Source organism: Mchenga conophoros, linkage group LG4 (genome assembly GCF_057382185.1).
Source record: "Mchenga conophoros isolate Kocher_MC1m ecotype Shallow Benthic linkage group LG4, M_conophoros_male_GT1.1, whole genome shotgun sequence".
Lineage (NCBI taxonomy): Eukaryota > Metazoa > Chordata > Actinopteri > Cichliformes > Cichlidae > Mchenga > Mchenga conophoros.
In genome coordinates, this window is record NC_140529.1 from 21,534,048 (window position 1) to 21,606,136 (window position 72,089).

General features: G+C 41.5%; 3 protein-coding genes across 3 annotated transcripts; 2 read left to right on the forward strand and 1 right to left on the reverse strand.

Annotated features, from left to right (window-relative positions):
* Positions 1–605: 605 nt before the first annotated feature.
* luc7l3 (LUC7-like 3 pre-mRNA splicing factor) lies at positions 606–8,251 on the reverse strand. The gene is made up of 11 exons (XM_085270949.1): positions 7,990–8,251; positions 7,219–7,285; positions 7,070–7,109; positions 6,790–6,934; positions 6,552–6,626; positions 5,454–5,558; positions 5,005–5,166; positions 4,449–4,852; positions 4,078–4,268; positions 2,950–3,164; positions 606–1,285 (listed from the first exon to the last, which is right to left on the reverse strand). The coding sequence occupies exons 1-10, from the start codon at positions 8,086–8,088 to the stop codon at positions 2,983–2,985; spliced, it is 1,470 nt and encodes a 489-aa protein (XP_085127075.1). The 5' UTR covers positions 8,089–8,251; the 3' UTR covers positions 606–1,285; positions 2,950–2,982.
* A 1,388-nt stretch (positions 8,252–9,639) lies between these two features.
* ankrd40 (ankyrin repeat domain 40) lies at positions 9,640–16,811 on the forward strand. Its single transcript, XM_085270951.1, has 5 exons — positions 9,640–10,338; positions 10,885–11,033; positions 11,398–12,030; positions 12,950–13,131; positions 14,312–16,811. Exons 1-5 carry the CDS (start codon positions 10,205–10,207, stop codon positions 14,453–14,455), a joined length of 1,242 nt encoding a protein of 413 aa, XP_085127077.1. The 5' UTR covers positions 9,640–10,204; the 3' UTR covers positions 14,456–16,811.
* A 6,275-nt stretch (positions 16,812–23,086) lies between these two features.
* Positions 23,087–26,811, forward strand: wfikkn2a (info WAP, follistatin/kazal, immunoglobulin, kunitz and netrin domain containing 2a). The gene is made up of 3 exons (XM_085272613.1): positions 23,087–23,605; positions 24,400–24,716; positions 24,914–26,811. Exons 1-3 carry the CDS (start codon positions 23,393–23,395, stop codon positions 26,112–26,114), a joined length of 1,731 nt encoding a protein of 576 aa, XP_085128739.1. The 5' UTR covers positions 23,087–23,392; the 3' UTR covers positions 26,115–26,811.
* Positions 26,812–72,089: the final 45,278 nt, after the last annotated feature.

Below are 72,089 nucleotides of genomic sequence, written 5' to 3' on the forward strand. Positions count from 1 at the left end.
AAATCATTGCAGCACCTTCATGCCTGGGTGTAGATTGGAACACCCGAATTCAATTATTAATTATTTGGTACTTTAACTTTGGATTACAGGAATTCTGTTGTTTTTTTTGTTTACGGTTATGAAGCATATTAAAAATATGACAAATATTGAGCCCAGCTCTGAAACAGTAGCTATAACCACATGCAGGCCACTCCGTCTTCTATGGACCATCTAAACCCATGCAAACTGGAAAACAGCTGATTTTAAGGCTTCTGCAAATGAACCAAATTAAAAGTTTCTTACTTTGATAATAAAAGATTTAGCAGCCTATTGAATTCACACAAACTGATCAAAGTAATTATGGGAAGACTTAAATTACACATTGGATGTTGATCAAATATTCACGTTGTATTTGGCAGATGGTACAATTCACTAGGAAAACCGTCAGTGAAAAAATATTTGGGAAAAAAAAAAAAGAGATGTAAATCCAGCTGCAGATCAAACATGCTAATGAGACTGCAGCACTGGTGGTGAAAGCACATCTGTCTGTTTTTACCTCTGCCACTGACTCAGGACTAGTTTGTGTGTACATATCCACACTGGATAAAACAAAAAACAAAACACCCTTGACAAGATTTTGCTTTTTATTCATCGTGGTACAACATGGACAATAAAAGCAGGGCAAAAAAAGAAACAAATTAAGTCTCCAAAATTGATCAAAATTAAATCAGAGTATTTTACAGTTATGGAACAAGAGCGATCAAAATGAGCTCTAAAGTAGAGGAGAAAAGAAGACACTGCTTGTCTCAAAAGGTCTAACACTGTACATACGCTTCAACTGACTTTAAAAAAAAAAAAGAAGGGGGGGTCAGGAAGTGAAGTAGAACCTGACAAATCAATACAAACCACAAGCACTGTTCATTTTATTTTATTTTCACTAAATGCCAAGAAACACGGAGGATGTGGAAAGAGTTTCAAAATAAAAAACAAAAATCCATAAAGAGTTTCTCTAAGTTTGGTTTGTTAAGTGCTGTCTGGCTGACATCTTGACCAGTAAAATCAGATAAACAGATGAACCACAACTATCCTTATCCAGCCAAAAGATGGACAGGTAATGGAACAAGAAAAATCGATGCAATCTGTCCTTTCTCCTCATTTTTACGCGTTTTTATTTATTTTCATGTTTCTTTAAATAAGCCATTACACATTTGTGGTTCACCTTGTTTTTAAGCAGCGAAGTATCAGGTTCAGGGTAAGGATGGGTGCACTCTTCAACTTCTTCCTCAACCAGATATTCCAGCTTCCCCTGTTGAGCATAAAGAAACGTCCACAAAATGCGATGTTAGCCAGGGTCCCACAACATCCGCTTGTAGCAACGACTGCTGCCACTCAAACAACAACAATTTACAAAGTCATTTGATAGTCAAATTTCCCTCAAGAGACACTGCTAATAATGCACAAAGCTATCCATTTACTAGCACAACAGACACTTGAAGTCTTGACTGCATTTGGCCAAAATTCCCTGAGATTATTTTGTTTTCTGTACATTTTGCACAAGTTTGCAATTTAAAGAAGCTCTTCAGGAGCTGCCTCAAGTCTAAACCTGAACTTAGTGTCAAAACTACAATATCTGCTTTGCCAAAGAGGAAATGCACTTGATATGTTTTTTTAAGTGTAAAATTACAAACACCTGAGCAAATTACGTTTTTAAAAACACACGAACGAAGCACTGCGGAAAAGCACACATCAGCAACGATTTCCAATTTGGCAAAGGAATATGAGGCAGGCTGTCTGTGCATCTGTGTCTCTCTGACAATCCTATCGCACATTCTCCCCAAACATGTTTGAAAGTTAACAAATAGGAAAACAAAGAAGGCACAATTAAAAGTATATGTGACACAATCAAGCTTTCAAGTTCGTGTTCTGGAGAAGTACACAATTTGCTTTTTTTTTTTTTTTTTCTGACAGGCAACAGCATTCAGAAATGGATGTGGGTAGAGAAAGGAGTACCTGGGGTGAGTACCTGCACAGTTTGAGAGTCAGAGAGTATCCATGATTTTTAATTTGCCCTTTTCTCATGTGGTCTCGCTCACAACACCAACGCTGTGTGAGGTATGGAAGTCAGCTGCAATTCATTCGATAAACCCTACCCTCCAGTTAGTTAGGTTACGTTAGACCCCCGGTGCTTTAACACCCCCCAAACACACACTGGCATGGCATCATCAGGCACAGTACGCTGGACAACAATTCCATGGCAATTGCGTTATAAATATGGCAAAATAAATAGCTTCTTTGTGACAAAAAAAACCAAAAACCTCTGACCAAGGCTGTGTGTTCACCTGTGCGTTTACATATGAGCAGGAGAAAACGCCAAGGTTTTTAAATGGAAACATGTACACACACAGTGACTGGTTTTCCTCCCTATATGGATTATTACAGCAACAAATAGCAATTATTACATTTTGCTACTTCAAAGTAAAAAAAACAAAAGATAAATAAATATAAAAATAAATAAATAAAAGAAACAAGTAAATACAGGCAGGAAATCTTGACTGGATGCGTTAACTTTTTCTGCCATTTTGTCCACAAAGACAAATATACATCTATAAGGATCAAAAACCGATACAAAACGAGGGGTACCTCTGGGCATGTTTGCTCAGGACTACACTGGCCTTTCCCTCTTGGCTTTGTGTGAATGATTTCTACCTTCTTCTCATTCATCGGGCCTAGTCCTTCATCTTCAGTGCATACTTATGATGCACTATTCAAAAACAGGATAAAGATATTTGCATATAGTACATAAGACAAAATCACAGGCATTGAACTGAACATAAACAGGGTGGGAGAGCAGGGGTGAGAGGGTGGGTAAAGGGAGATGGGAAAGGTGGGTAGGGGAGGGGACGTGAGAGGGGAGGGTGGAGGGGGTTGGGTTGAGAGCCAGGGGAGGTGTGAGGAGGAGGACGCACTTACCTGAGCCTGATCTGAGGTCCTATCAGATCAGTTTTAATTGGACTGAGTGTCACCTTCAGAATGGAGGAGCTCTTGCTGGCCGTTTAGCAGAGGGGAGAAGGCAGCCGCCTCCGTCTGCATCTGTTCCGCTTCTGAAGAAGCCTTGATGGCGGCTGCATCTCCGTCTGAGTGCTTGTCTTTCTTAGAGCTGCTCCTCTCCTCTGTACCCTTACGGTCTGAAGAAAAACAAAAGAGAAAACATTGCACACATTAGCAAGAAATGTTTGCACAACCTCAGATTAAACTGTCTTATTAAAGAGTTCAACAGGTGCTTGTTGATGCACAAATGTTCAGTAGGATTGTGTCGAGCTCTGGCTCACCTCTTTCATTTGTTATGGGCACAGACTGCTGCAGGACTTCTTATGGGAACAGCTTGATTGTGTAAGTAGGTTGTCTGGGTAAGCACCAAACAAACTGCCCTTTATTGGCATTAGCAAAATTATCTGTGCCTGAATATTATGCATTAGTAATCCTACTACTTCTCATTTATGGAATACTGTCCTAAACAGACAAAAGAGGGAGACTGTACAATTACCGCTCATGTAGTCTAAAAGATACATAACAAGTGCTTTGTGTGAAGTGCTTTATGTAACATAATTTCAAACTACAATAGGTTTCTTTTAAATTCATATTGATACATTTTTAAAATTAGTTGCTCCACAGTGTAGTGGTTTAAACATTCACCTAACAAGGAGAAAATCTGGGGTTTGATCCCGGGAAGAGACACAAACCTCTTTCGGGTAGAAGACAACTCGCATAAAAATCTGCCAAATCAAATATGTGAAGCTACTCATTGTGACTCATTGAGAGCAGCCAAAAGTCTCACTAGGATTTTTTTCTCCATCTCAATGAGACTTTTACCTGGATGCATAATAAAATGCTTTTTCCAGTGTTGAAGAAATTCCCTCAAGGTATTCCTAATATAGACCTGCCTTTCACCATGTGAAACAGGCTCCAGCCCCCCATTTTAACCCTGAACTAGATAAGTGGAAGAGCACAGATAAATGGAGGGATGGTATTCAACATATATTGTTTGGAAGGACAGCGGATGATGAGGAAGCAACAAACACAAAAATAATCAGACGGTACCTTTGTCTTTTGATGACCGCTCTCTGTCTCTCTCCTTTTCCCGATCCCTGTCCCGGTCCTTGCTTCGGCTACGGCTGCGGTGGCGGTGAGATTTGCGCTCTGAGCTACGCGATCTCCTTCTGTCACGACTTCGGGAGCGGCGTTTCCTGTCGGAGCGTTCACGGCTGCGTCTTCTCTCTCTGTCCCGGCTCCTACAGAAAAGGCAAGAAAAAGTGCTGTGGTTAAAATGATTTTTGAGAAAATAATCATTCAGAATTATAAATATATCATCCCTCATGTTTTAAATTGTAACATTTCATTGGATTCTGCTTTATGTGTGACATTTCCGTGACTATAAATCCAAGTGCAACGCTCAGTCCGGTCAGTCGTACCTGCTACGTTTGCGTTCCCTGTCCTTGTCTCTGCTCCTGGACCTCCGGCGCTCGCGGGATCTACTCCGTTTCCTGTCCGATGCTCGACTGGAGTGGCGGCTGCCTGAGTGGCTTCGACGTGCCCTCCTATCCCTCTCTCTGTCCCTGTCCCTCTCCCTGTCCCTCTCTCTTTCTCTGTCCCGCTCTCTCTCCCTCTCTCTTTCTCTGTCTCTCTCCCTTTCACGCTCTCGCTCTCTCTCTCGTTCCCTCTCCTTCTCTCGCTCTTTTTCGCGCTCCTTCTCCTTCTCTTCCCCCTCTTTGCGCTTTTTCTCCCTTTCCTCCCTCTCCCGTTCCCGCTCTTCTCGTTCTCTTTTGAGGGCTGGGTTTTCACCCTGAGGGTCTTCAGAGCGACGGTGCAGTTTTTCCTGAGAATACAAAAACATTACATATTATATAATTTCTAACATTTGCAGACATTTTTAAACAACAACACCAAGCATGGTTGAATTGAAACACTCTTTCAAGCAGCTCAAGTTTGTAAAAAGTTCTAGATACAAGAATGACACAATCCTGTCACCTTGAGCTCCTCTACAGTGGATTTGATCTTGGCGTAGCCCATGTGCTGCTTCCCCATCAAGTGGTCGTCCACTCGGGACTGTGCATCGCCCACAATGAGGAAGGCCCCACACACCTCACACACTTCCATCTGTTTCTCCTGGGCAGCAAAGCTCTCGATGGTCTGGATTGAAAGGACATAAATTTGTTATTAGACATCAAAACAAACAATAAGGAAACATTTCTGATTTGCATCATAGCTGCCTGCCCAGCTCGCACAGATTTTACTTTACGAGTATTAATAACAAATACAGCTACAGTGAAAAATAACTTTTAGCTCACCGGCTGGGTTTAAACTTGTATTTGAAATGGAATTAAACTCATGTTAACTGACTGATAGTAGGTGATGCTCATGTTATGCTATCTTAAGCTGTGTTTGTAGGCTGATTAGCCCAGGGTAAACTGACTCACCGAGGGGGTGGAGCTGAGTAGTTCCCTCTCCTCCTTCAGCTGCTCCACCAGTTTCATCATTCCCTGGGCCTCCTCCACTCGGCCCTCAGAGCCCAGTTCCTCAATCTGAGAAAAAGACAAAAGCCATGTTACAATGTCACGACTTGATTTATGGAGTGCATATAAGAATTTAGGGAGTTTTATTTTAAATAATGTGATCTGTAACACAGTCAGGGAAAAGCATCTGAAATGTCATACAGTCTAGAGTGCATGCACAAAAACAACTGTGGTCACAACAGGTAGCTGTTCCTGTTTTAATGCTTTCAAGTCTGAAGTCAGCTTACACTTAGATCAGTGTGAACAGCAACATGTTTCCTTATTTTGCCAAAGGGTTCAAAATCTCCTTCCACAGATTACATTTGTTTATTATTCAATTATTTTAAAGAGAAACTGCACAAGGCTGGGTAGCAATGAACCTCCTGACAGGACAGCCTTTATCAGACTTGTACTCTAATGTAGTCTTCTTTTCAAATGCATGTACAGTTAGCCATGCACTCCACACACCTTCTAAATTCACAAATTTTGGTCGAACAGTGAAGCTGCAGAGGTTCAGAGGGAGTTAAATTAGAGGAGTTTTAATATATGTGGTAAACCAGCCGAGGTAATGCAGACCGCACAAGAGAGGTGAAGACATGAGTGCGGACAGGGAGGTGTGGGTAGAAATGAGTGTCAGGGGTGATTTGTAACAGAACGATAGCAGCTAGAGTGAAGGGTTAGGATTATCAGCTGGTAGTCGCACCTGCTATGATGTATGAGTTAAACTCAGTTTAGAGCTCAAGGAGGCTGAGTTAAAGATGTTGAAATATTCATTGGGAGAACCCAGGAAGGAAGACTTATAGATGTAGAGGAGGAGGACATGCTGAGAGTTAGCGTGACAGGGGAGGATGCTAGTAATAAGGTCAGAGGAAGGCAGGTGTTCCACTGTGACAAACCCTAAAGCAAGGCACTGGAAGAGGAACTTGTAGGAGACTGTCAGATATCCTGATGCAAGAAGACCAACCCGCGTTCAAATCTTTCAGTTTTTCTCAAACACTACCAATTTAAAGATTTCGGGCAAACCTGCACAACCAGGTCTTCGATCTTCTCTGTTAGAACCTGGACTTTCTCCTCATTCTTTCCTGATGGACCAGGGCCCTACAGAATGAATACATGAGTACAATTAAGTTCAATGAATCCTAAGCAGAAACATACAGGTAATGTTATTTTCTTTTAGATTCATAACTTGCACTGTGGTCCGAGAAAACATGAAGATGCACAGAAGAGTTTGAGAATGATGTTCTCAATTAAAAGTACCAACCCCTGCATTCTGCTGAGCCTGGGAAAGCGCAAGCCGGGCATGCCCTCTGCGGATCCGCCGCTCCACTTCTGCCAGGAGTGACTGCAGATAGCGCAAGAAATCTCGCTCATAACCTTCCTTCATGAAGCGAGAACTTTTCTCATACCTGGATATAACAACACAGAATTGGTTAGTTATGTGTAACATATCAAGCCAAAAAAACAAACAAACAAACAAACAAACAAAAAAAAAAAAAAAAAAACGGAAAGAAAAAGGAAAAAAAGCCAAAATAAGAACTTACATTTTTCGAAGATTTTCATCATGGATTTTCTCACACGGACCTGGAAACCCAAATCAATAAACATATTATTGTCGAATAGTTGTTTGTTAAATCTCAAGGGCTTTGTCCAGATTATAATACATTTTGGGAATACAAAGTTCCCAACTTACCCAAGTCAGAGCGGGTGTTTGTGAATAACTCAGCAGGGCAGAAGCCACACAAATAGTACCGACAGACCTTAATAAAAGAAAACATATCAAACAATTTTATGTAAATTTTGCTTCCATAGTAGATTACATTGGATTAAGTGACAGCATGTTACTTACACCAACTATGAGCAAATGAATGTGGTAGTCGTATAAATTCATCTAATCAATTTCTGCTTGAACTAAGAACACAAAAAATACCCACAACACTGCAAGTGCAACAAAAACACAACAGCATGGAAAACAGTATTTATTACTAATATTAAATATTAATGCCAAATTACATACAAAGCAACATGTATGTAACCGTATTTAGTCTTGAGACATCGCAATGCCAGTTTATGCAATAAGCAGAGCATAACCTTTAGAGAACGTAATGCAGGTCCTTTCACACATTAGCACGTCGAAATCATTTGTATTAACACAGTTAAACTATTATCTCAACTATACCTAGAAAACAAGTTGCTAAAACTGAAGTGAGCCCAATGAAACCCTTTAAGAATGACCAAACCGTGATGCTAATCTCGCTAACACGCGTGCTCAAGCACCACTGACTCAAACCGCCCGCTTTTCGCCATCGATTCTGTGCGTGAATCGAAAATTTTTAATTTGGAGGCCATACCGCCTAAACTAGCCGGTACCCACCGCGCACGCCATGCACGCTTATTTTGGACACCTCACGGCTAATAGGTTTTAAAACTAGCTAAGCTAATGGTAGCTAGAATGCTAACTTACGCTCTCGTCGTCCCAGCGTACGTTAGACCGCTTCTCATCAGGGGCCAAGTTTCTATCTCGACCCATCAACTCGTCGAGTAACTGGGCGGCAGAAAGCATTATTCCTGCAGGAATGTAGCCTTAATTTAAAGTACTACAATAATATCCAGAAGGCCCAATTTACACCATCTGCTGCGCGAAGTACTTCTAATCAAAATGGCAGACCTTGTAACAACAACGCCCGCTAACAGTCCGAATACAACTAGCCCAGGAGCTGCTCCCGCGGCCTCTGAACCGGAAGTACTAGTCTGACCATCGTGTCCAGGATTCAGTTCTCCGTTTCGTGCCGCAAACTTTACCATTGATCAAAAACGGACAAAATGTGCAATTTCTATTTATATTTTGACCAGAAGCCGATGTTGCGGCACTGCGTATGGTTATACCTTGTTTTATTTTGAAAGTTTACAACGGAAGCAACTTCAGAGTAGTCTGATGAGCTTGGAAAGAAAAGCGTCTGGACTTCTTTAAGTTTCTTGAAGACAAATGCCACATTGAAGAGCCAGATTGTGGTGGTGTGTGAAAAATATCATCAGAGGCTATCACACAAGGGCATTCAGACTAATGTTATTTTCCACTAGTACTGGATCTTTATTTGATACTGTAATATATAATGTTTACTTGTTGCTTTTACTCAGTTCCCATCGGTCACACTAAAAACGTCAAACTCAGTGAATGTTGATCACAACAAGCACACGCGAAGCTTTATGACTGCATATTTCACAGTTGCAGTGCTATGACATCATCAAAATCTATCTCAGTGATGCAGATTTTACCAGATCTGATTACTGCCAGGAATGATTAATAAATGCATACTTTTGTGACTTCCGTGCTGACCAAATATTTATTAAGGCAAGTCCACATAAATTTCCTGTTAATGTCCCCAATGTGTTTTAGTTTTCCTCTGTCACACCAACCGTCTGCATGTCCTCCTTCACTCCATCTATGAACTGTAACTTTGCCTCCTCTCCTTTCATTTAACCATACATCATAACAGGTCTTACTACCATCTAGTAACTCATTTCAACTCCCTCTGAGTTTCTATGCACCTCTACAGCAACACTCAGAGCAAGCATTGCATCTTTTTACATCCAGTAGTGCCTCAAAAAAATTTTTTATAGGGTGGTCATATGGGTCATATTAGTGTCCAGAGCCTTACATACAATCCACTATTCTCCTTTGCCACTTCTCTTTGCTGTACACCCAGCCTCCCAGTACTCATGTCTACTTTTTCTTTGCTAACCTCTTCCTTTAAATGCTTTCTCGTACTTCCGTATTTTACCACTAAGACTCCTTATCTTCTTTCCTCTCGTCTTCTTGCAGTTTCCCTCGCCACTCACAGAGTCTGAAATTGTGATTCTTTAAAATTGCTGCCTTGCAGCTGTAGTATCCCCGGTGTATCTTACGCCAAAGTTCAAGTTAGTGTAGTATCGTGGGTGTTTGCTCCCCTCTAGTGGCATACTGAAGAAATGCAGCATAAAAATGTACTGCAAGTTTAAAACCAGTATTTATAACTTTATTAAAACGGATATAAAAACAAAAGTAACAGGTGTGCTTGGGACAAATAATCAACAGCTGTTTTAGCTTTTTCTGGACTGGGTATTATAAGTGTAGGGAGGTTTATTCCAGCTTGTCTGCAACACGTGTGAGTCAAAAACAGTTAAAGTACTTTGAACTTTTATCTCCCAGTTATTTCCTTATTCATGACAGCTAACGGCAGTATCACACAATTTACGTGGGGAAACGCACTGGCTACGCGATTCCTCGGAGGGGAACTAACATTCGTGCTCACTGTTGTCACATCTAAAGATGCTCCCCCCCCCCCGATGAGGCGGCGGTGTTTTTGGCAGTGGATTGACGAAGCTCTGACACTACTGCTTGATTGAATGAGTTTATAGCGAGTGCATGCGGTGCCACTGTAACGCGAACTAACAGCAGAAACACGCGGCGGGCACACGGCTTGACGTGTGAACGCCAGAGACGGTCAACACGTAGTTGAAATAGCCAAAGCGATTTGCTGCCATAAGCTAGCACCTCGTCGAGCTAGCCAGTAGGTAAGGTTAGCCTGGTAGCTAATGCTAGCTGTAACCAGTATATTTAGCTAATTAGTATTGGCAACATAATTCGCGTGGTCTTTGCGTGTCCTATGAGCGCACGTCGCTAGCCGTGTGAACCAAAAATGTCCACAAATTCGCTGGATAAAGAGCTACAGGAGCAGCTGAGAGAGGCGTCTGCCATCGGGGATATCGATGAAGTGCGGGCGTTAGTGGAGAGTGGGGTTAATGTCAACTCACAAAACGAAATCAACGGATGGTGAGTGTTTTCACCGATTTATAGTAGTATTTGTTCGGTCGCGACTGCAGCCGGCCAGGAGTTGAGTGCAGTCATTGCAGAGCAAAGCTACAGGGATTAAAAACACTGCTCAGCGTTATCCTATTACGCCAAAGAGGGCTTGTTAATCAGCCGGCGCTGCCACTTTTAGCTTTTCTTTAAAACCAGCAATCAAGCAAAATATTGAGTAAAGTGGCTGCTTCAAACACAAGCTTGTTCTCTTTGCTATAGCCTGATTACTGAGTTCGGAAACACTAACCAACCTTTGATTATTCATTTTTCACGCATGCGCCCATCATCAGTTACTTTGCACCCGTAAAGAACCAAGTAGAGTTATGTCGAGATTTTGGTTAAAGTTTAAAGTAATATATACATTATTTATATTTTTCCATTTGTATGCCAGTGCCACACACTATAGCTAGCTTAATGAGAGGTACCACTTGAGTGATACAATATATTTCTGTTGTTATTGTTCCTTTTCTTTTTGTACACCACTAAATTCTTTTGTTTCTCCAATAATCCCTGCAGGACATGCTTACACTGGGCATGCAAGAGGAATCACAAGCACATAGTGTCCTACTTACTCAGTTGTGGAGCGGACAAAGACATCCTCACAGCTAAGGATGAGTTAGCGTCACAACTGACATCCAAGCCGGAGATCAAAAGACTGTTAGGAGGTAAAGTCAACATTTCTCACTCTGCTGCTCCCTGTGTCACATTGGTGACACTGGGCTGGTTACGGTTCAGGTCGTAGAGCAGGTTGTCCACCAGTTGTAGATTCAGTGGATCGATACCCGGCTCCTCTGATCTGCATGCTAAAGCTTTCTTGGGCATCATCAATGTGTGAATGTTAGGAAGTGCTTAGGCATAGATAAAAGTACTGCATGAATGTGTAAGTGTGATTGAGTGAGTGAAGTGTATATCTATAATCAGTTATAACACTGGGTATTTGTGTTGACGCATTTGCTGCAGTCTTTGCTATTGTTTCGAGTCTATTTGCAGAAAATAATCCCCCCTCTTTTGTGATCATTATTACAACAGTTGAGGTGGAGGAAGTGCCTGAAGTGAAGGAGCCCGAGTTGCCAATCGTCCCAAACTACCTGTCTAACCCGCCCTTTATGTATTCCAAGATGGACAAGAACTCAGAGGTGATTCACCTTACACAAAACGGTTCTGGAGAGCACGCTGAAGACACGCAGAGTGATTCGGCATCTCTTTCACCAACACACGAGCCTCCTCGGAAACTCGTCTTCGATGCCTCCGCTCCTTCCTCAAATCCCACCATCAACCACAGCCAAGCCCAGACTGGGGAGTTCATCCCTGTGAACGAGCAGAACGGTGTCTCACCCAGCACGGCTGCTTCCCACAGTCACACTGTCGTTAACTGCACGGTGCCCATGGACCTATCAGTCGAGCCTCACCTTGTCAACCACGCCGACTACCCGCACACAGTGGTGCACAACGGCACCGTGTGTTCGCCTCCACTGGCCTCACCCAGTCCCAGCTTGGCTAGCAACGGCGGGAGCCAGGTCCAAGCCCCAGTGGCCAGCACAAACCCGACTGTGAGCAGACAGCAGTCTATCCCGCAGCAACTGAGTTACGGCCAGGCTGGTGGTGCCATGCCAGCCTTCCAGCCTTTCTTTTTCACCAGCACCTTCCCTGTCAATGTACAAGGTGGGTTTACTGTGAATTAAAGATTAAAATAACAGGAAATATTTATCTCAATTTCAAACACATTAAGTGGGAAGAAACAACTCCGCTGGTTTACTCTGAAGTGTCGAGGTGCAGCACCACAAGTATCAGCACATTTTTCTAATAGACATGATGAGTGGTTTACTTTTTATATATCTTGTTTGTTTAATGCTTATGCAAATAGAAATATAAAAACAACAGCATGGATTATTTTCTAGAAACTGCATGCTGTAAGGATTTCTTAGCTGAGAGTAGTGACTTACTCCTTGGCTAGCAAAGCCCCATTAAATTATTGCACACTGCTAAACGCCCGCTGGTGTCAGGCGTAGCAGGGTGAAGAAAGAACCAGGCTCTTTGACACTTTGTCGGTGAATGTTCTGACAGTAAAACTTTCATGTGGCATGGCAGTATGGATATTTGCAGCCGAGTGACTAATAATATCACAGATATAACAACTTAATTTGACTCCATGATGTCGTCGACCTGTCAAACCAGAAGCTGATCTTTATGACAAAATATAACCAGCATGTGTTCTTTATTAATGTGCTTTCATAAAAACTAAACAGACCCTTTCTTTTCACTTTGTAAATGATCAGTAAATGAACTGTTCAGAAAGAATATTCAGTCTCTCATAATAGTACAAAGCATTCATAAGATGCTGCTGTCTGAGCACAGACAGAAAAATCATATATTTGCATTTCCACAGGTTACATGTTACCATGTCTGCTTGAGATTACCAAAACTTCTCAACCACTTTGAGCTGTAGAGAAAGTTCAAATGGTTCCTGAAAGATAAGAATTATTGTATAATTTTACAGCCAAAATGACAAGATGCACCAGGCGCCTGTGTGATACTTTGCTGGTTAATGTAAAGATGTATTGCTTTTGTTCTCTCTCTCTAGAGTTGGTACTGAAGGTGCGTATCCAGAACCCCAGTGCGCGGGAGAACGACTTCATTGAGGTGGAGCTGGACCGCCAGGAGCTCACCTATCGTTCCCTTCTACGAGTCTGTTGCCGTGAGTTGGATATCAGCGCCGAGCACGTGGAGAAGATCCGCAAGCTGCCCAACACTATGCTGAGAAAGGTACAGACACAAAAGCCTGCTTACTCTGTGTAGGCTGATGATGTTATTGTACAGTGTCATCTTAGATGTGGAAAGACAATTTCAGCCATTTAAAGGCTTTTTTTCCTCTTTATTATTATTTCTTGTGCTCATTTAAAGGTAACCATGAGACAGACAGTATAACAAACAAATTCAGTGGAGGGGAAAAAGTGGAATATATTTAGTCTGCTGTCTGTGTGGTTACAAAATTGGCCTCACTCTATGAAACTTTGAAACTTTAAACCTTTAAACAAAAGGTTGTTGTGAATATTATAGGTTGCCATATCCAAGGACTGTGCGACATTTTCTGCTACTGTGTAATTTCGTGCAAAATACACACCTAATGAAAATGCACCAAAGCCACTCTCAGGCTGACGTGTTGTATATAATGCATGCTTAGTATCTGCATAGCACAGAAATGCCACCTGTCCTGTTAGGTTAGGAATATATTCAAAACTATTCAGATTTTTAGTCTCACTGCTTTCCTCTGTCTGACTCATGCATGTGACACTCTCTAAATCTCTTAATCTGTAGTTTGTGAGCCACTTTAACTTTCCATTGAAACCTTCCCACCCCCGTCGGTACACTGTGTTCATGTTCTTTTATGTCCAAATGATGACTGCGTGATCAAATTAGAATGAATATATAAAGACAAAGCTGCAGCATGTAGGGCTGCAACAAGTGGTTCGTTTTGTTTTCTCTTTACATTCGTTGTTTAGTCTGTGAAAATTCAAAGTAGCTGAAAGTGGTTCTGTATTGTAATCCAACCCCAGCGTGACCCAAACTGAACTCCACTGACATAAAAAGACAAGAAGCTTTGGACTTTACACAGCTAAGCATCAGTTACGTAAAATTATTGAAGGCATAAGTAAGCTATCTCAGGTCTGTGTCTCTTGATTGGTTAAACCTTCATATTTAAAAATAATTGAGGGGGGTACGTGCACTGGGTGGTAGATTTCAGTAAGGAGGTCTGCTCTCAGCAACAACACACACAGTTCTGTGCTATTGTGTTAGTTTAGAATTCAGCGATTCCATTTTTCTTTCTTTGGTCATATCCATGTCCTCTCTACTTTATGGATGTCCATGAAAAAAAGATTTAACTTGAACTTGTTGAAACTATAGTGTTGACGATTTTAAATGCGACTATCTGTCCCCTGACCAGGACAAGGACGTGGCTCGGTTGCAGGACTTTCAGGAGCTGGAGATCGTGTTGGAGAAAGCAGAAGGCCTGTCCCTCTTCTCTGGGTCTGGGGGCCTAACAGACAGACCCTGCTACAACATGAAAGCCTCCCGACTCACCTACTAGAGCTCCCAAAAAGCTGGAAGTCCCCCTGCTTACAGTGGGCTTCTATAGCTACCCTCAAGCAACCATAACTAGTTGCCTGCCCAGGTCCCTCATTACAGTTTTGTTCAGCTTTGGTGTTTTGCCAGTTTAACTAACTGGGAATCTTTTTTTTTTTTTTCCCCCCCAGACTGTAGCTTATTGTTTGCCTCCTGTCCTCCTCTGACACTCACGCTGCTTTTGTGTACCCAAACCAGTTCTAAGTGATTACTGATGCATGGTGCCCTCGATGACTTGCAGAAGTATTCGGACACCTCTCTCATCTCTTTAGCTCTTTTCTCTCCTCCCACTGCACTTTGTGCCAAGGCTCCAGTAGGACAACAGAGGAGGACACTGGCTTGTCTTCCTTATGGGCTGGACTTGAACGGGATTCTGCAATAGCCTTATATGGACACATTTCTATACTGGTTCAGGCTGTGGTCTGAGAAGACAGAGGGCAACAGGAAGGATTTGCATAACTCTAACTGATAAGATAATCAAGTCAACAGAACAGGACCAGGCGCAGCACAGTGGACGTGACCTGTTGAGTGATATCACACATACTGGCTCCAGTACACACTTTCATATATGCTGTAGGCAAAAAACTGTATGGTTTTTTTTTTTGTTTGTTTGTTTTTTCCTGCAGTGTATCTGCTCTTGGCCTAATTCTCAAGGTGGATTTAATCTTACAACAGGTGACATTTGAAGTATCGCTGGACTAATTTTACTTGTATTAGACGATAGCAGAGATGACGCTTTAATCTCTTTCCCACAGGGATGGACACGTTTGAGCAGGAGTACTCATTTCCCTGCATAGTGACACCATTCAGTTGTACACTGTGGTAAAGGAAGATCTAGTTATGTTTGTTTATTCACGTAAGACTTAAATGTTGGAGATAAAACTGCAGCCACTTGAAACTGCCCCCCCCCCCTTATTTTTTCTTTTTCTCTTTAAACAAATGTCACTTTTGCTTTGCAGGGTATGTTAATCTGTTTCGTCACTAAAAAACTTATTGTCAACTGTGAAGGGTTCCTATTTAATTTACAATTATACTAATAAAGCAAGACCACGAATAACGCTTTAGGCTGACGAGGCTCGAGTCCCAGCAGAGGTTGCGGACGACGCTCCGTTTCGTTTTTCTGTGAGTTCGAATGTATTCAGTTGTTGTCCATACGTTTAAATGTGTCAGGATTGAAACCAAAAACTAATCTAGCCAGCAAAGATGCTAACCACACAAAAGAAGCCATCCCCGACTGAAATTCAACTCCAGGAAGGAATGAAACAGGAGATTGCTAAGGACCTGGGGGGTTTGTTTTTTATGATTCAGTGCTTCCTCGTTGCGAAAATAATATTACAAATAGCACTGTTACTTCAATTCAAACCTAAACTCGTATATGGTGACTAGATTTTTTTTTTTTTTTTAAGTAAAGGAGTATAAATGGCTTTAGTTCTACCAGCAAGGCCTGTCTAGTGCTAGTTAGACCTTTTTAAAAATTTGAATACACAACAAAAAAATCAAAGTAATGTAAGATGATGATTAACACTAATAGGAAAGCTAATTGTTAAACTGGTGAAGAGGCACAGCCACGTCGTGTTAGATGGTAATGTTTTATGCTGCTTTCATCGACACATAATCCTTTAATTCACAATGCTGGGGCTCGTTTCTTTTAAGCAGTGCTGGCGGACGCCGCTCATGTCCTGCAATCGTTTTCTTACCCAGTGGTAACTGTTTACTGTTCAACTGTATTACCTGAAGCTCTTACTGTATTTATATGTTTTATATTTTTTAATTAATTTGTATGTATGTTTGAAACCAGCTAGGCCTGTTGTTTTGTGTCAAAAAAAAGTGTTTCGGAGGAGTTCAAAAAGTGGCGGGGTGGGGGGGTGCGGTGATGCTGAAGCTAAGTGCAATGTGTGGGGAGGAGGAAGGTGTTTCAGAGGTTTTCGTGAAGGTGAAAGGAGGTAGACGGAGTGCTTAGTTTATGTTCCAAACTATTTTAAAATGCTTTATTAAGTGAAGTTGTGCCACGTGTGTCAGGCAGGAGCTCGGTTGAGAAAGTGGGGACGGTTTGCGCCCCGGTGAATGAGAGCAGCATGTTTGCAGTCGGTTTTTATGGAGTCGTCTTTGATTCTGTGGGAAGCGATGACTAACGTTGTATTTGTTGGGTTGCTTATTGTTCTAGAAAAAGCAGTTTGACTTAACCTATGCATTCAGAGTCTGATATTTTTATATACAGTACGTCCTGTGTACTTGTAGAATTAATCTTGGGCACTGTTAATTTTGTTTGTTTTTGTTTCTGATGACCTGTATGTTCTTTGATAAAGCATGGTATATCTCCATCTGACTAATTGTTTGAATATCTACACTGAACTCTTCCTTTTACATGTGTTGTGTTGCAGGTTTAACTGAAATTAAATGTGTTTCAGGTGACAACCACAAGAGGGCACACATGAGAAAATACAGGCATCGGAAGAGCCACATATAGGAGGACTAGTGTGATAATCTAAAGATTTTTCTAAATTTCTTTGAGTTCATTACAGTCATTAATCTGAGCTTGTTTAAATACTGGACTATTTTAGCTTCACACTGAAACGAATCAATTTTTAGTTATCTGCTCTTTGTGTCTGGGGAGTCATTTAAATACTGTTCAGTTCTAATCTTTATACTGTCGCATAGGACAGTTATGGATGTGACCTGTCACGGTAAGCTTTCTCAGTCTTTGCTACATTAATGGTTTCATTATTGTCATTTAGAAGTGTAGCAGGGTAAGCAGGTAAATAAGGAAGCTTTAACCCCTCCCCTTTTTTTCCCTTTTAAACAAATATCACTTTTGCTCTGTAATGCAAACAGAGATACTGTGTGTATTACAGCCTAAACGTTGATTCTAATAAACATCAGAACATCAGAATATTTTTCCATTTGTATGTTGTTAGCTATACAAATCCAAATCTAAGTATAATAAAACCACAGGGAAGTATATTAAACTCTTACCAAGGTACATTTGATAAGATGATTCTCATAGTGTCATCACATTGCTCATAGCTTGCATACATCAATCAGCCAGTCAGGAGTCAAGGAGTTGCTTGACATTTACATTTTAAATGCTGCCGTTACAGTTATATGCCACTTCATTAGGTACACTTTGCCAGTAGTGGACTGATCCAATTCAGAGCTGCCGTTGTTCTTCGTGGCATAGATTCAACAAGGTGCTGAAAACATTCCTCGGAAATGTTGGGCCGTATCGACATGGTAGCATCTGATGTCAATCTCCCTGTTCTGCCACATCCCAAAGGTGCTCTGTTGGATTGTGATCTGGTGACTGTGGAAGCCCTTTGAGTGCAGGCAACTTATTGCCACGCTCAAGATTCATGATGTGATCTTTGTGAGCTCGCTTGTTATCCTGCTGGAAGCAGCCATCAGAAGATGGATACACTTTTCATAAAAGGATGACCATGGTCAGCAATAATATTCAGGTAGGCTGTGGTATTTAAACAATGCATAATTGGTACTAAGGGGCCGAAAATTTGCCATGAAAATAACCCTCGCACCATCGCAGCACCATCACCAGCCTGAACTGTTGAAACAAGGCAGGATGGGTCCATGCTTTCATGCTGTTGATGTTAAATTGTGACCCTGCCATCTGAATGATTGTTGGACAAAGTGGCATTTTTTTCCCAGTCTTTTTTCCTTGTTTGTGGAATTGTGTGAATTGTAACCTCTGTTTCCTGTTCTTAGCTGACAGGGGTGGCGCCGAGGTGTGGCTTTCTGCTGCTGTAGCCCATCTGCTTCAAAATTCAAGGTGTTGTGCATTCAGACATGCTCTTCTGCATACCTTGGCTGTAAGAAGTGATTATTTGAGTTATTGTTGCCTCATCAGCTTGAAGCTGTGTGGCTATTCTCTGTCTTCTGACATGAAGGCTCTTTTGCTCAGAGAACTGCTGCTCACTGGATTATTTTCTCTTTTTCTCAAACCAATCTCTTTAAAGCCAAGAAATAGTTATGTTCTGATACTCAGTTTAAAGGCTAGCAGGTCATCGTGACCATGTCTACTTACCTAAAGCTACAGAGTTGCTGCCATGTGATTGGCTGATTAGATGTTAGTGTTAACGAGTAGTTAATCAGGTACATGAAGTGGCCGTTGAGTGTACTTTAGGCATTTATTTCAAGATATGATAAAATGAGATATCGCGCTAATCGCTCCGTGCTGCTACGCCATCCAGCTGTGGTTAAGTTCATTTTACTTTAACGTTTGCACAGCAAGCCAGTGTTGTGCATCGTTCTGGTATGGACTTAGCTGACAACACATTTTGTTATGTTCCTTTTTGGTTTTAAAGAACATAAACATCACCTAAGTCCTGATACTTGTATGTGTGAAATCCTTAACCTTTTCAGCGAAATGAATACAGCGGCGTTCATGTGGTGACCAGATGTTCAGAGACAGCAAATCTGCAGAGCACAAATATTGCATAATATACACAGAATTGCGTTCCAGAAGTTAAGCATGCGTGCGTGTATGTATGTGTGTGTCTTCAGAAAATGCAAGCCAATTTACAAAGAGAGACGAGGCATTTCTAGTGAGATGTACTGCATACATTATCTGTGTGTGTATTCCTACATGTCTCTCATTGACATGCTGTGTGTCTAGACTGAAAAATCGGCTTAGGTCCCTGCTGTGGCTGGACGTGTCCTTCTCCTTTGTTATGGAATGAGCCACTCATAATAAGCTTAGTATGAACAGTCATAACACCTTCATTGTTTTTAAACCAGCCCCACCAGATCCCCAGACTTCAATCGTGGGCAAAAGCATCTGTGGATCGACGTGGTGCAGAACCCCTGAAGCATTTTTACAAATAAAGGCAGAAGGTGATGTTATTTGCAGGTACACTACCAGTCAAACGTTTAGACACATCTTCTCATTTAATGGTTCTTCTTTATTTTCATCACTGTTTACAGTGTAGATTCTCACTGAAGGCATCAAAATTATGAATGAACACATGGAATTATGTAGTAAACAAAAAGTGGGAAATAACTCAAAACATGTTTTCGATTTTAGATTTTTCAGCATAGCCGCCCTTTGCTTTGATTATTGCTTTGCACACTCTTGGCATTCTCTCGACGAGCTTCATGAGGTCATCACCTGAAATAGTTTTTCCAGCAGTCTTGAAGGAGTTCCCAGAGATGCTGAGCACTTGTTGGCCCTTTGCCTTCACTCTGCAGTCCATCTCATCTTAAGCCATCTCGATTGGGTTTAGGTCAGGTGACTGTGGAGGCCAGGCCACCTGGAGCAGGACTCCATCACTGTCCTTCTTGGTCAAACAGCCCTTACCCACTTTGGAGGTGTGTTTGGGGTCATTGTCCTGTTGAAAAATAAATGATGGTCCAACTAAACGCAAACTGGTTGTGATGGCATGTTGCTGCAGGATGCTGTGGTAGCCATGCTGGTTCAGTGTGCCTTCAGGTTTGAATAAATCCCCAACAGTGTCACCAGCAAAGCACCCCCACATCATAACACTCCTCCTCCGTGCTTCACGGTGGAAACCATGCATATAGAGACCATCCGTTTTCTGCGCAAAGACATGGCAGGTGAAACCAAAGATCTCAAATTTGGACTTGTCAGACCAAAGTACAGATTTCCACTGGTCTAATGTCCATTCCTTGTGTTTCCCGGCCCAAACAAATCTCTTCTGCTTGTTGCGTTTCCTTAGTAGTGGTTTCTTAGCAGCCATTGGACCAGTGGAACTCTGTGTGGCATTTATCTGGGCTCTAATCTGAGGTGCTGTTAACTTGCAATTTCTAAGGCTGCTGGCTTGGATGAATTTATCCTCAGCAGCAGAAGTGACTCCTGGTCTTCCTTTCCGGGGGCGGTTTACATTTGAACCAGTTTCATCGTAGCACTTAATGGTTTTTGTGACCGCACTTGGGGACATATTCAAAGTTTTGCCAATTTTCCAGACCAACTGAGCTTCAGTTCTTAAAGTAATGATGGACTGTTGTTTCTCTTTACTTAGCTGATTGGTTCTTGCCATAATGGGAATTCTAACAGCTGTCAAATGGGGTTGTCAGCTGTTTACCAACCTGACTTCTGCACAACACAACTGATGGTCCCAATCCCATTAGGAAGGCAAGGAATTCCACAAATGAACCCTGACAAGGCACACCTGTGAAGTGAAAACCATCTCAGGTGACCACATCATGAAGCTCATTGAGAGAAGTCCGAGGGTTTGCGGCACTGTCAACAAAGCAAAGGGTGGCTACTTTGAGGACTCTAAAATATGAAATATATTTAGAGTTATTTGTCAATTTCTTCTTTGAAAAATGAGACGGCATGTCCACATTTTTGACTAATGCGAGGATACTGAACGTCTATTGAACACTTAAAACAGGATAAAATGTAATTTTGAATATTTGAAGTAAAATCCAAACTGCTAAGGGAGAAATACCGATGGTTAGAACTGGCGTTCCCCAGGGTGCCATCCTTGGCCCCTTATTGCTCATGCAAACACTGCTGGAAGTAGATGTCCTTAATGGCAGGAAGGCTTCTGCCAGTGATGTTCTCTGTCACATCCAACAAACTCTTTAGTGATTTTCGACTTTTGGCAGAGCAACTCCTATAGCAAAACTGTCCTGCAACCTGTTATCAGGCTTTTGATTGTATATTATATAATGTATAATAAGCATAAAATCGTAATATATTTTATTCTTATTATTACAAACATAAAATTGTCAGGTTCTTGGACTGTTCGGTCGGCACAGACACATGGAGAGGGTGCACAGAGAAGGTCAAAGTCAAGGTCTGTTTTCAGACAATATATGTTCTGAAGGAAGATAGACTGGTGGGCTGCATGGGGTCCTCCGTGTAGCTTTATTCAATATTTGACATGCCCCGTAAGCACCAGTGTCGACTATGCTGGGAATGCAGGGTCTTGAGGGTTGAAGGTTAGGGGTGGGGGGGTCTGTGGTGGTGGGGGTGTGAGTGAGCAGACAGTAAAAACATATCTTGACTGTGACTGTATGCACGTCCATAGGTGAATCTTTATAATCAGTGTTAAACACATTCTCTATATACTTCCTTTTTATGTGTCTGTGTTTATACAAGTGCCCTCAGACAGGGCTAACAGACAGGAGAGGAGAATGGGACTGCAGGGCTCGGCCTAAAGAACAGTGGGCCTCTTCAGGCTCAGCAGGGACTCAGCTTGGGAAGCACAGCCGACATAACCATGCTCTTTACCTCTCTCACACACACATATAGAGACGCAGAAGCTTTCAAAATGTAAACATTTTTATTCCTTTAAAGCTGCACCAGCTATTTAACACAAGCAAAGGCTTAAAGTGAGGACTATAGAAAACCCTTTGTTCCTGTGGTTTTGTTCACACCAAGCAGACCTCCAACCTATTTGTTTTGTTTTGAGGCCTTCTCTTCTGCAGCACTTCCTGGAATTGCCTTTTGCGGGAAATGATACAGTTTCTCACAGCGTGATTTCAAGCTGTACTATTTGTGACGTCCTGCATGTCAATATTGTGATAGCTGCCAAATGACCCTGCAGACTCTCCTTTACTGCAGCATGCCCTGCCTAAAGTTTTTCCTTTTAGGTTTCCAGACACTGCAAAGCTTTTAGTTAAGAAAGTTAAACACCAATTTCTATTCAGTTTATAATTGACTAACTTATCAGTAAGAGTCATTAAAGGAAAATCAGTGGTTATTCCTCATTTAGCAGTTTGAGACTGATTTTGATTTAACACACTAATAATGTTAAAAAACTCTTTTCAAAATAGTAAGAAGCAGAAATTAACATTGTTATAGTTTTACATGTCTCTATAAATAACAGGAATTAAAAACTTGAACAGAGATCCTGACATGTATGACACCATCTGGTGCGCCGTCATAATTGTTTTCTGTCTGAAAAGTGTGAATCAGAGTTTGTGAGGCACAGAATCGTTTCCCGGTGGGAAGACATTGAAACGTAAAACAAAGTAGATGGGTAAAGACCTATTATCCAAAATAAAAATGTTCAAATCCGTGCGAAAACAGTTATAATAGCCGACACAGTGCAGCCACATCTGCATTTCACCCCAAGAAGACTGAATGAACCAGGCACTATTTGGTGGTCTCTCTGTGCAGAAGGCAAAGACCCGACGGAACTGCACTGAGTTTGGCGCTATCTTCTGGAGAGTCACATTTTCTTCAGACGAGCCGGTGAGATTTTACAGTAATCACTGCGCATTATCACTAAGATGAAGTGATACGCAGTCTGTGTAAAACATTATCTCTGAACAGAAGCCCACTCAAAGCTTAATATGCTACAGGATAGTAGCGTTTTTTTCTTCATATACTGAATAAAATCTTAACACTGACAAATGAGAATGAATGAGCTCGTGCCAAACCACGACGTCACATTTATTAATAGTTTACATTTCTCTTTTCATGGATACTAAATGGTGTTAAACTCCCGATATAATTTCGGAATCATCGCTACTTTTCACCGACATTGCAAGTTAAGGGTTAAGGCAGGCAGCGCCTTACGCACAGGTGTCTCACCAGTCTTCTGTGAAACAACGCCTGCAAACTGTTGGCGAACTTTTAATTAAGTTGTTCATGACTGTAACTCAGCTGGGTTTATGCTGTCCGAGTAGACGGGTCACTGTAATTCATGTAGCTAGACCTTAAAGGGGTTCGCACCACCACAGCCCTCATCCTCTGCCTCTATCAACGTAGGAAGAAAAAAAAAACCCGGACAGCTCTCAAGATCGGTCCCGGTCCCGCAAACGCCTTTTTTTTTCTACCTTCAATTTTATTCGTCGTCTCTTTTTCTTTTTTAAATTTCACGCGACTGGACTTAGTGTAAAGACATCTTAAAAGCCCTAAAGTCGGCGAGACCCGGTTGTATTTTCTGCATTTTAGTGCTTCCATTACGCGCCGGATATGTGGTGGATGCTGTTTCACCGATGGATCTGGTTTCTTCTTGGACATTGCTATACTCTACTCCTTTACATAGACAGCTGCCGTGTGAGAGCAATGCCCATGTCTGTGGCAAAAGTGGTGTACTCTCACGCAGGTCTTTGCCCGAACGATCTGAACCCTAACCTGTGGGTGGATGCTATGAGCACCTGCATGCGCGAGTGCGAATCCGATCAGGTGAGTTCTCTTACTGCTTGTAAAATGTTCGCGTGCAGCCGAGATTTAGGCAAACTGGATTTAAAAATAAGAGAAAAAAAACTGCATTTCAAGAAAAATCATTTAAATTCATTCATTGCTACTGAATACTGAAGTTAAAACGGTCGAGGCTGAACAAAAAGAGGAGTTAAGACTGATCAGTGGGAATAATTTGTGTTTTTACGTAGATTAAAGTATTACCTTCCTTTTGCACTGTAATAGAAACTGAACACAGCCAAAATAACCTCTGTGGCGAGGTCATGTACCAGGAGTGCATTTATAACTAAACTTACTCCTTTCAAAGTTTTTATTCCACCCGTCACACATTGGCCAATACTGTTGTAAACAGTATTTAAAGAATCCTCAAGACAAAAATGTATCTCAAATGAAAAATGTGAACACAAAATATGACTTCTTTAAACTTTAAAGCAGGGGTGTCAAACATAAGGCTCGGGGACTACATTTGGGCTGGCAAAGACTCCAATCTGGCCCTCTGGAAGGGTTTGGAAAATGTGAAGTGCAACGATTTTGAACTTTTAGCTGTACTGTCATACGTTTTACAGCTTTTTCTAGCGATAAAGACTCCACCTGCACTGCCGTTCATTCTACACCAATATAGTTAAGTAACAGATAAACAATTAAATGACAGAAAACTTCCTCTTTTTCCACTTTTGACATCCCTGCCTTAAAGTGTCTTCTCTGTTTTGTCCAGTTCACGTGATTCCATTCACTGCTGATATGTGGTAGAAAAGTGTTATTTTCTCTTCAAACTTTAGGACTGTGAGACTTTTGAGAAGTGCTGCCCTAATGTATGCGGTAACAAGAGCTGTGTGGCAGCACGCTATATAGACATCAAAGGGAACAAGGGCCCCATTGGAATGCCAAAGGGTGCCACCTGCGACAAGTTCATGTGCTCTCAGCAAGGGTCCGAGTGTGACATCTGGGATGGCCAGCCAGTTTGTAAGTGCCGAGACCGCTGTGAGAGGGAACCCCACTTCACGTGTGCATCTGATGGCATGACGTATTATAACAAGTGCTACATGGACGCTGAGGCCTGTTCCAAGGGTATCTCTATCTCTGAGGTCACCTGCAGGTAACATGTTAAGTATTTTAGATCTCTACTGTTTGCTTTTTGGTAACAAGGTAACGTTGTCCTTCTTCAGTCTTAAAAATTGAGACTCTCCTCTAAACTTTAGTTTAGCAATATTAATGTGTTTTGTGTACAAAACATCCCAATGGGAATGAAAGAAGAACCTCAGACATTAACTGGCTCTGATTTATTACCTACAGGTACCACCTGACCTGGCCAAACACCAGCCCACTCCCCGTGGAGACCACATTACATCCCACCACCGCCCTCCAGACCACCCTCCCGACTGACATCCAGCTTCCCGCCATACACAATGGACCCAGCCAGCAGGCTGTCTTTGTGGGTGAGACAGCCACCTTCCTGTGTGAAGTGTCTGGAAAGCCGCGTCCGGAAATCACCTGGGAGAAGCAACTGAAAGGGAAAGAGAATATCGTAATGAGACCCAATCACGTCCGAGGGAACGTCGTGGTCACTAACATCGGTCAGCTAGTTATATACAACGCGCAACTTCAGGATGCTGGAATCTATACGTGCACAGCCAGAAATGTTGGAGGAAGTGTGTCATCACACTATCCTCTGGTAGTGATCAAGAAAGAAACGAAAAGTAAAAATCCAGAGGGGAACAGCACCAACCTGCCTTTTCCAGCTGCCGAGTGCCTTAAGAGTCCAGACACGGATGACTGTGGGGAAGAGAGCATAAGCTGGTATTATGAACCAAAGAGGAACAACTGCTTCACCTTTACCTACAGTCAGTGCAACAAAAACAGAAACCACTTTGACACCTACGAAGCCTGCATGCTGTCATGCGGAGGAGAGCTGGCAGCTCCCTGTAGCCTTCCAAGTCTTCAAGGCCCCTGCAAAGCCTACGAGCCCCGCTGGGCTTATAGCAGCACTCTCAAAAAGTGCCAGTCGTTTGTGTACGGAGGCTGCGGTGGCAACGAGAACAACTTTCAATCTAAAGAGGCCTGTGAAGAGATGTGCCCCTTTCCGAAGAACAACAACTGCAAGGTGTGCAAACCCCGAGGCAAGATGGTGGCCAGCTTCTGCAAGAGCGACTTCGTGATCCTCGGCCGGGTGACCGAGCTGACAGAGGAACAAGAGTCGGGCCACGCTTTGGTGACGGTGGAGGAGATCTTGAAGGATGAGAAGATGGGTCTTAGATTCTTTGGCAAAGAACCACTCGAGGTGACTCTTCTAAACATGGACTGGAACTGCCCCTGCCCCAACATCACTGTAGCCGACGGGCAGCTCATTATCATGGGGGACGTCCACAACGGCATGGCCATCCTGCAGCCCGACAGCTTTGTAGGCTCCTCGAGCAATCGCAGAATCAGGAAGCTGCGTGAGATTATCAGCAAGAAAACCTGCGATTTCATTAAAGATTTCTCCACCGTCCAGTAGACTCTGATAGCAACTGAAAGCTCATTACAGGTTGTCATTTTCAGATAAATCCAGTGACCTCAACAGTCAGACTGACTGCCAACAAACGCAAAACTAGAAACATATCTGCAGGTTGTTTTCTTTCCTCTCTCATTTTCCACACAGCTCAGAAGGTCTCAGAAAAACATTTTACATCATCCGTACTGTTCACTGTGTTATTTCTTTTTATTCAGTTGTGGGGTACACTGTCTGGATTAAGCAAGTGGCATATTAATAGTCAGAAGCATTTACCCTGTTTAAAGTATTTAATCCTTTTCCTTTCCAAATGTTACCCAAATATACACTAATGCCACTCGTATATCAGCATATCCTAATAAGATTAGTATAGTTGCTTTAATTTTTTGATGGGTATCTCACAGTTGATATTTTGTAACATCTGTCCTCAGCACTTAAGCCCACTATAATGCCTCAGTTTATCAACCAGAATCAAATAAGCTCTTCGGTTCCATTTTCTGGACAATTGTTTTTATTTTTCGATTTTTTTTGAGTTTCCATGTGTTTGTACGTGGACTTGTGTACTTCATATTTATTTTTACTGATCTAGCTCTGTTGATCTAATTGCATAGGGACCAGATATGTTTTTTATTTTGTCTATGATATCCTACATTAATGTTCATTAAAACATGTATAAAACATGATAGCAAATAAATAAAGCTAATCTTGAAAAATGTTCCTTCCTTCTTGATTTTTTTAAATGCTGTTTCCTCTGCTGAAGGAGAAATACCAGACACTGCCACAATTTGTCAAAGCGTTAAGGCGGGCAGTGCATGTTGTTCTGTAGTTGATGTCCCTCCATCCATGTCCTCCTCCTTCTACACACACACAGAGACACACACGCAGGGCCGAGTCTGGCATTAAAATTCGAAACAGGTCACATTCCAGCACAGCTGTGGTGGCCTGTGGAGCTGTGTGTTGTGTTGTGTCTGGGTCTGGGGCCCTCGCATAGCACACACCCCACCGGCCATCCATTGGCCTTGCACGGTCCCTTTCATGTGCAAGAGGCCGCGGTGAAGGGGAAGAGGAGGAGGGGGAGGAGGAGAGGGATGTTGGCTGATTCTCTCTCTTTCGCTCCCTCAGTTGGCCACATCTGTGTTTAGGGGACATAATAGAGAACAGAGAGAGGAGTGGAAGGGGTGTAAAAGGGTGTAATAAGTTAAGCAGGAGCAGGGGAAGGTAACTCATGAAGCAAGCAAGTCAGTGCAGACCTTCAGCACATGCAGTTATTCTGAAAACGCTTTAATGTTTTCACGGTAAGATCTTGGTTGTGGATGGTGACAATGACGAAAAGAAAATCAGCCTTGCAGGTTTTTGTAATTTGAGAATCGAGGCAGGGTTTATAAATGCTTTGTGAGCTGGATCAGCTGATCATAGCGCCAGCTAGCCTTTGAATGTTCTCCCCTCCCTCCTTTCCCCTCTGGCCTTATATCCCCTTCTCTAAATCCCTTCCTCAGCCCTCTTCCTCAGCCCTCATCCTCAACCTCCTTCCCACCGACCGACAACCAGCCTTGGGCGGCGACCTCTGACCCTGCTAATGAAAAAGAGGCCACCAAGGAAAAGGCCACTTTCATTAGAACTGTTGACAAGTGTTAAGTGACTGGCTGAGCTCCAGACAGAGCTCCGCACAGCCTCCTTGATGTACTACACATCACAGCTGGCTGCTGATTTCAGTATCAAGTTCACTTAGAGACCACCAGCCAGGCAGCCGGCCAGACAGACCATAATAATCAGCCAGACAGCCGCAGGTACAAAGGGGGGAGGGGCAGAGTGCCCTCAGTGACACAATATCACTGAAGATCTTCCAAGTATTCAGAGCGGTGATTTACTTTCACTTTAAGATGACTAATTGAAAAAAATAAATAAATGAAATTACGTTATACATTAGATATGTTGCACAACCAATGTCCATATTCATTATAATTTGATCAAATCTATAGCTATTAAAAAAATACACACATATGTGATATGAAATAGAAACAGAGTAGAGGCCGTCCTTGCATCATTTCTATGTCTCGCAATCACATCACAAGATTTTGGTTATTTGTGAACAAATAAACAAATAATTTCAGTTTTTCTTATCCTGTGTTGGTGTTTGCAATCATTTAGAAACATTCAAGTCAACAATTTGAACAGTTATCAGCTGCCAATGTCTTTATATTCTAACATACTGAAATAAGTCAAAGCAGTTTGAAAATGTAGCCTTTCAATTTAAAGTATAAAAAAATGGATCAGTGAGTCTAACATGTTGCTTATTTTAAGAGGCTGTTTAGATTAAATCTTGGACCAGGACACCAAAATTAAATGTAATCAGAACTAATAGTACATTTTTTAGTTGCATAATGGGCCGTTGTTGTGTGGTGGATACGAAGAAAATTACACTACTGATTTTTCTTTTCAGCAGTCATTGTGTTTGTCCACTGGGTGGCAGCAGAGTACTTAAAAAAAAGAGAAAAGCAAGCCATGAGCCATTGTAAGCTTGCCTAAGTACATTTAAATAATATAACGTTAAATCGGACTGATAGTTGTCTTTCATCTATATTTACTGTTCAATACACATAGTTCAAAATACGAATAAGAGTGTAGTGAGAAATAAGGTAAGTTTAACAGGACCTTTGTTTTTAATATACCTGGGGCTGATTATATTACAGTTGTGAGTCTTGAGCTGCCCCTCATTTTTTTGTATTTTGTTAATAATATCATTAAACTATACATACAGGTACGGGTACATACAGGCTTTATGAAGGACGGTCAAAGCTCTTCTTTAGATGTTGGCTGCCTTTTGTTCTGTTCTCTGCCAAGATGATCGCATGCTGGTTCAATGATGTTAATGTCTGGGCTCTGGGGAGGCCAATCTATGACACACTGAGTGTTTTTCTACTCGAGTGTGTTTTTACCAGGCTGGCAGTGTGTTAACACATTGCCAGTCAGACACTCTCCAGATGATATTGCATAGCGGTTTAAAATCTGATGGTTTTTTTTCTGTATTCATAATTTCATCAACTGTGACAAGATCCCCAACACCACTGGCTGAAACCATGACAGAGCCTCCACCGTGTTTTACAGATGGCTGTAGACACTTACTGTTAAACTTCCTCCTCTTCACATACTGACTGTGATTTTTCAGTCCACTTCTTTTGGAATTTGGCATATCTCAGCGTTCCCTGCCTGTTTCCACTCCCTAAAAATAGCTCCTTGACAGCCACTGAGACCATTTCTGGTCTTCAGTGAACAGCAGATGGATCAACTGAAGGGCCAGATGCATCTCTCAGGTTCTGTGTCAAGATTTCTTCCTGTTTCTTGAGGTTATGATTTTCAGATACCGTTCATTTGCTGGAGATAGTTTTTAGGTCTGCCACTTCTTCTTTTATCCTCCACTTGTCCAGTTTCCTCAGACTGAACACCAGTCTGACAGATTTTCACCCTACAGCTCTTTGTGAATCACCTGATTAGTGCACAAATACCCCTTTATGCCTATCAAACTGTGTTATCTTTGGCACATTTCATACATCAACTAAAGAAACGTGAACAAAAATAGTAACAGAGTGCCTAAAGATACGATTTAAAACTAGTTCTTTGCTGTGAGTGTGTTTTGTGCAGACACAACAGTGGTTCAAAAACCATTCTGAAAATGATCAGGTACAAGGACCAGACAAGAATGAGTGAAGAAGCCGTCCAAAATTCTTAAAGACCATCAAGAAGTCTGGTGATCTATTGCTCAAACTTGCTTTAAAGTCTGGCTCCTTATAAGCAAAATACAGAGAAATGAGGGTGGCTCAAGACTTTTGCACAGCACTGTATGAATATATTATAGATTTCCAAATGTTCCTACACACAAACACATACACACAGTGTGTCATTTTACCTTATGAATGAATCCACAAGCAGGCAGCCAGATGGTCGTGGAGCTCGTGCCCAATGCTTTGGATGTGCTAGTACTTCATGAACACGCACACATTCTCAGTAGCATCTCTTCGGAGCACAGCTGGTCTGTATGTACACTAAAATGTGCCAGATGGGGAAGAATACAGAGAAGGCCAAAGAAAACAGAAAGCCATAAATTATCAAGATAAAATGCAGATTGAGCTCAGTGCATTAATGTGATGTTGCTAGAGGTAACTGATGAGTTGGTAAGCAGGAATTTTTCCACTTACACAGAGGCCGGATCATATTTGAACAAACGGCAAACAAGTGCTTGTGAAACTCACTTTACAAGCTCACAATCTGGCCACAGCAGTTTTCTCTGTCTCTCGTTTATTTTTCAAGACATGTGGCATGTGTGGTGAATGAAAGGTCTGTGGACGTTTGATCGAGAAAGGAGAAGGAGATGAAAGCAGAGCACAGAGCAAAGGGGGGGTGGAGACTTGGATACGTGAGCGATGAGAGTAGAAAGGTCGTTGTAGCATTAGGAGGGTGTAAATTGTCCAGAACATAAAACTGCTGCTGCTGACTCCTGGGGATTCTTTTCCCCACTCATCTTTAACTTTCTAAAAATAGTACCTGCTCAGTGCATGATAATGCAGGCTCAAAATTGCCTATTTCAGTGTCACCTGCAAATGAAGAGGCAAGAAAATGCAAGAGTGAAAATCAGGTTTAGTTGCCATCGCCCTGAAATGTGAATAACAGAGAGGCAGAGAAAAAGCTGACAGCACTGAGGGAGAAAGAGGACAGGGAGTGGCCAAAAAAATAGAGAAAGCCTGGAGGAGGGGGGCTGGGAGAGAGGGATGTTTTGGGACAAAATATGCTAATCCCAAACCAACATCACACATGGTTATTTTTAGGGATTTCTCATTGTTCTATTTTGGGACAAGGACCATTGTCCTCGTGTGGCCCAGCAGAAAGGCTGCAGAGACCAGATGCTATCAGGAGTGGAAACAAGAGGAGCCAGTCTCTTGTGAATGTGAATGACCTACCTTACATATGATTAGATGCAGAGCAGAGAAAAGAAATCTGCTTATAGAGACGGAAGGACATGGGGGATTTTGGGATGCTGGTACTTAAGACTACTACTACACAAAGGCAAACATGAAAGACAAACCGTCTCGCGTCATATATCTTTGAGTGGTACAAATATGATGTGTGATGTCTGAATCTGTCTTTATGTACTAGTTTGACTAGTAGGTTTGAGGTGCCGAGACGCTGTTAGCAAGGATGACAACTGTCTTTGGATACCACTGGTACCCCAAAAGCTAACTTTAAAGTGGTAATGCTATAGGCCTACAGGAACCACCTGGTTTAGCTCAGAGCTGGAACAATGAAGCCAGTGGTGCTTGCATGAAGCTAAGTGATCACAGATAATAAATCTCTGCAAATCATGCTTTATATTTGTCAACATATCAACATCTCAGTGTATAGGTGTTTTTGTAACAGCATAAAAATGACTACTAGTGTCTTCCCTGGCATACATCCAATGCTGTATGTGATTATTGGCGCACACCAAGAATGATTGTTTTGTTTTCATGAATATGAAAAGACGTTCCAGTCCCAACAATCACCTCCATTTCAATTCACTTCAATTCAATTTTATTTATATGGCGCCAAATCACAATAACAGTTGCCTCAAGGCGATTTATATTGTAAGATAAAGATCCAATAATAATGCAAAGAAAGCAGAGAAAACAATCATATGACTCCTTATGAGTAAGCACTTTGGCAAAAGTGGGAAGAAAAAACTCTCATTTAACAGGAAGAAAACTCCAGCAGAACCAGGCTTGGGGAGGGGCGGCCATCTGCCATGATCAGTTGGGGTGAGAGGAGGAAGACAGGACAAAGACACAAACTAAAATCTACAAACACCTCTTAAGAAGTAATAAAGCAGTACTGAAGTTACTGTTACGTTACTAAACCCAACAATGGCTGCTGTAAAATGTACACTCACATGGCATTTTATTAGGTACACTTTAAGAGCCCCAGGCTGGAAACCCTCTTGCCTTCAAAACTATCATAGATTCAGCAACAAAGTGATGGAGACATTCCTCAGATGTTTTGGTCCATGTTGACATGATAGCATCACACAGTTGCTCCAGATTTGTAGGCTGCACTTCCATGATGTAAATCTTCCGTTCTACCACATTCCAAAGGTGCTCTGTTGGACTGAGATCTGATGGCTGTTGAGGCCATTTGAGTACAATGAACTCATTGTCATGTTCAAGAAACCAGAGATTGTTTGAGCTTTGTGACATTGTGTGTTATCCTGCTGGAAGCAGCCATCAGAAGATATTTACACTGTAGCCATAAAGGGATGGACATGGCCAGCAACAATTCTCGGGTAGGCTGTGATGTTTCAGAGATACTCAGTTAGTACTAAGGGGCTTAGAGTGTAGCAAGAAAACGTCCCCCATATAATCACATCACCACAAGCCTGAACTGTTGATACAAGGCAGGACGGGTCCATGTTTTCATGGCATTTGCATCAAATTCTGAAAAACCATCCAAGTTGCAGCTGAATTTAAGACTCATCAGACCGGGCAAGATTTTTCCAATCACCTGTTGTCCAATTTCATTGAACCACGTGAATTATAGCCCCACTTTCTTGTTCTTAACATACAAAAGTGACACCTGGTGTGGTCTTCTGCTGCTATAGCCCATCTGCTTCAAGAGTGTGCATTCAAAGATGCTCTTGGTTATAAAGAGTGTGAGTTACTGTTGCCTTCCTATCAGCGTGAAGCAGTCTGGCCACTCTCCTTTGACATCAACAAGGCATGTTCTCCCAGAAATCTACTGCTTAATGGATGTTTTCTCTTTTTTAGACCATTCTCTGGAAATCCTCGAGATAGTTGGTGGGAAAAATCCCAGTAATCCCAGTTGTATTAAGGAGCAGTTGAAGAGGTATAATAATAGATATGCTTATTTTTCCCAAATAATTCATGTGCTTATTTTCTGAGCTTTTCTTTCAGTCTGTTTTAGTTTGTGTATATACCAGGCCTTTCCTTTCCTATCTGCTTATGGCCTCAGTGGCTCCACAACCCCTGTTGCTACCACAGGGGTACCAGACGGGCCAAAGGATCCACGTCTTTGCTGAGTGCTATAAAGCGCTGCAGACACTGGAGGGAGTTCTAGACTTCTCCTTGTCTTTACGCGTGGAAAAAAAAGAGAAAATTAGTCCTTTGATGTTTATAGTAATAGTCATTTACATGGTGACTCAATGATAATATTGAGTACCACACGGAACTTGTAATGAGGCAGCAGGTGAAACATTTAGTTATATTATTAATATTAAATCAATTCTCTAGCCTTACTCTTTTTCTTTCAGTTGTGTTCCTCCAGCTGTTCCCCCAGAAGTTTTTGTAGCATAGTCAGGGCATTTTCTGCCAAATATAGTGCCAAACAAATGTCAGATCACTTTCCCAAAGCAATGAGACACACATGGTAAATCAGGGATCAGAGGAGAACAAATAAATAGATGAATTTGTGATTTATTTTCCATTCTCTCAGTCCAGTGCTCTGGATTACACTTTGCCAGCTTCCTACTTTACTTTTCATTTTTGTCCCTGTATAATGATAGGCAGAACCATCTGTGTCTTGCGCATTTGGCCATGTGACTTGATACTCATGGACACATAGATCAGAACTTTGATGCAACCTTTAAAAACCTTCTCTTAGAAGCAGACACATGTAATTTTTTTAATTTGTTGTCTCTGGTTTTTTGTGCTTTGAAATAATCCATCTTGCACCTGTGCCTATTTATTACATTTTTAGCATCTGACTAATGGTGGCCATTACATAACAGGTCACTCTCTGTTGTTTGACCCTTGTGTCAGCCGACAAGTCAGTGAGAAATAGCGTGTAAGATCGTTTCCTCAGAGAGTAATCATTTCCCCACTTACCACTTCTTGAATTGTGTACACGTTTCAATCCATTTTATAATCAGTTTCTTGTTTCATGACAGACATGATCTTCAGACTGTCACGTTGCACAATAGTGTGGCTTTATGCATAATGCATATTGTAAGACTTAGGCATCTGACCTTATTTCAGGAGAATTACATAAGGGTTCACTACTTGAAATGGAAGGAAATGCCTGGGCTTGTCTAAGACAGAGAACAAGAAAGAAGTTGCATTTGAACTATTTTTGGATACGTCAGATTCCTTTCCTCCACCGTTTGTGCCTCTCCGCCTTGAGAGAATATGAATATTAATCAGTGCTTTTATCGTTTGTTGTGGAAAAACTCCCTCTGCGCTTGAATGGCAGGAAAGCCATAAACCTGTTTCCCTGTATTGCATTAGCTCACAGTCAAAAGCAGAGCAACAGAGAGAAGCAGAACATAAAAGTAGCTGCGTGGAAGAAAGGCTGGGCTCCACACCTGAAAAATTTGACTTTTCAAATTTGCTTAAAGGAGTTGTGATTAGCTGCTAACAGGTACAAAAAGACAAAATGTTCTTCTTATGCACCCACAAATGCAACTGTATTTACACTTACATTTTGTGTGTGCTTCTTGGCTGCAATTCAAGTACCTTTAAGCTGGCTACAGACGAAATCCTCACGTGCAGCTCACATCTAAGCAAAGCTTGTGTGTTTGTGTGTGTGTGTGTGTGTGTGTGGGTACAGCATTATTGTGGGTGGCAGATCGCGGGACGTCATGCTTTCGTCCTGAGCAGCTTAGGCAGCATGCCAGTGTGTATTAAACATCCAATCACATGACACCTTCACCCTTGACCCCTGGTGTGTCCAGCAACTGAGAGAAAGACATAAGCTCAAGCAGGAGTGAAACCCTGAGAAGAAACACAGAAACAGATTTGATTAAACAATAAGTTAAGACAAAGAGGGTCGTGTGATGGTTTGCACTGTCTCACCATCCAGCCTAGGGCCTTTCTGTGTTATTTTTAGGTTTACTGGTGATTCTAAATTGTCTGTCTTTTTATGTTGGCACTGCAACAGATTGGCAACCTGTTCAGAGTGACCCCTCCAGTGACCCTGAAATAGTTAAATGGTAGAAAATGGATGGATGAATGGATGAGTGGATGGACGGGAGGTAAGATGAATAGGGAAGGTGGCAGGAACATGGTGAAGTTGACAGCTATTAACGATCTCCCTAGTGGAAATCTCCTGTCTAGTCACCAATAATGGGCTGTATGAATCTTACCCTGAGGATGTGATTACGCTGATCTGTTACCATAACAACTGAAGATCCAGCTGGCATAGAGAAAAAAACGTTTTTGTAGTAAGTTGTGAATAGATGAGGAGTCCTTCATTTACTTTATTTTGTCTGTATGTAAGTATCATTCTAATAGAAACAACTTTCCTCTAAGTATATTGGCCTACATTTGCTGACCTGCTTGTCTCCCATGGCTTTGCAGCAGCTGGCCTTAACACTCAACCCTCTGTCTGTCTTTGTAACCCTCTGTGCAATATGTTAGTCAACAATGTCTTTTGCTTTGTTGTCACTTCAGTTGCTCAAACTTGAAAGTAGCTGAACTCTGTGCATGTTGGTGAAAGTAATTTCACCTGTACTCACTACAAGTTTCTGAATTTTATTATTTCTTAGTCTCTGGTTGCTACTTTACTCCTCATTTCTGTGTGTATGCACACTCAGCGAATTCTCATCCTGGGGAGTCAAATACGGCAGTTATATGTTACAGGTAAGCACAACATGTCCTTTGGTACTTGTGCCATGAGACTGGGTTTTTTTTTTTTGTTGGTATAAGTGAGATGGCCTCATTCCTAAATTTGGGATTATAATATTCTATGTTCATGAGTCCACTAGGGTCTGCTTGGGTCTGAGTGGACTAAACTTGTCACACACCCTTTTAAGATATTTCTCAGCATCATCTGCACTCGGTGGCTGTTAGCATATTTCTTCACAACAGGCTTAATGTAGTGAATCTTCTTATAAACCCAGTCAAGGAGTTTCTGTTCCATAAACCAAACCAGAACAAAACAAAGTGGAGAACACAGAGCTCCCAGATGTGGGACACATGTCCGACCTCTGAATGTGGACTTTGTTCTCTTTTAAAGAGGATTGGCTGATATTGCCTCAGTTGGTACATCAAGGCATCAGCGCTGAAAGGACACCTCATGTGTATCACCTGGGATGTATTTGACAGCATTCGAAAGCGTGGGATGCAAATGCGTTTGTCCACGTCCTTCTCGTCACATCAAAAGGTTTGTTGTTCACTCCCTTGTAGCGTTAATTAATTTTATAGCCACGTACTATGACTCATTCCATCAATCTCACATTTGATGCCCACTCTTTAAAAAAAAGGTTATATGTACTCTCTGATGTGTGTAATTGCCAGGCAATATAATTTTGTCCTTGGTGGTCCGTGAGCCATTCTTCCATATGGCATTTCGGGCTTTAATATCTCTCCTAATGTGTGTTCTGCGCTTTAATCATCTTCCCGAGCCAGCCATTAGTTTCCACCTCCAGCTGCAGTCAGCTTTGACTTGCAAAGATGACATTCATTTACCTGGATGCTCATTTGGAACGATGAGAGGTTTCGGTAAGAAGAAAGAAAGCGATGAGAAACAAAGAGGGCATGCAAATGTCTTGGTACACGTATATTTTTATTCCTCTGGTGTGCTTTTGATTTGTGTCACACTTACAAGCTGCATGGCAGCAGATGGGATATGTGTCCCTTTGCCAGAGCTTCCACTTCTCGCTGTGTCAAATAAACGCACACGCGTAACATAATTTCCATCACTTTAGAGGACATTATGATCGATTTCTGGAGACTTACCCTCACCTTGACCTCAGCCTTACCCTTGCTCTAATCTTAAATCTTGTACTTTAAAACGTCATCAGTTAGCTTATGAGACCTTGTTTTTTTACACAGAATGGAGAAAGACTGGAAGCGCAAACACAATTGTCCTCGCAATCTTAGTAACCTAAGTATGCAAACACACTAACGTGCACATGCAGTGCCTATGATTATCCCCCTTGAAGGCTCATCTGCTCAGGATATTGCCTTGGGACAGAACCGGAGCTGAAAATATTGGAGCAGCTTTGCTGTTTGCAGCTATGAGTGACACGTGTGAAAATACAAATATGTGGGAAATGTGTTGCTTCCAGCTGATGAGTTTCCTTCAAAGGACTTTATTGGAATCGGCCAATGACAAGCACAACTTCTCAAGGGTTATGTGTGTATACAATAGTCCACTGCTGTTCATTGAAGGCTTATGTAATGACAATGAGTTTTTACTTTTTTATGATAAAAATGTAACTGTTTCATCTCCCTTTATTGTAGGTTCTGTCGTTGCTCATTTCTAACATTTCTCCACCATAAATGAAAAGACACTGCACGTTTTCAGGCACACCCACACGAGCAGTCACAGCAATAAAATCAGACATAAGAAGTGTAGACTCACTGGCTTTGTTGGGTACACTTGTTCAACTGCTCATTAACACAAATATCTAATTGACTAATAACATGGCAGCAATTTACAGTCACTACTTTAATATATTCTACTTATTGTTCAATATTGTTTCTTTATTAAATGTATCACTGCTGCCGCTGCACCAATCCATCTGTCGATGGCCCGTAGCAATGGGCCAGATACCCCATACTCCCGTAGTGCTCCCCACAGGACTCCCCGAGGGACACGGTCGAATGCCTTCTCCAAGTCCACAAAACACATGTAGACTGGTTGGGCAAACTCCCATGCGCCGTCAAGTATCCTCGAGAGGATAAAGAGCTAATACAGTGTTCCACGACCAGGACAAAAACCGCATTGTTCCTCCTGTATCCGAGGTTTGACTAACCTCGAGGTCCCATCCTGTGGTTTTATTAATGGTTCAGGCATTCAAAGCGCTGGGGGATGTTTTCTTGGCAAACCTTTGGTCTTATGGAATCAATTGAGAATTGTTTAAATGCACTGGTCAGCGTTGCTCTGACCACATTAGTCCCTTTACGCCCAGTGTCCCCATCTCCAGATGGCTGCTTCCACTGGGATAGTGCACCATTCACTTAAATTGCCAGATCTCAATCTAATTGAGCACCTTTGCGATGTGGTGGAATGGGAGATTTGTTTCCAGAACCGTGTTGTTTTAAGAATTAAGGCAGTCCCGAAGGCAAACAGAAATCAGCCTGGTACTAAAGTGGCTGGTATAACTTTAGCCATCATGGGAAACCTTGGCTCACAGCAGTCATTTTGAAGTTACCGTCATCACCTACCTAAACATTGCAACACACTATTTGAGTACAGATGAAAAAGTCTGCTGCCTAAATTTCCCAACATGATTATATTATTAATATTCCTGTCAGCTATTTGCATGTGAGGCGTCTGATGACAGGTGCAGAGTGTATTACTGGCCTACCGAGTCAGTCTGTCTGCCAGACTATTCTTAAAACTGAAAGTGAGAGGAGGGGCTAAACCTTATAAGTAAACTCCCTTTATATGATACTTATGTAATTAGGAAAACATCTATACTGCACTGCATGCAATGTCCTTGAAGCTATATGCACAGAGAAACAAACACACAGGCTCTTAGAGTAGTGTCCAGCCTCCAACTTTGTCAGCCTGCTACATAGTACACCTTCACTTTCATTAACACACAGTTTTACAAACATGAAGTACATGCACGTACAAGGGGGCAATATTCTTGTGCTTGCAATTGAAGTTTCGTCCCTAAATGGTCCATGTTGTAATATTTGTATGAGCATGGCTGTTTTAATGTAATATACGGGCTTTTTATTGCTTCCATGTTTAATTAAGTCATGACAAATCTTTAGAAGTAATACTTTATTGTATCATATCATATCATATATATATATATATATATATATATATGTATATATATATATATATATATATATATATATACATATATATATATATATGTATATATGCAACAGAAGTTGCCCTAACCAGGTCTGATCTACAGCTCTGCATTAGCTTGGTGTTTCCTCTCTTTCAGGTTAAAACAGACAAGAAAACAAAGCAGGCTCAAAGCTAAAAGCACACCTAATTTCAGCTTCAAACAAACAAAGAGTACACAAGGGGGGACTTCTGAGAAACACAGCCGTGGAAGCCATGTTAAATTAGGTGCAGTTCAAAGGAAAAGAAAGAAAGAACTATTTTCCAAATGACAGAGTAGGTGAGTGTTTTGGGTGTTGTTGTTTTTCCAGTTGGCAGCAGTAGTACCGGATGGAGCAGAAGGTGGAACTCTTTCCTGCTAATCAATACAAGTTGTAAAAGCCTTTCACTCTCTCTTCCTTGCTCCTCTACATCTCTCTCAGATTCATTGTGATGCAGCACAGAGCACTCCACACATGGCCTTGACAAAGGCTGCTTGTACTCTAGTGGACCTTGGGCCGTTGTGGCAAAAGTCTGTGACCTCACTCATTCCTTTTATTTCACGGCCGAGTATACACGAGCACACGGTATTCCCGTCGGAGAGCAAAGAGGTGAGCACTTTGGAAAAAAAAAAGTCTTCCACCTAAATGCGTAATTTTTTGCAAACGTATTTTCATGCCCTTCAGCGTACGCTGATGGGCCGACACACCAAAAAACGCGTATGGATACACAAGCTCACTGTGCCCCAGTCCAGCTTTGCACAATGCTAATGGCCTTGGTACTTTGAAAGCATGGAGCAACAAACACAATGCCGGCCCACACGGCATGTGAGCGAGTGGGTCGTGAGTTGTGTCCTGAATGGATCTGTGTGTGTGTTTGTGAAGGAGCTGGGCTTTGTCACAGCGCTGCACACACTGAGCTTCCAGAAAAGGCCGTGTTTCAATATGGTTTTGTAAGGACCTTGCCACCAGGGCTCACAGAGGACACACTGTTCCTGGAGCCCATTTCATGATACGTTGTTTAGTCAGTGACTTGTCACTAAGTGAGTTTGTTTTGCAATTTTTCAAAAGTATTTTTAACAAACTGAAGGTGGGTTGTGGTATAATACAAGTTGTTTATAAATGTTATTTAAGCCTCACTGGCTGTGTGCTACTTGGTACTTTCTGCACTTTGGCAAAGTCAATCTTATTGCAGTGCTGTCAGTACATGAAACAGTTGCCAAGCTATGATGTACCTTCTAGTTTGCTGTTTTGCTGCTTTTGATTGATTGTAAAGGGAAAACTGTTACAAGAGTCTAAAATCAAAATCTAATAGTGGAGGTTTTGGCTGTGTTCTTGCACATGTTTTGTATGGTGGCCCTGAGAGGTCAAATGGAACAGAACTAGACCCAGAAAACCAAAGGAAATAGAAAATTGCTGCAAACGCACACAAAAACACAATGGAAGTTGATTAAAACACAACAGAAATATTTGTTTTACACAATATAAGTAGAAAAACACAAAATCTCACAAAATACAACAGAAGTATTTTAGGGGACACAATACTGTGACGCATTAAAGTGACAGAGACCAAAACATGTGAAGCATTGTACCGAGACACGCTGAAAACAAGCAGAAGGTTCATCAGAGTAGTGAGAGAGTAGGTTAATGTGTGTTTAGATCATGTGATTCATATAATACTGTAGACACATATTTGCTGTCGGCACTTCTATTTTGTTTTGCTATTATTATTATTGTTATTATTATTATTATTATTATTATTATTATTTTAGCTTTTGCAGCTTTTTTCTATTTCTGTTTTGTTTTCTTAATTTGCGATGCATTTGGTCTCTCAGGGCCACTGTAATCACTTTATTTTTTATCTGAAAATTCCTCAGGATCCTGATTCTATCTTTCAAGTCTGTTTTTGACAGGCTAGCGTTGCTCTCATTTGTCTTTTTGTGGGGCTTTGGATTGATGTTGTTATAAGAGTTAGAAATACTTTTCCAATACACAAATAAAAGAAAAAGAAAATTAAAAAAGTACAATAAAAGAAAAAAAAAATAAGTCAGGTCAAATCCGTCTAATGTTCTTTTCCATACTGTCAAAGTACACATGAATACTGCATATATAGAGCAGATCAGCTAAGATGCAGATTCCCTGGCTGCTTCTACTTTACCCATTTGTGTGCTGTGCATGAACATAACCTTATATCAGGTGACAGACACACACACCATCAAACACATACATCAAGCATGGATAACATAGGGAGGTGCATAGATTACTGCAGTCATATGCCGATAGCACCATATATTCAATACTGCTTAACACGGCTGCACAGCTGGGAACAAAGCTGATTACTGACTCTTCTAATAGGCATCACAACACAGAAATGGGAAATTACAAAGAGCAATTATCTTCTTGAAATTTTGGTTCAAATATTTAAATTTAAAGCAACATTTTTTGTTACAAATGTCACAAATTAAACTGAGAGCCAATTACATATATAAGCCAATTATATATTTTATGTTTTATATATAAGGTAATAACATTTTTCATTCAACTTTGTTTTGATTGCGCACACTGAATACAAAAATCAGCAAAGCAAAGAGCTCTGCCTATTTCCTTTGACCGTACAGGGACATGTAAAGCAGCTGTGCTGGCAGTTGTCAGAGACAACTAGAGAGTGAAACAGAGCAGGACTTCAGCAATAATACCGCAGCGGCTCTGTCTGTGTCTCTATGTGAGAGCAACAGAGAGAGAGGGAGAGAAAGAGAGGCAGAGCCTGCTGAGCCAGGTCTCTCATTATGTGCGGTGTAATCTGAGCTTTTGGGCCCCGGGACGGCCCTGTGACTGCACTGAATGGGGGGTCGAGCACCGGCCCCCGCTGTCTTTCCTGTGCTTTCACTCTGCTTACCTCGGCAACTCTGATTATAAACCGAGAGGGTGGGGTCGGCATTTGGGGCTGGGGAGCATCGGAGGTTTGGGTGGACCACGGGGTGGTGAAGCTTAGGGCTATAATTGGTGTGATGGTAAGCTTTTGTTGGTGGCTGCCTGAGTCTGTCTTGCCGGGTAGTTAAGTTCTTGGACCTTGCAGTTTGTGGTCTTTTATGGTCTGAAAATGTCTAAAAAAGTATGAGAATCAGACTCTCGTCCACTTTGCTCCCAGTGACACGTTTCTGTGCTATCCTGCCTTTTACCAAAAATAAAAAAATAATCAGCACTCTTTCTGATACATCATCTTCAAATGTGCTCAGATTTGCAAAACATTACCATTTCATTTTCTGCACTTACAATATATAATATGACAATATATGTGACTGGACGCTACTCTTCTTCTTTTAACTGAAGGACGTAATAAGGTTTATGGGGTGAGATTATATCTTATAATATCACTAATATGACCCTATACTGATATTATCTATACATTTTAAAGCCAGTTACAGTGTTAATGTGCAGAGCTGTTGACGGTCTACCCCAGTAGGGAGCAAATATAACCTTGCAGACTAAAGGGCACTTTCATGTGCACAATGTAGATGATTAATTCCCCTTCAGTTTCACATACACACAGAAAAGAGTGTGTGTGTGTGTGTGTGTGTGTGTGTGTGTCTGACAACCTTGGAGGTAATGAGGCCTGGTGACCAGCGTCCCATGGCCTGATCTGTACTTGATGGGACATCTGCAGTGCTCTTGGGGGAGCCAATTAATAATTTGCTAAAATGTGCACGTCAATTGTTTGGTCCAGTACACACACACACACACACACACACACACATATATATATATATATATATATACATATATATTAGGGGTGCAACGATACTCATATCGATATTGAACCGTTCGATACAGTGCTTTCGGTTCGGTATGCATATGTATCGAACAATACAATATTTTTAATTTATTTTATCAACTTTTCTTCTGACGTTGCTGTCTGTGTTGAGCGCTCAGTGGATCTGCGTTCGACTACTCCACCTAGGCTGCACTGTTGAGCGCAGATCCACTGAGCGCAGCACAAGCTAGCAAGACAGAAGCTAAGCTCGTTGCAACATGGCAAATTGAACCTCCCCCACCCTCATTCAGATCTGGCGTTTGGAACTATCTTGGTCTTCATGGCACGTATGACCCTGATGGTAAGCGCGTCATGGACAAAAGTAAAACAGTATGTCGGATGTGCCACGCAATGCTCAATTACATGGGTGGGAACTAGTGTTAGCGCAGTTAGCTCGTTAACGTGTTGACGCCGTCCAGCCCCACGCACGGGGCGATCCGCGGTAGCTCGTTAACGGAGATTTGCCGTGTTGTGGCGTTAACGTCATTTCAGATTAACGCTGACAGCACTAGTGGGAACACAACGAATATGACAGCACATTTACGCCGACATCATCCTAGTGCAAAGACAAGTGGAAGCAGACAAAAACAACAAGCACGCATGCTACAAACTTTACCTGAGTCATTTAGACAGCCGTTAGCACATGATTCTCCTTATGGGGACCTGATATGTTTAATATGCTGCTGAGAATATAGCCCAGAAAAAGCGTATAGTATAGCTTTTATTTTGGAAAGAGCCATTTCTCTGTAATAAACTCTCTTTTCCAAAGATGAGTGATTTCTCGATCAGATCGATTTATTATTTTATTACTTTGTTGTTTCAGCAACATTAAATTTAAAAACTGTACTTTTGAGTTAAAATATATATTTATAATTTTTATAAATGACAAATTAAAAAGGCATGAACATTTTTTTGTATCGAAAAAATATCGAACCGTGACACCAAAGTATCGAACCGAACCGAACCGTGAATTTTGTGTATCGTTGCACCCCTAATATATATATATATATGTATGTATGTATATTTAATACAACACACTTGAGTCATCATAATCAGCTTGTAATGTGACCCTATTTCTCAGTAGCAGAATTAGGTCTCTCTCTAATATGAAACAGGGATTGTGCGCTCTCATGTGTATTTTGGTGTGATATGCTAGGATTATAAGGGTCCTTTTATAAAAAGGGGCAATGGCGTACCTTAGGGGAGCTCCCTGCCTACCTTTATGTGCCTTTGTTTTTACCTTCTCCCAGTTGTAATTGGAGGAATGACTCAGTTTGGTGCTCCCCAGGGAGCAAATTAATAAATGGTATCCCGCTTCTGTCAGACTAAAGTTCCAATATATTCATAAAGAGAAGAAGAGCAAAAAAGATTTTGGGTATGTTCTTGAGTGTGCGGTTACATTACCCCCCCCTCCCTCCCCCATCTACCCAAAGAAAATAGAAATATATACTTGGCTTAATTGTAACATTTTCCCTCCATCCTGTCAGCTCGCTCTTTCTCGTCTTAGTTCTGAATTCTACCTCTGTTTCTGAGTAAAATGTGTGTTGGAGCGAGGAGGGCGGTAGCTGGCAACCCACGCTGCTTGTGAGTCAGCTGAATCACTTACACTTGGCACAGCATGCCATTTGAAGAGAACGAAAGAGAGATAGAGAGAGAGAAGAGAGGCAGACAGCTATAAGGCCAGGAGGCTCATGACAGAGGGAACACCGCGAATAGAGGCCGACAGAGGCACGAGAGGTGGTAAAATATGTGTTCCCAAAATCTGATGGGTGCAGTCGGTGAAAAGATTGATGTAGTAGCAGGTGTTCTGTTGCTGATTCACTTGCCGCACTTGCTCAGAACAACATTATAGCGTGAAATTAAAGTTACAGCAACATGCTGTTAATCATGTTTGTGATTTCTCCAAAAGTCACAAGATTTTGAGCTATGAGACGTTTCTGGGCTAATGCTGCTTTGTTACATTTAAATGCTGCCTCTGCTGCCATTGTTGCTATAAAAGCAGTGGTCAAGGTTAAGAGGGACCAATGTTGTTGTTGTGAAACGAACAATAAAGAGTTTTAGAGTTTCCTGTGTTACAGTCTTTACATTACCCACACTGTGCTGATGATGATAAAAAAATTGTGAGAGGAGATAATGTGTCACTAACTGTAAACATCTGTCGCTATTTTGAGTGCCTAAGGGCGAGTGTGTTCACACTAACAAGTAGCTAAAGGTATGTTAACAGTATTTAGATGATGGGCATAATCCATCCAGCCAGCCAGGATCATGGCGGGGATAGCTAACTGTGCATTCATTGTAAGTGTTCTATTGTGACACTACAAGTTTGATGTTCAATTTTAGACAACAGTAGGGGTGGCAGTGGCTAAGGAAGTGTGTGTATATGGATCATAAGGTCAATAAGGTTGGCTCTTCCAACCCTACATGTTACCCATGATAACACACCCAGAGTTGCCCCCAGCGCTTCTGTATGATCAACACCCTATGATAATATAGCAAAAAAATGCTAGCGATCAGGCTAACTTAGCAAGCTAGCATTACCCTTATATCCTCGAGATAAAACTCATTATAAATTTCAGTTAGCGAACTCAACCATCTGCAGGACTCACACCAGATGAGTCAGATATAAAATAGAACAAGACACAGCAGTTTGAGCTTATTCAAATTACAACTAATGGACTTAAGAAATCTTTAATTAGCGACGTGAACAACGTGACAATGACCTACCTCTGGCCATGCTGGAAAGTGCTGTGACCGGAGCACACGTGCACGCACCTACGTCATCACACGGTTCACCACCACACACGCACACAGCCTCAGAACACACAGGCAGGAGATTAAAACCAGAGCCCTTGTGAGTAAGTCCCAGTCGTGTTAGGAAAGGTTCAGGATTCGGGGTTGTCATGTGGATCATGTAGCCTTCACATTTCAACTGCTTAGTGGGCAGTTGAAATGTGTTTTTTCTTTTTGTGAAATGTGCTTTTTTGTATTTTTTTTTTTTACCTGATTTTTGTATCTAAGAAAAATGAGAGCCACATATGAGGATATTAGTTTAAAATTTCGATAGAACAGTAGAAGTATAACATCAGGCCCTTGTAGAGCAAAACTGAGTATTTTTGTCTAAATAACCCAAAATGTGATGTCCACATTTGTGGATGCCAGGTCCTAGGAGGTTAAAAATTCACCTTCTAAGCTGCTTAGCACCGGCTACTGTATGTCGATAACTTTTAGAACTATTGCGACCAGACATTACGAACGGACATTACGTGTCTCTGTCATGGTCCTGGGTCGGTGACCCAGCGCTTTAAGTTTATTATTATCATTTTCCAATTTATTATCATGATTATTATTGTTGTTTGAGTTCTACGTGTTATATTCGGTCTGCCTCTGAGTCTGCGTCTGTATCTGTCTGTCTATTGTGTCACCCCGTCTGTTTGTGAATCTGTCTGTTTAGTTCAATGTCTTGTCTGGTTCCATGTGTCTGAGTTTCCTGTTTTATTGTGAAGGTCTGTGTCGTATGTGAGTGTGCTCGGTTTACGTTTCCCCTGTCTCGTCAGCTGTGATTTCTCCCAGGTGTGTTCCCCTCCTGTCTCTCATCCCTTGATTACTGCTATCTGTGTATTTAAGCCCTGTTGTAGTGTTCTGTTGCAGAGTGTAGCAACTCCGATCAAACACCAAGCTAAACCTCTGTCAATGAATACACGAGTCCGAGTAGAGTTGACCTTTTACTCAGAATCTTCATTTGACAAGCGGTGAAAAGGCGTTGCCTGAACAATGTTCCCAAGTGGATGGCTGTGGATAAGTCTCAGAGCAAGACCGCATGTCACTCTCCCTCTTAGAGATCCAGGAAGAGGAATTAAACAGGAAATGAAGCAATACAGGTAGCCCACCAGGAAGTGAGGTTATTAGTAAGTTCACCTTCAAAATTAAAGCTTCTTAACATTTTTAACTCTTTTTACTGTTCTTTCTAACGTAAATACATACAAAAGAATTACTTTAAGCAAACATTAAAGATAAATGAAATAAATGCCTTTGAGGCATCACACTCCCCGCCTGGCCTGTGTGAGGCCACTATGAACTTGAATGAGTCCAAACAACAGTCCTTAAATCAGTCCTTAGGCAGAAGAAGAACTACTTCTGCAACTGGCCTAAGGAAGGTTCTTGTGTCACCTTGGTCGGTCGTTTTTACTTCAACCTTTCTCACATGTCCATCCTTCCCAGGAAAGGTTGCTGTGACTATGGCCATGGGCCAGTAGTTACGGATGGTCTGCTTGTCCCTGAGGAGGACCAGATCCCCAACTTGAAGGTTTCTGCGTGTCACTGTCCATTTTTGTCTTTGTTGTAAGGATGGTAAGTATTCTTTGCTCCAACGGGCCCAAAACTGGTTTGCGAGCGCTTGAACTTGCCTCCATTGTTTTGTGAAGAGGTCCTTGTCTGTGAAATCTCCTGGAGGAGGTGGAACTCCTGATTTCTGTGTGAGGAGCATGGCTGGTGAAAGAATGAAAGGTTGGTTTGGGTCTGTAGACACAGGTAGGAGTGGACGTGCATTGATGATAGCTGTAATTTCTGCCATTAGTGTTGACAGCACTTCATGGGTCAGGCGGCTCTTTTGCTGCAAGAGCATTGAATCAAGGATTCTCCTGGCAACACCAATCATCCGTTCCCATGAGCCTCCCATGTGGGAAGCATGTGGAGGTCTGAAGTTCCAGCTACATCCTTGCCTGCTGAGGTACCCCTGTACAGTATTACCCATCTCCAACTCCTTGCTAGCTCCAATGAAGTTGGTCCCACAATCAGACTGAAGTTCCTTTGCAGGGCCTCTGAGAGCGAAGAACCGCCTGAGAGCATTTATACAGCTAGATGTATCCATAGACTCAATCAGCTCAATGTGGACGGCCCTTGAACTCAAACAACTAAACATCATGGCCCACCGTTTGCTCTCTGCCTGTCCTCCTCTAGTGCGTCTGGCTACAACAGACCAAGGTCCAAAGACGTCAAGCCCCACGTATGTGAAGGGAGGACAAACCTTGAGACGTTCCGGCGGTAAGTCAGCCATACGTTGTTCTTCCGGTCTCCCACGCAGCTTCCGGCAGATTACGCATTTGTGTAGGACTGAATTGATTAGTCGCTTACCACCCACAATCCACAGTCCAGCTGCCCTTACTGCACCTTCTGTGAGATGTCGACCCTGATGTCTCACCTGCTCATGGTGATGTCGTACGAGCAGTAAGGAAACGTAGCTGTCCTTGGGTAGGATTACTGGGTTCTTTTCTTCACACGTTAGTTGAGAATGTTTCAGTCTGCCTCCAACGCAGATGAGACTACTCTCCAAAGTTGGACTGAGTTTATGCAACGGGCTGTTTGTGGGCACCACTTTGTTTGCTTGGAGGGCCGACAGTTCCTTGGCAAAGGCTGGCCTTTGTGCTACTTGCAGAATGACATGTTTCGCTTGAGCTATTTCACCCACAGTACGAGGTAAGCGGCATGTGTGCCATCCTGTACACCTGCTGTTTTGGTTTGAATGTTTGTGAGATCTTGCCACATGGATAAGGAAAGCCACAGCTCGCCGTAGAGAGGTAAAGGTGGAGAAACGGCGAAAGCGATCAGGGGTAAGTACAGGTTCCTTCAGATGAGTAGTGTAGGTGCGTACCTGCAGTCGAATCTCTGAGTCATTTCCCGGGTCGATGAGCTCAAACGTCTCACTGGTTTGTGTTGTTTCTGCAGATAACTGATGCAGGAATGAAGGTCCGGTGAACCAAGAACTCTGGGTCAGATGGGATGCAGGCAGAGATCTGGATGCATGGTCCGCAGGGTTTTCTTCCGTGCACACATAATGCCATTGTTCTGGTCTGGTAGAATGTCGGATACGTTGGACTCTGTTATGGACATATGTGTAGAAGCGTTTTGTCGTATTACAAATGTACCCGAGTACCACCTTACTGTCCGTGTAGAACCTGACAGCATCCAATTTCAGATCCAGCTCCTCCCGGATGAGATCCGCCATTTCTACTGCAAGGACAGCAGCGCAGAGTTCGAGCCTCGGGATTGTTGGTTCAGACTGGGGTGCTAATTTGGCTTTGCCCATAACAAATCCTACTTCCACTTTTCCATCCTCCTGGATGGCTCTCAAGTAAGCGATAGCCCCAATGGCCATAGTTGAGGCATCTGAGAATACAAACAACTCTGTGCGCACAGCTTTGGTGAGCGAGGTTGATGTGTATGCACGTGGCACATGAAGCTCCTTTAGGACTTGAAGAGAATCTCTCCAAGTTTCCCATTTCTTCAGCTTGTCTTCTGGGAGAGGTGCATCCCAGTCAGTCAGTTCCGAACTAAGTTCCCTAAGAAGAGCTCGTCCCTGGATTGTGACAGGTGCCAGCATACCCATCGGATCAAAAACACTATTGACGGTGGAGAGGACTCCACGTCGAGTGAAAGGTTTGATAATAGTTGATGCAGAGAATGTAAATGTGTCTTTTCTGATCTCCCAAAGCAAACCCAGGCTGCGCTGCATGGGTGCTGTCTCCCCACTCAAATCCAGATCCTTGATGAGCGGGACACAATCTTCTGGCGGGAAAGCTCCAGTGACTGCCAGACTGTTCGACACAAACTTGTGCAAGCGGAGGTTTGATTCAGCAAGTGAAGCCTGAGTCTGTTGGAGAAGGTTGATTGCTTCTGCTTCAGATGGGAGAGACACCAAGCATCATCCACGTAAAAGTGCCTTTCCACAAATTTCATTGTGTCGGCACTGTACTTCTGGGCACCTTCAGCAATGGCTCTTCGCAGACCATAGATGGCCACAGCCGGAGATGGTGAGTTGCCAAAGACATGAACCCTCATGCGGTAGTCGATAACTGCCTTGGTGAGGTCGTTGTCCTCATACCACAAAAACCGGAGGTAGTTGCGGTGCCTTTCATGAACCAAAAAGCAGTGAAACATTTGTTGGATGTCGGCGAGGATAGCTACTCTCTCCCTTCGAAAGCGTAGAAGGACGCCCAAGAGAGAATTGTTGAGGTCGGGACCAGTCAGAAGCACGTCATTGAGGGAGACCCCGCAGTACTGAGCGCTGGAATCGAAAACCACCCTGATTTGGTTGGGCTTTTGTGGGTGGTATACCCCGAATGATGGAAGAAACCAGCACTCTTCATCTTCCCTCAAGGGTGGTGCCACCTCTGTGTGACCGTTGGCAATGATCTTCTCCATGAATGCCACATATTGCTTCTGCATCTCAGGTTTCTTCCTGAATTGGCGTTGCAAGGATTCAAACCTCTTAACCGCATGCTCTTTATTATTTGGCAAACGTTGCCGTGGCTCCTTGAACGGCAATGGAGCAACCCAACTACCCGTGTCATCTCTGTGGACATTTGTATCCATGATCTCTAGGAAGAGGATGTCTTCTATTGATGGAGCAGGTTTGTTATCATGTTCAGATTGGTTAAACACTGTGTGTCCTAGCATCCTCTCTGGCATTTTGTTAGACTTGCTGAAGCTTGGCTGTGTTTCTTTGACATGCATGAAACTTGCACAGGGCTGAAATATGGAATGGCGACCGCTGTCTACCACATGGGTCTTGAATGTGTCCACCGTTGGCTTATGCACATTACCTAGGCACACCTCCCCTATCACCACCCAGCCTAGATCGAGACGTTGTGGAAAGGGAGCGTTGTGTGGCCCGTTAACTTGCTGCCTGACCTTGTGTGCTCTAAGCACGTCTCTCCCGAGCAGCAGGAGTATCTCTGCTTCTGGGTCTAGATCGGGGATGTGTTTGGCTATATGGTGGAGATGAGGATGATGCAAAACAGCACCTGGTGTTGGGATTTCAGCTCGATTGTTAGGGATTTCAGGGCACTCAAGGAGTGGTGGAAGAGGTATGAGCACGTTGCCGTTCAACGACTCTATCTGGAATCCTTCTGCCTTTCTGCCATATGTTTCGATGACACCGGAGCATGTTCTGAGATGGTATAAGAGTGGTTCGTTCTCCACACCAAACAGCTCAAAGAACTCTGGCCTGGCTAATGAGCGATTGCTCTGGTCGTCCAGAATTACATAAGCTTTAATGGCTTTGTGTTTTGAATGTTTGGGGTAGACCTTTGCAAGGCAGATCTTAGAGCAAGAATGACCCCACTGGCCGGGGCCACAAACCTCTGTGCAGCTGGTTCTAACATCAGTTACATTAGAGTCATCTTCTCCCTCCCCGCCGTTCTCTTGTGGTGGTGGAGGAGCCTTGGTGAGTTGAGGTTGTGGGCCAGGGTGCATGGCTGCATCATGATAGATGCTTTCACACTCTAAGCATTTCACGGAAAATTTGCAGTCTTTGGCAACATGTGAAGTTGAAGAACAACACTTGAAGCATATTCCTTTCTGTTTTAGAAAGGCCTTCCTGTCATCGATGGGCTTGTTTCTGAATGTCCTGCATTTTTTAAGTGAGTGAGGTTTATTGTGCAATGGGCAGTTCTTGTTAGGGTCATTGTTGATTGTAGAGACATCTGTTTTGTGAACCGCGATAGACTTGTTGGTGTTAAAGCTCTTCATAGGTAATCTTTCTGGTTTTGTGGGGTTTGCGCCGTTGCTTTGACGAATAAAGCTGGGGTCATTTCGCTTCTTTGCCTCATGACAGACAAAGTTACAAAAGTAACTAAAGGGAGGGAAGCAGCCCTTATTCTCTTCTTTGTACCACGACCCAGATGACACCCACTTCTCCTGGAGCCCATATGGGAGCTTGTCTACTATGGGTCCAATACCTCTGGAAGTGTCTAGATATGACAGCCCAGTGAGGTATCCATCCTCCTTGGCGCCTTGTATCTCCATAAGCAAATCCCCAAGTTCACGTAATCTGATGTGATCTTTGGCTGCAATTTTTGGAAAACTGTCAAGTCTCTGAAACAGTGACTGCTCGATCATCTCAGGGGCACCATAGCAGTCATTCAGCCTCTCCCATGCCTTGCGCAGAGCCAAACCAGCAGTATTCACATGCACTGAGCGTATGCATCTTATTTGCTGTCCAGACTCTTTTCCTAACCATTTGGTCATGAGGTCTAATTCTTGTGTTTCTGTAAGTTGAACCTCAGCCACAGCATTAGTGAATGAGGACCGCCATGCACGGAAATTCTCTGGCTTATCATCAAATTGGTACAGTCCTGACTAGGGCTGAACGATATATCGCATTTGCGATAATATCGCGACATGATCAAGTGCAATTTTCTAACCGCAAAGGCTGCGATTATACTCTGGACATGTCCAAATTCATGGGCTGCATCCTCCTGAGGCCGCATTTGTAGACCGATTACGTCACAGCGACGCGCCGAAGGCTGTCCAAATTACTACCATATCCCAGAATTCATAGCGCGGCCCAGCCAAACTCCAGTTTCCAGCAATGGCGGCCGCTACTGAGTTTTAAAATTACTCATACTAATCTTTCAGGGTCACAAAATAAATTTTTAACATATTTTCAGGCGAGAAAGTAGTTGTGTAAACATCAAATATCTGCTCGGTTTATCAAGATATCCCATATTTGTAAAAGTGCTTCGACGTTTTCAGAGGCGTCTGCTACCCACCAGCTCGACAGCTAGCCGGGAGCTCGAGGGTTACTGATGCGGCCGAGAACGGCACAACTCCCGGCACATCATTTTCAGATCACCGCGGAGTTTCGCTGCTCGGGTTAAACGTAATATATAAGTCACTTAGACAACCTAAAAATGTTATTGTTGGGCTTTTTTCAGTGTTTTGTTTGTTCGTGAGTAAATCGGTTTGGCTGAGATTAAAGTTATTAGATTAGATAAAATAAAACTTTATTAATCCCCCGGGTGGGTTCCTCCTTGGTTTTCACACAGCTGACTAAACGTCAAACAGAAAACTTATTAAACAGAAGTATGAGACAGTCGAGAATTTACACCAGTGTCTGGTTATATTTTAGATAGCAAGAAGCAGACGGCCGAGTTTATTAAACTCCACCGAGACAGCGGTGACGCTAATCAGAACTAGACCGTCCAATTTCACGCCTTTAAATTTTAAAGGCGTGTTTGTGTGTGTGTTTATACAATTGCTATTATGTTTGCACTTTATGTGTAATGTTACTGACTGCAGAGATCAGTAAGATGTGTGTATTTTTTATTTATTAGTTTTATTTATTTAATATTATTTTTTTAATTTAATGACTGTCTAGTAGTTCACAGATGTCGAAAAACTGAGTGTGGTAAAGCCACTGATTTTTTTTTATGTATATTTCTGCAATCTGCACATTGTACTGACTTTCATTTTAATGTTTACACCAGGGTTCCTTGTCAGCACTTTATGCTCAGATGTTTGTAAGCTAAAAATAAACTATTGTGTATGTTCAAATATACTGTTGTGATTGAAGAAGTTAAATAAAAATGTCAGTCATCAATTCATGCATCACCTCATGTCATCATAACAGAGGTCTGTCTTCCAGGAAAGAACAGTTTAAAATTAATGTAATATAGTATTGGCCATACTATATGATGTATTGCTTGTCTTTGTTTAATAATACAGAAGACAAAGACCTTAAAAAATAATCGCATATCGCATCGCAATCGCAATATTGGGGCAAAAAATCGCAATTAGATTATTTTCCATAATCGTTCAGCCCTAGTCCTGACGTAACGAGATCACGTCGCGGCAAATATTGTGCCAGAGGGTCTGGTGGTTGTGACACGCTCACTGGAAGCATATGCCGGGGTGTTTGTGATTGAGCACCTATATACGTGCGAGGGTTTGTTCTTTCGACGTCGGTCTTCAATTCAGCTCTGGTCAGTTTAGACAGGTTTGTTGTGGGTGGATGCGTCCCATTATCCACTTCAGGCTTGGGCTTGCTATTGCTATGTTGGAATTCCGCTAAGCTTACAGGTGGATGCCATGTTCTGAAACTGTCTTGTGATTCTGCACGGTCTACAGATTTAACAGGTGGGACAGATACTGGTGCAAAGGTAGACCGATTCTGATCATTTTGAGAGCAAACATATTCACTAGTACGTTGCAATCTAAGCCTGTCTTCTGACTCAGATTTCACATTTTCTACATTTCCATGCATTTCTGCTACATCTTCTAACACCTGTGCTTCAGCGATGGCTGCGTCTGCTTCACGATTTAATGTTAGCACTTCCAGCTCTGTATCAATTCTAGCGGCTTCCAACTGATTTTGAGCTTCTCTAGTTTTCCTTTCTGCTTCTCTAGCAGCCTTTTCCAATTTTAATTTAGCCTCCTGGCTAGCATATGATGCTCGTACCTTAGCAGCTTCTGCTTTAGCTCTGGCGCGAGCCGCACTTACAGATGATGCTGATGTCACGTTGCTCCTGGTATTTGATACCGATGACTTGTTGCTTGCTGCCATCACGAACACGTAGGACCATCGAGTGCCGCCTTTTCACTGTAGTGTTCTGTTGCAGAGTGTAGCAACTCCGATAAAAAAACCAAGCTAAACCTCTGTCAATGAATACACGAGTCCGAGTAGAGTTGACCTTTTACTCAGAATCTTCATTTGACAAGCGGTGAAAAGGCGTTGCCTGAACAATGTTCCCAAGTGGATGGCTGTGGATAAGTCTCAGAGCAAGACCGCATGTCACTCTCCCTCTTAGAGATCCAGGAAGAGGAATTAAACAGGAAATGAAGCAATACAGGTAGCCCACCAGGAAGTGAGGTTATTAGCAAGTTCACCTTCAAAATTAAAGCTTCTTAACATTTTTAACTCTTTTTACTGTTCTTTCTAACTTAAATACATACAAAAGAATTACTTTAAGCAAACATTAAAGATAAATGAAATAAATGCCTTTGAGGCATCACACCTGTGTTTCTTTGTGTCAGTGTCGCGTCGTACTCTCAACTTGCTGTGTGTTTGTAATGTCCTGTCCTCCAGCACCTCGGTTTAGAGGTTTGTTTTTGTAAGTTTTATTTCGTGAATCTTTCCTCCAGCAATAAAGCTGCGTTTTCAGTTTATTCCCATCTCCAAGAGTTCTGCAATTTTGGGTCCACCACTTCTGCTTGCCACACAGCCAACCATGACAGTCTCTTCCATTCAATGGCTCTGATTAAAACCCAAATTAAAATATTTAATAAAAAACATGTGTTTTTTGTGAAATTCATAAACTTTAAACACCACTGCTACATCAGTGAAGAATTTTAGGTTAAAAGAGATTAGGTATGGAGAAAAACACTTTTTTTGCACTACCACACCCACCTGTGTGACTGGGCTTGTAGTGAGAAAGCTCTCTAAGTACTCAAATTAAATAGAAAAGCACTACATAATTGCCAGTCTGTTTACTAGCCTGCTGAAATCCTATCTTTGTTAGAGTAAGTACACAGGGTACATATTGTATTACATGGAAGCGTACTAATGAGAGCATCTGGATTAAGACCCAGTGCTATTTTAATGCTATATAGGTGATTACTAACAGATTACTGGCAGAGAGCTTTCTTATCTTTCTGCCAAATCTGGTTGGAGTCAGTGAAAGTGGGTCAAATAGATGTCATTTCTCTGTATACTTTACCCTGTAATAGCACACTATACGAATGTCGAGACATGGACAGTGAAGATCAAGAACGAGCTATAGTGGCAAAATTTAAAAAAAAATCACATAACTTACACAAACCTACATAAACAAGGACAGACGGGTAGAATGGTGAGACACATCTCCCGACCACCGAGACGTGACAGCGACGTGAAAAGTGAGGGTGAACACGGAGAGCCACAGAGTCTGCATGAAAAAAAATGCTATTATGAGCTGCTAACGGGAAAAGAGAGAAAATATCACTTAGGAGCGGTCTGTGGGTGGTTGTGTGTTTAAGAGCATTTTTGTGTGTGCCACCTCTATTTCCTTATTCACTGTGACTTTTCAAAAAATCAGAAGCAAGCCAAACCCTGTCCTGTGTCACTGCGGGTCAATGTTTCTCTCTCTCACAATAAGACAGTGATTTGTGTGTTACTATGAATAGGCCCTGCTGACCTGTCAGTGGCTGGAAACAGAGACCTGAACCAGGAGGGGAGGTTGAGCTACGAGAACGGGTGTGTGTGCATCCTCAGGGTGTGTGGTCTCAGATGAGCTTGACCTGCTTTTAAGAAGATCATTGTGCAATGCCTCATGAAATCTGCTCCAGACTCCAGTTGCTTTCTCAAAGATCAGCAGCAAGACTTTCAGTAAGACTTTAGGAAGAAGAGATCAGATAACAACTCGTATTACATGTTTCAACCAAGCAGAGAATTATCTTAACACTGCAACTTGTACAGCTGTTACAGTCTCCCCATACATGAACACTGCGCTGGGGTCATTAACTAAAATTGTATTCAGACTTAGAGTTATACACGGTGACTATTATTGACAGATGGGTGCAGACAGAGGAAGCTGTAGCTGTTACTGTATGCTAAGGCATCATTATCGCTAATTCGCTGAATTTGACCTCTTGCAGTGCGGTTTGGAGCCTTTTTATTGGGTTTATTTGACTAACAGGCTTTCCCAGTCTGTGTCTGGAGTCTGTGCTCCAGTTCCGGTGAGTAAAATTCTATTTCTATGTCACTTAGCACAAATTAGCTAATATCTATGTCCGTTTGATACACTTAAATGGTTTCTAGAGACGGATTGGTAACCAAGCTTGATAGTGTTAACTTAGCACCCCACCATCTTGTCCAAATATGGTCACATCTAGCTCAAAAAACAAAGACGCATTGGCCATGATGCCAAAGTGCAGCCGCATAACGGGACAAACCTTTGAGTAACGTTACGTTAGCTAAGTCCACCTCTTATATAAAGTACATAAAGGTTTAGACACATAGACCGTCCGGCCCTCAAACGCATCATAATAATTAAATAAATATCTCAGCTTGGGGAATTTGTTACTGGAACATCTGAAAATACTGTAAATTCAAATGTTATGGGGGAAAAAATGTAAAACACTAACCAACAGTGACCAACTTCTGTCTCTTCTCCAGCAAAATGTGTCACTGTCAGATGCCTGCCCCTTCATATTGGGAACAGCACTGTTGACTCATGTCCTTATTCTTAGCACTCTGCATCAGATGTCCTCTTTGTATAGTTTGGCTGGGGTACTATCTATTTCAGCCTTCCTCTACAGACAAACATAGTGTTAGTGGTGAGAACGTGAGGCCACCGAGCTGTGGCTTTCTCATGGTCTCGCATTTGTGAGCGTATTCTACTTCTACCAATGGCAGAAAAAAACTGCTTGACTGGAGTTTCCCCGCTCATTTTATATTCAATAAAGGAATAATTTGTCATTTTGAGGAAACATGTATTCAGTGAGAAGATTTAAAGTATCATAACTTACCACAAAGCTCCAACCAGCATCTGGTTACCTTTAGAATAAATACCGGAAAGGGGGTGTTACTCTAGTTCTGTTATCTTGTTAGTTAAATTAGTGCACATGAATGGTAACAGCATATTGTGCCTATGTGACCAGTTATTGGCCAGAAAAAGGGATTTTTAAAAAAGCATAGAAAAAAATATGTTATACCAATGTGCATATCAATGGGTGGATGACACTTGCAAAGTATTTGACTGTTCAAATAGCATAATGGCATTAAAGTAGTCTTCAGGAATAGTTCTTCTTGCTTCTTGAAGGATATTCAAAGCTGTTCTGTTGATGTTGGCTGCCTTTTGCTCTGTTCTCTGTCAAGATGATCCCAGACTGCTTCAATAATGCTGAGGTCTGGGCTCTGGGGAGGCCAATCCATGACTGGTAGTTTCCCAGTATGTATTTTTCTATATAGGTATGCTTTGAGTGCATTGGTAGTGTATTTGTGTTCATTGTCCTGCTGAGAAATGAAGCCGTTGCTAATGAGATGCTTTCTAGATGCAGCCCCAATGACAGAGCCTCCCAGCGTGTTTTACAGATAACTGTAGGCACTCATAGTTGTACCTCTCTCATGACCTGCTCTATACATATTGATAATGATTTGTTCTCCATATTTTGAATTTGGAGTCATCACTCCATAATTCTTAGGTTCTTGTGTAATTTGGCATAGCTCAGCCCTTTCTTCCTGTTTCACTTCCCCGAGAGAAGCTTGTTCATAGCCGCCACTCCTCTTAAACTATTTCTGATGAGGCTTCAGTGAACAGTTGATGGATCAACTGAAGGGCCAGATGCCACGTCTTCCTTTGTCCTCCACTTGTTCAATTTCCAGGTGATCACCTTATTGGTAAAAAAAAAAAATACAATTTTGTGTTATCTTTGGCATTTTTCACAGATTCAACTAAAAAATGGGAACAAATCCAATGTTTTTGCAACTGTTTTCCAGCAAAAAGTGCCCAAAGATGCAAATTTCTTTGCTTTTTTGTTTGTTCTGTAGATTTTAAAAATTGACAAGAAAATCTGACTTAAGTAAAATATAAAGAAACAACAGCACCACATTTCTGATATAACTATACTTTTTATTTTTATTTTTAATTCATACACAACATGAACCTGAACCCCAAAACAAAAAGAGGGAAAACTGGATACATCAGAAACAGCAGTCACTGAGCCGTAAGAGTGTAAACTCAAAGGATTGATAGTCTACTATAGTCAATCAGAAAATCCATCATCTATAACCAAGATTTATTTTCTCAGAGTGAAACTCTGTCACTCAATGCATCAATCTTCCTTTGTGAACAAAAGCACGAGGCTCTCATATCTGATTACACCAAATAGATCTGCATTTTATCAAGAAGCCTGTCATAGATAGCATTTGCCTGGACACTCCCATGTGGCAGACTTTTGCTGTTCGGGCTGCCGAGCTGACATAGCTGTGAAGATCTTCTGTCATCTTAACCCTTGAAGCATTTCAGTTTCTGTTCTGTTCTATTTGTGTCTCTATTATAGCATGTGGGAATTACTATAAAAATGATTCAAGTTTAATTGCAATAAATACTGCTGTGCTCATCAATCAATTAGGATTATGGCAACAAAAAAAGCTAAAATATTACGATACAGAAAAGTTTAAGCATCCCTGCTGCGCTATTGCAATAGCTGAAACTGTCAACAGCTTCATCAGATGTCAACTTTAAATATCAGTCTGTCAGTGAGAAACCCCATACTGGTGGAAATAAATGGTTCATGCTGAGTTTCAACCATGTGACAGCACTTTCCAGAGCTTCTATTACTGGAACAGGAACTGGATCTGAATGGTTGATGGTAATTTTTTCTCGTCTGGTACGTGTCTAATATAATTTTAGCTCTCAATGGGTTTTCGCTTTTTTCTTTCTTTTTCTTCTTTTTCTCCAGAAAAAGCTGATTTAAAAAACATATATGCTTATTATTGATATGTTTTTTAGTCCCTGAATCCTCTGTTTATCTGCAGAGCTTTCATTTTACATCTTTGGAAATATTTATGGCAAATAGCTATAATAGATAATAAAGCCTTTGAGTCTCAGAGTGCACCTGCATAAACTTTAAATCCATATATATATATGTATATGTATATATATATATATTGTAATTCTGCAAAGGAGACTATACAGTTGTGAATAAATTAAAGGCTTTTATCCACAACTGTCCCCTCATCTTAGATGTGCATGCTTCTCTGCTGAAGAAGTGATTTTGTTTGTTTTGTAGAAAGGAAGGATCGCCCTCTGCTCAGTGGGTCTGCTAGTATATGGAAATGCATTAGAAATAAAAACCAGGCTCTTTGTCAAGTTATTTTATTTTTTGCTTATTCTTAAACCGTGTTCAGCCACCCAGATTAAACTCATGGATGTTCATTTTGTGGGTGCTAAGGGAATTGGTTGCAGACAAAATTTCAAAGTGTTCCAATTTTTTAACCTCACAAATTTGATCTTAAAATTGTTCTCTGGTCTCACCCATAAACACATATAAAAGCATATATGCAAACAAGCATCATATAATCAGTGTCTGAAGTTCCCCGTGAAAGGGAAGTCAGGAGTCTAAATGATGATCTTTATGTTGTGGTTCGCTGAAAGCCTGTGGTCTCAGTAAGCCTGTATATGTTTCTGTTTTGTGTGTGTGTGCGTGTGTGTGTGGCGCATGCTGGAATGCACCCACCCATTACTGTGTCTATTGTGTGAGACTGTCAAGCCACCATGAATACAACAGCCGTTTCAATTGCAGGGTGGGAGGAAGAAGCTTACGACCTAAGGATGACATTATATGTTCATCTCTGGCTTAACGACCCTGGTTACATTCTCAAAGGTTACAGTATGAAGGAGAGATGACAGAAAATCCAAATCCCATAATACTGCTCTGTGCTCACTGCAGCTAGAAATGTCTGAGGTTGTCCACTTTGAGTGAACAGGAGGCAATATGCTCTTCTTTACTTTCTTCATTTTCAATTATTTCCATTATATTTAAATTCACCTTGCATGCATCTTTCTTCTTTTACTTGTGTTTTTATCTAAAATGAATATAAATAAAAAGCAATACAGATAACACATTTCCCATCCACCGACTACAGGCTAGTTTGCTTAGGCTAAAGACTAGCTAGCAACCACCTGGCACCCACTGGCCACTAGGGAAAAGTGCATATTTGAAACCAGTTGTGTCTGCATGGTATTTGCTGTGAAATAGATTTCTAAAGCCCCTTCTCCTGGTAACCAATGGTCATTATGGGAAAGTGTGTATTCTGCAACTGGATGGCAAGTGGTTGCTATCGCTGTTGCTTGCATGAATTTGATTATTAGAGCTGGTATACAGTGCTGCAGCTGAAATCTCTCCACAACTGGTTTGGTTGTTTGGAGATAGCCTCAGCCACATGTTGTGCGAAAGAAAGGAGCTGTCAGCAAAAAGTACTCGCCAAGCAGTAATCAATAATTAACAATAGTAATAAGCAGTGTTGGGCAAGTTACTTTGAAAAAGTAATTAATTATAGCTACTAGTTACTTTTTCAAAAAGTAACTGAGTTAGTAACTGAGTTACAAGATTCTAAAAGTAATTCATTACTTGAAAAGTAACTATTGCGTTACTCCAGGGTCCAGGGTATAATTGGCCCTTTTTAACTACTTTTGATGTTTCCTCTACATTACACAAACTATTTACTTTGCCTTGTTTGGTATCATTGTTTTCAGCACAACCTCACGTGTCTGAATTTACAGTTATGTTTTCATTTTGATATACTGCATTAACACAAATGATCTAAAATCAAACAAAAATAAAATCAAATCAGAGTAGAACAAGTTGTATTTTTACTGTAACAACCACAAACCTTAATGAATCATATTTCATAACTTTAAATGCAAATATAAATTGTCAATTTGAAAATGATATGCACAAGTTTTGCAAACAACAAAGTTATTTGCAGCCATTTACCTTTTACCCCCTTTTAAAAAGAAAAAAACATTTCAGACTATTTACATAACAGTCAGCTGTTCTGCATTCAATAAGATGCCACACAAATTATTTGTGCCAGTCCAAATATTTCTGTCCACTATAAAGGAGAACATCACAGCCTGATACCTGCAGGTCTGACAGCAGCAGGTGTATCACTCCTATTTTCTACCTGGAGACAGCAGTCGCCTCATTGTTCTGACACACAACATAAAACTATCTACACACTACTAATGCCGTTAGTAATGCTGTTACTAGTGACACTGTTATTCCCATCACTGGTAATAAGTAATAATATTTGCTAGAATAGATACACTAGCATAAACTGAAAATCATATTTAGCCTAGAGCATATTAATGAATTTGCCAACCCCACTTTTAAGCAATCTTTTAAAGGTCCTCACTGTTATTTGTGATTTAAAAACAGATTTGCTATCTTTGGAATTACACTAGAATTCATATCATTAAGCTCTTTAAAACAAGCTGTGAGATGGAGCCATGTTAAGAAAACTTATGTGTGAGAATGATTTTGAGTTTAAATTTTGAGATGTGAAAAAATGTTTGCTTTTGTTTGTGTAGTATGCAGCAGAGGTGTGTAACATGGAGGAAATGAATGGGTTAGTCAGAATTTCTTGTGTGACGGAGTTGGCTGTCTTTTTAACTGCATAAATCACCACAGTAAAATGACCATGGTGACCTGAACACATAACCTGGTTATAAGGAGGTTATGTTTAGTGTTCCAGTCTAGGGTAGGAATGTAGACTGACCAGTACATCGACAAGTTTGCTTTATGCTCAGCTCTCTCTTCTCAACAACAGATCGGTGCAGCATCCGCATCACTGCGGATACCGCCCCAATCCATTTGTCAATCTCGTGTTCCCCTCACTATTAAACAAGACCCAGAGTAAACAAGACACCACACTTGAACTCTTCTACTTGGGACAGTAACTGCTCCCTGACATCGAGTGGGCACTCCACCCTTTTCCGGCTGACAACGGTTTCCAACTTGGAGTTGCAAATTCTCATTCCTGCTGCTTCATACTCAGCCGCAAACTGCTCCAGTGCGATTGGAGGTCACCACCTCTAAGCCAACATGAGATCATCTGCAAAAAGCAATGCTGAAATCCCGAATTTGCTTCCTGTTTTTTTCCCCTTAACTTGAGCTACCTGTAACAGAGACTTCTGTCCTGTGCTAATAACATCCTTTCTCCCCAGGCAGCCCAACTATTGGCTTCATTAAAGACTGTCTTCCTGCTGGGAACTGAGCTGGCTCATTGTTATCTCTGACTCCGCAGCCTGTCACATACTGTTACAGGGCTGTGCTTTCTGCTGCCAGCCCACATCCACCTGTCTGCCTGTTGAGGACGTTCACGTCACTGATTAATTTCTGAAGATTGTGCAAGAGTGTTTGTATTTGACAGGGGTCACGTGGGACAGCACACTGTTACTAAGGTTGCTTGGTTCTTGTGCTTTGAAGTGAACTCTTATCTTAACACTAAGTGGTAGTTAAGTTTGTGCTTTGTGTCCATATAGTATTTTATCATGCCTGTATCTGGTATATGATCAGAGTCATACTTTTTCACCTTTTGTTCATCCCTCCTCTCCATATGCAGCTCCAGCCATCACTCTCTATTTCCCTCCCTCAGTTGCCTTATTTCTCCACCCATCCATGTCCCTGCTAAACTCTTTATCATGTCACCAGCCTATTCTTCATTTCCTACCTTTAGTTCCTCAACCTTTTCCCTCCATCTGCTAACTAACCCCTCACCACCCACACCCTCAAACCCTCATCCCTCTCAGCCGCTGGCCAGGCTGCTGACGTTTGCAGTAGCAGTGGAGCACAGCCAAGAACTGCCTTAAATCAAACTGATTTCCAATGAAATGCACACGCGCGCACATATGTGAACTGAGAAGTGTGCCAGGAATAGAAACAGAAGTATGACTGCCCTTACACACACATATTCACGATTTCACATTTATAAATCATTGATACATTTTCACATAAATTGCAATTGCAAACTGCAATTCAGTTGCTGATGGAATGAATTTCAAATTGGAAACATGTTTGAAAATGTAATGGTCCTTTTTTGATGACAGCATTAACATCAACAATATTCACATAATAATACAGTCCTGGGGAAAAAGTCTTCTTGTTTTATTATATTTTGGTCAGAACATGAAGAAAAGGCTGAAGTACAATCACATTTTTATTCACCATGCAATCCCATCTGGAAAGTCTGATTGACAACAGCTTCATTTTTCAGCATGACAATGATCACAAACACACTGCCTAGGCAATAAAAACCTGTATGGAAATATACACCATGGAAAACTATTTTTCGTGGATTGGCCTCCCCAGAGCCTGAACCTCGACATTTTTGAGTGTGGGATCATCAGTCAACAGAGAACACAAGAAAAGGCAATCAACATCCAAAGAAGAGTTTTAAATATCCTTCAAGAAGCCTGGAGAAATATTCCTGAGCACTACTTAAAGACATGACGAGTGGGTTCATTTACTCTTCTCAGTGTTGAAGAGTAAAGGTGATCCTCCAAAATGTTGACTTTCAAGCTTGTTAGAACTGTACAAGCTCTGTTTCATACGTTTACCTATGCAAGTATACATTTCCCATTATCTCCTTTCCTTTTTCCAAGCAAAACATGAAGAAATGAAGAATAACTCAAGACTGCACTACTTTACATGACCTGTTTTAACTTTAGTGACATAGTTAAAGTATTTCTTTAGGTGCTTTTACATCATCGTCGTCCTTCTTGAGAAAGTTATTTTCATTTTGCCGGTATGATGCATCTAATTAAGTTTCACGTTTTGGGGATTCCTAATTCTGTGTATACAGAATTATCCTCTGATGTCTCCATTTATAGACAACATTCACAACAAAAATCTGGAAAACTGCACACATTAGATAGAGCGTGTTAAATATTTTCATATTCCCCTGAGCTCAAAACCTGTGTTAACAGACCCACATGCTAATCACGGCCCAGTCGTTGTAGCTTAGTTGCAAACAGTTACTTAGGCAAACACTCCAGTGGGTCTGGAAACAATATGGATGTCATCATTTTTGTGTCTCTTGGCCAATATCACTTAGATTTTTTCTGTTTTTCAAAAGAACACTTGATTTTTAGACATGGCACAGGGCGAACAACTAAAAAGGTCTGTCAGCTCCTGGCTGCGCTCCTTCATGTGGGACCTACAGATCACATTTCAGTGACATGGTGCGACATGACCTGCCAAAGCCCCTTCTCCAGCTTCTCCATTTACATTTCCTCCTTGTCCTCGTTTGGCTGTAACCAGCTGCCAGAGAACTCGTAACAGTTCTAGTAATCCTCCATGATGACTGACAGCACAGCAGGCACTGTATCAAAATATGAAAATGGTGTTTTATAGGCCTGCTGTGGATTGCTATCAGCCTGAGAAACAAAAAAGCATGAGTGAAAGATGAAGTATAAATTAGGGCTGAAATGTGACTGCTGTAAAACTCCACACAGAGAGGAGGCTGTCTGAGGCTTTCACCTTGCCAAACATTCCTCAGTATCATGGAGGATTGCGTTTGGGTACTGACTGCTCAAGTGTTCTGTCGAGACCACTAAAACAGTATCATTTCACTGTGCCGTGCAACGGTTTTCTGGAGTTAAACTAATTGAAACCATGCTTAAGATTTAGTCAGAGCACTTGTTTTCCTTCACCTCTTCTACCTCCTTAAGCATTTAATCCTGCTTAAGATAAAACAGTCTTTATTTCCTCCTTCCTCAAGCTGCAAGTGCAGTGGGCCACAAAAAGAGGCTCCAATTATTCCCTTAGAGCTCGGTTTCTACACACTGTCAGGACAGAAGCAATATGTTGAGTTCTCATTGTTGATAATGTAAAATGCTGGAGGATTGATGTGATGCTGTTCACTGATTCTGCACCTGTAAGCCTGTGTTAACATGTCCAAACAGCTAGCACGCAAACATACTGACATCTAAACTGAAGACAAATAGCTGACTGAACCAAAAGTTACAAAGTAGCAGGTCATCGAAAGCGGTAGTTGTGTCACTTAGTGAGAGATAAAAAATTTCACAACACTCGAGATGGAGAACTTCTGTATGAAAGCTAACTTAGGAGGAATGTGGCCTAAATGAGGGAACTCGCTTATTTTGAGACAAACCTTAAAGTCACAAGTACAAATATGTCTCTATTACAGTGTCCATATAGTGTAAAGCTTATAATGAGATCAAATATGATAACATGTTTATGTGCTAAACAGATGCACAAATAGCACGTTTCAAGATGTTTTTTCAACATTTTGAGTTCATGTCCTTTACCCAAAAGTAATCAGATTACAGTAACGCGTTACTTGTAATGTGTTGCTGCCCATCTCTGCTGAAGTGTACGCTGGCTCTGAGTGAATAAATGCACTGCAGCTGAGGAAAACACCAGCACACCGGAAAATACTACAAAAGCACACAAAACCCAACAAAAGCTGAATAAGACACAACAGAAACAGAAATAAATTCTGCAAAAGAAAATTTTTTAAATCACAAAACAAAACAATAAATGGCTAATAACAAACATGTTTCTACAGTATTATATGAATCACTGGATTTAAACAGGCATTATCTTTTCCCCTCACAGCACCGATGAACCCTTTGTTTCTTTTAAATGTCTCAGTGCAGGCCGTCACATGTTTTGGTTTCTGTAACTTCAGCACTTCAGCAGCTGGTTCGTCGTGTTGTTGTGTCCACATAAACAACTGCATTTTGTTTTATGACATTTGTTTTTTTTTCTGCTTCTACTGGTTTTATATGCTTTTGCTGTGTTTTTCTATTTAGTGTTTTTTTTTTAATTGTAGTCCATTTGACCTTGCCGTGCCACCTTAAAAATGAACTGAAATCAGGTAAATAACATATATTATGGCATCTCGTTAATTATTCTTATAAACAATCCAAGAAGTGTACTTCTTGTAGGGTTATATTCTATTATTATTTTATCAATTTGTTAGTGCTAATTTGGAGTTGCAGCATCCCCACAGTAGTTTGTTTTCTTCCATCTTTTATATACAGTCTGTGGTTTTTAGTGAAACAAACAAATAGTTTTTGTTGTTGTTGTTCTGTTCTTTTGGTGACTTGTAAATCAGTTTTGGTAATGAAGACTTTCCAAAGATTATCACCCAGATCTTCATGTCCTCTTGGCTTTGCAGTGCTTCTTTTTTCAGCTCATCGCTTGGCCGCCCTGCTGTTCACACTCACCACATTCATACCATTGTTTTGTTTTTTGTTTTTTCTTGGCCTTTGTGGTAGCTGTTGTTTACTAAAGTTTCTCAACTTAAAAGGTTATTAAATGTCACTGACATGTTAACTTCTTCGCACACTGACAACAACGCCATTTATGGAGCCTTTTAAAATAAAGTTGCAATGCAATGCAGTTTGGTGTAATAACAAAAGAATGGCAATAATAAGATCCACATCACTGGGCTTGTACTTTGTCCACTTTATGGCATCATGAAATCAAACTGACCCTTCTGAGGTGCTTCTCATTCTCAAGCTGACAGAATATTTAGAAATATAAATAATTATGAGACATGTTTGGATGTTTAAATGCTGATGGAGAAGAGAGGGCAAACGCTATTGATATAAGTTGCACTGTCTTTAAACAGAGCAAGTTTTCCGTGTCCACTAGAGCCAGAGTACCTGCTTTTTTCTAGTTTACTTTTTGCTACGCGTCCGTGTCTTTTTCTGCTTGTCTGTTTGATCGGTGATGTTAGCCCGGTATAATCATGTGTTTACTTGTTGCAGTTGCTCAGTGGGCATATTTCTACAAACCATGATCCACGCAGCTGACTCAGACAGACACCAGTGCATGCTGGGCTTAGTCCATGTGTGTGTGTGCTGTCCTGTGTGAGACAGACACAGAGAGAATGGGTGGATAGGCGAGACAGAGAGACATCAAATGATGGTCCCTCCCTTCCCCCTCCTAATTTTCCATCAAACCTTGCTTCAGCACTAATGTTCTTATGCAACGCCACCCACCGAGGGCCCATCAACACCTCTCCCCCACACACACCGAGACACACACACACACACATGTTATGAAGTGGGCCTACACATAAAGAGTACCCTCTAGCATCTTTGTTCTGTGTGGGAGAGAAGTGACATCATTTAGTCCACCTGTGTTGCTTGACCAAAACAAGCCGCGCAGCATTTATGCGGTGTGGCTTGTTTCAGGGTTGGGTAATCTATTGTTTGCTAATAAGACTTGGATTGCCATACCGGCTAAAGCTCAGGCAGATTTGACTGGTTAATGCAAGAGTTGGGAGAAGAGAAAGTCGGGGAGAGAGTTCAGTCAGCTGATTATTGTGCAGCTAGAGTGGAAATAAAGATTTAGATACTTAGATATATACATTTGTATTGATTTTTCGTGAAGATGAACATAAAACTTTTAATTTTCACCCCAGGGGCCTGGAGTTTCATGCCAATTATTGGTAAGAAACCGTGAACACAGCAATTCATTGGAGGAGAGGGCTTGCAGTAAAATACCTCGGAAATAGGGTAAGAAGCATATGTTTATCCAGGTTTCATGTGGCTCTTAATTGCAGAGAGAATATGAATTTGTAGTCACCCACACAGAGCGATTAATTAAGCCATTATTTCAGATATGCCCTCTGCCCAAAATGGATTGCAGAGTAAATGACTCCTCTCTATTTGTTTGTGTTATACACCGTTTTATCATGTGACAAATGATGAAGCTCCGGTAAATAGCCTTGGATGATACCTGACAGTTTGTATTAGTTTAATAAGCCTGCATGTCTTACACAACTACACAACATTACACAATGCAGTTAATTTCAGATGCCGATTAAAGGACTGGGAACAATATTTCTAAAGCAATTACAACAACAACAACAATCTTTATTTATAGAGCACATTTAAAAGCCTTGGGCATACCAAAGTGCTTTACATAAAACAATAAAAAATAGTAATGCATAAGGCCCAGAGTGCATCCTCCCCGGCCAAAATCGAGACGCCGTCATCGAAGAGAAGTCGCCAGGCAGACTCCCCCGGTACAACATCGCCTGCCGGCAAAGACATCGCAGAAATCCTGGAGTCCATCGACAAGCGATTGTCCAGTTTCGATGCGAGGCTGTCCCTGGTGGAGATCTTACACCGGGAATTTAAATCTCTGAGAGAATCCCTGGAATTCAGCCAGCGGCAGGTGGAAACGCTTGCCGCTGAAAATGCCACGCTACGGGAGTCGGTTAAATCTCTCACCGATAACGTGACCCAGCTAAACATTGAAAATAAAAAAATAAAAGAGTCCGTTATCGATTTACAAGCCCGTAGCATGAGAGATAATCTTGTGTTTTCTGGTATTCCAGAAACTGCCGGAGAGGACGCAGAGGCAACGGTGAAAAGCTTCATTAAAATCCACCTGAAGCTGCCGGAGGACACCGTAAAGAACATCAACTTCGATAGAGTACATCGCTTGGGGGGCGCGCGGTCGCGGACCGGGAGACCACGGCCTATTGTGGCCAAATTCAGCCAATTCAAACAGAAGGAACAGGTGAAGAGTCGCGGCAGAGAGCTGAAAGGAACGGACTTCAGCGTGAACGACCAGTTCCCCAAAGAGATCCTGGAACGACGCAAGGTCCTGTTCCCAGTTCGACGTAGCTTTATCCAGAAAGGCTCCCGTGCTGTCATCGCTGTGGACCGGCTCTACGTGGACGGACAGCTGTACCGCGACCCCGGCACCACACCGTGGTTATACTGACTGCACTCCAGATAAGAACCCGCTACACTCTTTTCTTATTCATTCACACTTTCTCCTTTAAAATGTGTTTAACCTAGTAATATCAGTAGGATGTCATAGCAGATATAACACCGTCACCCTCCGTCATTGCTTTAATTGGAATGTTTCCGTTTCGTTTCCTTTTTTTTGTTGTCGCTCACAGTTCATGTGGTTTCTTTCTTTCTCTTGTCTTTCACTGCTGTGGTCACCTACTTCCCCACTCACCTACAAACAACACCCTCTATTTCTCCATATTTTCACAACACGATCACGCAAACACATCAGCTCAACGGCAGCACATTCACAACAGTCTCACAGCACGCACAGACTTGCAGGACACATAAGCAAGCCACGCTTGTTCATATTAGTGAATATTCACACACATAGTCAGACTTATGGAGTCTCTCACCACACTTCTTTTTCTCTTTCTATTTACAAACAAGGGATGTTTCCATATTCTCTCCACCTGTCTAAACGAAACACCCAGCATACATCATTGAACATACACGCACAATTAAGGGCATGCTGAGGTTTGTCACATGGAATGTAAATGGAGCTGGCACCAGAGGAAAGAGGTTAAAAATATTTAACCAGCTTAAAAAACTACAGGCAGATGTTGTTTTATTACAAGAAACTCACAAACCTGTCACAGGTTTAAATGAACTTAAAACACCTGAGTTTCCTAACGTGTTTGCAGCCGGTTATAATTCTAGACAACGGGGAGTAGCAATTTTAATACATAAAAATGTTAATTTTACAATACTCGATACAGTTATAGATCCAGAGGGTAGATTTCTAATTATTAAACTATCAATATTGAACAAAAAACTATGTATTGTTAGTATATATGGTCCAAATGTTGATGAACCCTCATTCTTCCACGGTTTTTTTAGTGCACTCTCTGAACACCTTGATTGCACACTCATTCTTGGCGGTGACCTCAACCTTGGACTAAATGAAGAAATGGATAGGCTCAACACAACAGGAACTCAGCGTAATTGGCAGTCCACAAATATAATCAAACAGTATATGAACGACTTTGGTCTTTGCGATGCATGGCGCTCTCTTCACCCCACCAGTAAGGAATATACTTTTTTCTCGCATGTTCATCACTCTTACTCTCGTCTGGATTATTTTTTGGTCAGCAGCTCACTGCTGTGTGACATTTCAGACACTGAGATTCATCCTATAGCTGTCAGCGATCATGCTCCTGTATCTTTAACACTAATGCACAAGAATAATACTACGCCAAGTAAAAACTGGAGATTTAATATATCACTACTTAAAGATGAAGACTTTATTAAATACTTTAAAAAGGAATGGACTTCATATTTAGACTTTAATGACACTCCCGGAATATCTGCTTCTGTTCTATGGGAAGCAGGGAAAGCTGTGATGAGAGGTAAAATAATTTCTTTCTCATCACACAAAAAGAAAGAAGAAAACAAAAATATTCAGGAATTAGAAAAAAACATCAAATCACTAGAAGAAGCCTACGCGTGCGACCAAGATCAGGAAACATTGAACAAAATATGCAAAACAAAACTAGAATTAAATGAAATTATTAATAAAAAAACACAATTCCTTATACAAAGACTTCGCTTGCAGAATTTTGAACACAGTAACAAATCAGGTCGATTTCTAGCTAACCAGCTAAAAATAAATAAAGAAAAAACAACTATATGTGCTGCTAAAGATTTATCGGGGAACACAATATATGACCCTGGAAGAATAAACAACATTTTTAGGGATTTCTATGAAACTTTATACTCACCACAAATAAACCCATCTAAAAATGAAATTGATCTGTTTCTTGACAACGTAACTCTTCCAAAATTACTAGACAGTCAAGCAATGGAATTGGATTCGCCACTGACGCCAAGTGAACTCCAGGAAGCCCTGATAAGTATGCCCAATAATAAGGCTCCAGGTCCAGACGGCTTCCCTGCAGAATTCTACAAAGAATTCTGGACAATTTTGGCACCAGTATTCCACAGCATGTTGCAGGAAATCGAGGAAAAGGGCAGACTACCACCAAATATGAATTCTGCCAACATTAGTCTCCTGCTAAAACCAGGCAAAGACCCTTTATTTCCCTCAAGCTATCGTCCAATTTCTCTTTTAAATGTAGACCTTAAAATAATCTGCAAAGCTCTCTCAAAGAGATTAGAGAAAATGACCCCCCTCCTAATTCATCCTGACCAAACTGGTTTCATAAAAGGTCGGCACTCCTCAACAAACACTCGTAGATTACTTAATTTAATAGACTACTCATACGATAAAAACATCGAAACCATAATATTATCTCTAGATGCAGAAAAAGCATTTGACAGAGTTAATTGGAAATTTTTATTCGCAACTTTACACAAATTTGGTTTTGGAAACTCTTTCATAAACTGGATAAGAATATTATACAATTCCCCAACAGCTCGTATCAGAACAAATGACCAGACATCCTCCAGCTTCTGTCTCCTGAGGGGCACCAGACAGGGATGCCCACTCTCCCCCTCACTTTTTGCAATTTTTATCGAACCTCTAGCAGCAGCATTTAGACAGGCTACAACAATTAAGGGCATAAAATGTAAGAACATAGAACATAAAATCAGTCTCTATGCGGATGATGTGTTGCTTTTTCTGCAAAACACACAAACCAACCTCTCTGAGGTAATTACTTTAATAAACTGGTTTTCAAGAGTTTCAGATTATTCAATTAACTGGCCAAAATCTACAGTTCTCCCCATTAACTGCTCCTTCCATAATTCTTCCTCTGCCCCACTGCAATCCGGAAATATTAAATATTTAGGTATTAATATCTCTCCTAAGCTTTCAGACTTAACTAAACTAAACCACATCCCACTTCTAAAGAAAGTAGAAGGCGATCTGACTAGATGGAAATCTTTACCCATATCACTCATGGGAAGGGTCGCCACTATAAAAATGATGATCTTGCCAAAAATAAATTACTTATTTTTGATGATCCCTAACAAACCATCACAAGATTGGTTCAGATCTCTGGATTCATATATTTCCAAATTCCTTTGGAAAGATAAACCCCCGCGTATTAGCTTAAAAACGCTACAAAGAACCAAGGATAGAGGAGGATTAGATCTGCCTAATTTTCACCAATACTTCTTAGCCAACAGGCTTCAGTTCATCTCAGAATGGTTAAAACATACCTTCTTAGTTGAGCCCTGGCTAGATGTTGAACAGGCACTATGCAAGGATCTAGAGATTTCAGACCTACCATTTATTAGCTCAAACATCAAAAGACATGAATGCTTTAAAAGTATCAACATCAGCTTTTCTCTAACAGCATGGTGGGAGTTTCTAAAAATAACGGAGTCTTCA

Coding starts and splice junctions, on each gene's coding strand:
- luc7l3 (XM_085270949.1), bottom strand. CDS start 8,088: ATGCTTTCTGCCGCCCAGTTACTCGACGAGTTGATGGGTCGAGATAGA. Junction 6,627..6,789: donor AGGCTCAGCAGAATGCAGGG/GTTGGTACTTTT, acceptor TTCATTCTGTAG/GGCCCTGGTCCATCAGGAAA. Junction 5,167..5,453: donor TACTCAGCTCCACCCCCTCG/GTGAGTCAGTTT, acceptor CTTTCAATCCAG/ACCATCGAGAGCTTTGCTGC.
- wfikkn2a (XM_085272613.1), top strand. CDS start 23,393: ATGTGGTGGATGCTGTTTCACCGATGGATCTGGTTTCTTCTTGGACAT. Junction 23,606..24,399: donor GCGAGTGCGAATCCGATCAG/GTGAGTTCTCTT, acceptor TTCAAACTTTAG/GACTGTGAGACTTTTGAGAA. Junction 24,717..24,913: donor ATCTCTGAGGTCACCTGCAG/GTAACATGTTAA, acceptor TATTACCTACAG/GTACCACCTGACCTGGCCAA.
- ankrd40 (XM_085270951.1), top strand. CDS start 10,205: ATGTCCACAAATTCGCTGGATAAAGAGCTACAGGAGCAGCTGAGAGAG. Junction 11,034..11,397: donor GATCAAAAGACTGTTAGGAG/GTAAAGTCAACA, acceptor TTATTACAACAG/TTGAGGTGGAGGAAGTGCCT. Junction 13,132..14,311: donor CCAACACTATGCTGAGAAAG/GTACAGACACAA, acceptor TCCCCTGACCAG/GACAAGGACGTGGCTCGGTT.